The 70,534-nt window shown below is 51.3% G+C and overlaps 1 protein-coding gene across 3 annotated transcripts; it reads left to right on the top strand.

Moving 5' to 3' along the window:
- Window positions 1–32,444: 32,444 nt before the first annotated feature.
- LOC134434783 (UDP-N-acetylglucosamine transferase subunit ALG13 homolog) lies at window positions 32,445–34,800 on the top strand. Of its 3 annotated transcripts, XM_063183401.1 has the most exons (5): window positions 32,445–32,525; window positions 32,929–33,094; window positions 33,272–33,407; window positions 34,344–34,356; window positions 34,702–34,800. In XM_063183401.1, the coding sequence occupies exons 1-5, from the start codon at window positions 32,445–32,447 to the stop codon at window positions 34,798–34,800; spliced, it is 495 nt and encodes a 164-aa protein (XP_063039471.1). The 3 variants fall into 3 exon arrangements, with proteins under 3 accessions (XP_063039471.1, XP_063039470.1, XP_063039469.1); XM_063183400.1 differs by lacking the exon at window positions 34,344–34,356 and having other exon boundaries at window positions 33,272–33,406; window positions 34,688–34,800; XM_063183399.1 differs by lacking the exon at window positions 34,344–34,356 and having other exon boundaries at window positions 33,272–33,426.
- Window positions 34,801–70,534: the final 35,734 nt, after the last annotated feature.

Raw genomic sequence — 70,534 nt, 5'->3', positions numbered from 1 at the left:
GCTGATGCTGAGTGAATATCAACCGAACTATTCCTCTTAAATCATTAGGACATAAAACCTGAGTATTAAAAAGATAATCTAACATTTGCTTAACAGGCTCACTTTTTACTCCAAACTGACTAACCGTAGAACGTAGCTGAGTTAACAGCTTCCAATCTAAGGGAGTATATTCTGCTATATTATGCGTAAGGTTCCCCTGTGCATCATACTGTGGTGTGTATGTAACTGGACATGCAAGACTAGAAGCTATTTCCACCACCTCACCATCCCCCATTTGCATTACTTCTTTCGCCAAAGCAGCCCAAGCTTCCCTCCTCTGTTTAGCCATCTCCCCCCATGGATCACGGTGCGCCCCTGGGATGGGATCTGGCCCTTTAAGGGTGCTATGCTGCTGGCGCTTCGGTGCAGACACCGAGGTTTCGCGCGGGGGGGGGGCAGTGAAGCAGGGGCTGGCTCGCGCGGGGGAAGCGAGAGCCCCCCCTCCCCCGCTGGAGCTGACAGTGAAACCGGAGCCGGCTCACATGGAGCCAGCCTGCAGGGGGCAATCCGCCCCCTCGCTGGAGCCGGCTCTGGCGGGGGAGGTGACCCCCCCACCGAAGCTGTAACCTGAGCCGGCTCACTGAGGGGTAGCGGCGGAGGCAGGGCTGGCGGCGGAGGCGAAGCTGGCTTGCTCCTCCCCCCACCATCCGACCCGCCTGAAGCTGGTGGCAGAGGCAAAGCTGGCTTGCTCTTACCCCCACCATCCGACTCGCCCTCCCCCTCTGCCAGAAAAGGTGCAGACGGTTCCACTGTGCCTATAGAGAAATCCTCCACACCACTTTGCTGGGGACTCTTAGGCATAAGTACCTTAGTTACAGAGGGTGCCAGGGGATCATCTTCACGACCATACCCTATATTCCTCTTATGAGCTTCTGTTGCCCTTTCTGCTGCCTTTCTCTCAGAGACCTGCTGAAGTAACGTGTTATACACCACCCGCCAAAACTTCCCGAATTTCTTTGCTGACTTATCATCATCTAGTACTGTATCCCACAATATTTCCCCAAACTTTCTCCACTCTGATAACTCATGAACTGTATGAGGATTAGAAAAGATACCCTTAGCATGGCCATAAGCTAATAACCCTGGTAACTCCTTTTTTAAATCTAACCCTTTTATCCCACGCCGCTCTAAATAGGCGGTAAATAAATCATATGCCGCTTGCCTATCCATACCTATTAATCAGCGCGCGCTGTTGCAGCTCTCCAGGCTCCTGCGACACGTATTGGCTTAAGTCACCGTTGTGAACCTTAAGGGTGCTTCAAATTCCGGCACCGTCCCGGCTGCTGGGACCCAAACCCAACTTCCGGACCGTGGCGTAATCCCTTTTTCTTTTAATCCGAGAAAAAGGGCAGAGATTCGGTTATGCCCGCATTCTCCACCATTTGTCGACGGAAGGGAACCAGGACATCATTTTGATCATCACAGGCTCGATTTTATTGATCAGTACGGCGGGTTAAATACAGTTAATAATGAGCTTCATACATATTGCAAAAGTTGAGCTCAGGATTGGTCAGCTTGCATATCAGCACCTACGCCTACTTCTACATTCCTATGGTTCTACTTTTGATACTTTCTACATATTCTTAGGATGTATTCAGGACTAATCTCAACTCCCTATCCTCATGTTGCAGCAAGGTCACTGCTGACTCTTCCTTTCAGCTTGCTGACTGCTGACTTTTCTCCTTCAGTTTAACCAGTGGCATTATATCAGTGTGGCCTTTCTCAGCTAACCAATTATTAATAATGCTCTCCACAGTAAGTCATGCACTCCTGTAGATGTGTTTTCAGACATAGATATTTACATATATATGCCTAGTGAATGGCCTCCTGGGGAGCAGGAACAAATGAGGAAGGAAACTGAGCTGATAAAACATGCTTCTGCTTCAAGAAAAACCCCCCAGTCTTCCCTTTCCAGAGAAGTCTATAAACTTTTTCTAGATTGGCCTAAAGGGGATAAACAAGTCCCTCCATGTCCTGATCTTTTACTAGTCTCAAATTATTTAGAAAAGTTTTAATTTCTATTTCTGCACTTCAGACCTGTTCTCCCAGCAGCCAGGGACCTGCACAGCTACTGTGGGTGGGGCAGGTGCTCAGGTAATTACCAACAAGTGCTTGGTAATTGCTAACAGCAGTTGAGGTGAGAAGTTGGCTTGTGCCTGGCTGAGGGCTTGAGGACTGTGGTGAGAGAAGGGATAGGGAGTGAAGTGGAAAAAATCAGTTACACAGGCAAATCTGAGGTGTAGGTGGAATTTAACTGGATTAGGTACTGCATTTCATGGACTTGATCTCATGAAGAACTGAACATTTAACTATGAGATAGGACTATTTAGTTGTTATTCTAAATGCTGCATTTACTAATATGTAATGTAGTTTCTTTGTATTTTGCTCAGAAGCTGTCCCAAAAACATTGAAGTCCAACTAAAGTCTTCATAAACACAAGTTAATAGCTTACTTTTTGTTAAAAACGGAAGCTGAAAGGGCCAATGGCTCTTGCATTCAGTAATTCACACATTTTAAAGGAAGTGGCTCACTCTTCTTCCTGTGTCTAGCTTGTCTCTTCAGGCTAGAAAACATTTCTGGGAGCATTTCCCTTCTGCTCCTATATCTCTATGCCCTTGGAATCTGATGGTAATACTATATTTTTCTAAAATTAGAAAATTTTAAATTTCTGTAGGCCCTTTCATTTTGTAATTTGCACCTGTCACTTGGGGCGGGGGGGGAAGTCTGATGAGTTTTTTTTCTTGTAGGCCTGTCAAATTGCAGTCCATTGCATTTAGCTGCAAAATCCTAGGTCATGCTAGGATTGCCTAGCATGCACAGAATGCCTGAAATGGACACTGGTAGAGGGTAAAAATATTGCCTGATACAGATACTATCAACTATTTTTAGTTCCTGACAGTCCAGTATTTCCCTTACCTAAGGGATACCTGTTCATATTTCTTTCTCTTTTTCTTGCAGCTTTCAGTTCTGTGATGACTGAGAAACAAAAATACAAAGTAAGGGTGTGCAGAGTAGATGGACTTTATGAGAATTAGGGGGCAATTTGACCATACACTGATCTGTATGATTGCCTTCTTCTGTGAGATTGTAGTGATGTTGTAATATATGTTGGGAAATAATTCATGCTATAAAAGTGTGTATTTCATAACAATTGCAAAATCCAAACAAGTCTCTGACCACAAGCAGCCTGAGAGGCAGATGTCTATTCAAATTCCAAAATTCCTGAAGGTGGCCAGATAAGATCGGCACTTTAGCCCAAGAATAGACACACCCAGCGCAATGATCACCATTATCCCGAGACATCGTCATCCTCATGTCATCGGAAGACACCCAAGAGTGATCATTGCCCTGTTGATAACATCGATCAAGATAGCCAAAGTCGCCAGAAATATACCTGTGAATACGAGACTTCCCTGAATCCGATCAGTGCTGGCTATCAACAAGGAAATGGCGATTGTCCAGCTCTGCACAGTGAAAGAACCAACTATGAATATGCAGAGTTACAAAAGAAACTGGGACTTCTTCGCTCAGGCATAATAAACTGTATAAAGCATCCCTGCAAGAAGCGGTGCTCGTGAATGGTGGAGGGTCCGATGCAATAGAGGTGGGATCCAGGTTCACCCAGCACCAACCCCGGGCTCAACACTGTCTCTTTGGCTGTGGTGGTTTTGAAGACCATATTTTAGTAGTGGAAAAAGATAAAGAAATCTTTTCAGATTTTTTACCAATTTGGCTTTTGATTGATCATTCATAACAGTTCATGATAAGCACCAGTACAAGCTGGACTTCCCAGAGCAGCCAACTGAAAGAATCTGAAAAGAAATGCAGGAAATGCCTTGGTAAACCTTGCCTGGAAGATGGGTGACTTTTTTTCAGTAATCTATAATCCATTCCCTTGGCCTTTGGCTTTCTTAACAAGGCCATTTGCATCCCAGATTCCCCATGAAGTGCAAAGCCTGAGCTTGTGGAAGTGGCTGAAAGATGCCCTGTTTCTCTGCAGGGACATTCAACTGGAACAGGAGCCAGAGCGCTGTCTGGGGAAGCCTCCTCCAAGCTGGAATTTGTGCCGTGCTGGGAGAGGAGGAGGAGGGGGAGAAGGCTGGCGCTGTGTGGCAGGAGCAGGAGGTTTGGGCCGCAGGACATTCCATCTGCACCACTGCCCCGCAATGGGCGGCTGTGCCCGGGGCTCTGGGCCTGGCCCCGTGTGCGCTGAGCTCCCTGGGCTGGGCTCAGGTTCCCGCTGGGACTGGGCAGAGCCTGGGCTCAAACTGGGGGCAGCAGCAGTGCAAAACACCTCTGGGCATCTCCGCTTCCTGCTGCTGGGAAGGAGCAATGAAGCGAGTTTAGAAGTTCTGGTTTCTGCTTCTCCTGGTTGATTTTTTAATTTAACTCCACACTGCGGAGGCGAATTCTGTGACAGCCACTGTCAGCTTATTCTATTTCAACAGTGCCAGCAACAGGGCTCTGTTTGAGCCCTGCAAATGTGGCCTGTGAAGCTTTAATTCCCCTCATCTTAGTGTTTAGGAGCTGGTGAGCATTCCAGTATCTGCTGATCTTTATGCCTGTGCCAAAAATACTGACTTCACTGTCATGAAAGCACCGTGGGTAGCACCAACTGAAAGCAGCACTTGCAGTTTCATGGATAAAATTCAGGTTGCAAGCAGAAGAGGGCCAAGAGCAGCCATGATCTGCAATTCCCAAGGCAGAGGCACCAGCAGCCTCCTCCTGTCACCTCAGGGTGAGTCAAACAGAGGTGGAAACAGTGCTGGAACCCAATCCTTTCTTCCTCTGAGGGCTGGCTCAGGGCAGCACAGGCGGGCCCTGAGCAGTCAGGGCTGTGTGTGAGTGCTAGTTGCTGTGCTCCAGAATTGAGCTGGAAAAAGCCCTTGGGAGCCGAGGCAGGAGCAGGCAGGAAGGGGCCGGCGCTGCTGCTGCTCCTGGCCGGGAGCCCCGGCTGGGCCGGGCCGGCGCCCCCTGCACTGCGGCTGCTGCTGCTGCCAGAGCCGGGTGGGACTCGGGGACAGGGAACGGACACAGGGGGACAGCAAAGGCCTGGCGGCTGCAGGGATGGTGGTGCTGGGGCCGGGGCCAGCACAGAGCTTCAGCCCGCAGTTAACCCCAAGGAAAACGCTGGGGAAAGGCTCCATTTCAGCCTTTCTGCACTTGTGGCTGTGAAAGGACTGAAATGAAAGGAGAACAATCAGGGCCTGACACCTTCTCCTTTGGGAGGAGCCCTGCGTCTGGGGCTGTGAGGGGCCATGAGGGACTGTGAGGGGCCATGGGGAACTGTGAGGGGCCATGAGAGGCTCTGAGGGGCCGTGAGGGGCCGCGAGGGGCCATGGGGAACTGTGAAGGGGTTGTGAGGGGCCATGAGGGGCTGTGAGGTGTCACTCTTGAGTCGAGAATGTCACAGGAACAGGCAGGAGGCAGTTGTGTAGAGAGAGTGAAAGAAGGTTTTATTCAAGAGAACTGTGCAGTTTTTATAGAGAAACAGAAAGACAAAGTAGAACAACACCACCTGCAGATTGTTTATACTTAACAAGTTATTACATCCCTACCATACCCTAAAAATTCTCACATGCTGCTGTGAGAAACACTTGCTGTTTCTCTCTCTCTCTTCCAGGGCATCCACAGTGAGAGGCTGTGAGGGATCTTGGGGAACTGTGAGGGGCCATGAGCTGTGGGAGGCTGTGAGGGGCCATGAGGGGCCATGGGGAGCTGTGAGGGGCTGTGGGAGGCCAGGCTCCTCATGGAACCAAGGATCCATTGTGACTGCAGTACCAAGGAAATCATTGTTGACAGTACAGAACCTCATGGAACCAAGGGGCCATTGTGGCCCAGCAAGGCCTTGTGGAACCAAAGGGACCATGGTGACACTATGGAACCTCATGGTACCATAGATCCATTGTTACACAGCAGCCACAGCAGGGCCGCAGAACCAAGGAGATCATTGTGACACTTCACAACCTCATGGAATCAAGGCGTCTGTGTTACACTACTGAACCTCGTGGAGCAAAGGGTCCATTGTGACACTGTGGAACCAAGGAGACTGTTGTTGGCAGTAGGAAAGCTCGTGGAACCAAAAGTCCATTGTGACATTGTGGGGTGTCATGGAACCATGGAGACCATTAGGACACTTCAGGACCACTGTAATCAAGGGGCCATTGTGACACTGCAGGGCCTTGTATAACCAAGGGGTCCTTGTAGCATGGCAGGGCCTTATGGACTCAAGGGGATCAAAGTGACACTGTGGGGCTCCATAAGGGGCTTTGGAGCTCCATAAGGGGCTGTGGGGGCTCCATGAGACCACGGGGCCATTCTGACCATGGAACCAAGGATACTGTTGTTACACTACAGAATAAAGAAGGCCACTGTGAACCAGCAGGGGAACCCACTGGGACTATTGTGACACTTCAAGGGCATTGTGGAACAGCAGGGCCTCGTGGAAGCGATGAGACCATTGTGACATCCCAGGGCCTCATGGGAGCAAGGGGCCATTGGGACACTGTGGGTCCTCATGGAACCAAGGGGCCAGTGTAACACATCCTGGGGAACCCAATAGAACCAAGGGGCCATTTGGAGACTCTGTGACCACATGGAAGCAAGGGGCCATTGTGTCATTGTGCAGTCCCATGGCAAGAAGGAAACCATTTGGACACTGCAAGGCCACTTGGAAAGCAAGGGGCCATTGTGCCACTGCAGAGCCAAGGAGACCATTGTTATATCACTGGGCCTCATGGAAAGCAAGATCTGTGGTGATCCTACAGGGCCTCATGGAACCAAGGGGCAATTTTGATGCTGCAGGGCCCCAAGGATCCAAGAATATGGAAAAGGTCTGGGTGGCTGGGCCTCCTGGGGGCTGCTTGACTGGTCCAGCTGGCCTTGGCATGTTGAGAGTTGCTTCTTATCAACCCCTGAAACCCTGGAATTCTGTGCATTCCTTCCTGTAGGAAAGAACTGTCCTTCTTCAGGGATTCAAGGCTGAAATTGGGATTCCTCCTCCAAATTTGATTATATCCAAGGAATTATTCCCATATGAAACCTGCCAGGACAGACAGCTCTGGCTGGCCTTGGCCTCTTGGGGGCCACTCCTCATCTGCCTTCAAAACACTGGGGGCCCGTTCTTTTCTTCCCATTGAAAAAAACACTTTCAAGTCCAGCAATCCATGGCCAAAATTGAGAATCCGCCTCCAAAATTCCGTATATCCAAAGGTAGCTCCCAGGCAAAAGCTGCCAGGGCTATCTAGGTTCCCTTGGCTGCCCTGGTGGCCCTGGTGTTGCTGTAGGGCCTGAGTGCTCTCGGGGCTGGGCACAGCCCTGGGGGTGGCAGTGCCGGGGCTGCAGCAGGGACAGCCCATGGGCACTGCTAGGGCAGCGCTGACGCCTCAGGCCAGGCCCTGGGGGCTCCAGGCTCCTTGCCCAGGCCCTCTCAAGAACACAGCCAGGCAAATGCTCAGCACAGAAGACCCCTGTAAGCAGGCCCAGGCTGGCCGTGGGCAGGCTGGGGGCAAACAGCATGGCTGGGGCTCTGCAAGGGCCCTGGGGCAGACGGGAAGGAGCAGCAGAGCAGGGGCTGATCCATCCCCAGTGTGCTGCACAGCCCAGGGCAGCGTCCCAGAGCGTCCTCATGGAGCTGCCAACAACATCCCCCCTCTGCAGCCCTGGCCTCTCCCCCAGCTCACACAGGTGCCCCATCCTTGCAGGCACAGACACAGCAGCACTGGCTCAGCAGCCCCTGTTTGCATTGCACAGAGCAGGCAGGAGCACCCCCATGCTGTTGCTGTGGGGACATGAACATGAGGGAGCACAAATGCCATCAGCCCCTGGGGCCAGCAAGGGCTGGGGAACACCAGGGAATCCACTCAGCTTTGTCCTGGCCTCTGCAGACAGCCAGAAAGTTTGTTCCCATCAGCTGGGAATTTCCTGTCCCACTGCAGATGCTGTTGCTCAGGGCCAGGGCTGCCTGGCAGCCACCCCCAAACTGCCCTGAGCATTTCCTTTGCTTCACCTTTGTTTTCTTTCCTCTTCCTGATACAAATGTCTTCCCAATGCCCACCCCTGTTCCCTCCCCTGCAAACAGCCCATCCCTGGTTGCCCTTTCCTTTCTGGCCTCATTCTCCATTGCAGTTCCTGACTTGGCACCATGGGAATGTCCCTTGGGGAGCAGGATCATCCTACAAGTGCTGCAGGAATTGTCTGCAGGCTCCTGCAGTGCCTGGTGCTGCTGCCTTGCCAGAGGGAACCCCAGGCCAGGGGGGCACATCTGGGCTGCTGTGTCTGGCTCTGGGGCTCCCTGTTCTGGGCAATGAAGAGGAGCTGCAGAGGCTCTGCAGGACTGACAGGATGGGCTTTGGGGCTGGCAGGAGAAGCTGAGGTACCTGGGCTGCTGGAGCTCCCCAAGAGGAGGCCCAGGGCTCCTCCTGCATCCCAGAATCAGCAAGGTTGGAAAAGACCTTGGAGATCCTCAAGTCCACCCAATGTCCTGACACTGCCTTGTCTCCTCTCAGCCTCCTCCAGGACAAACAACCCCAGCTCCCTCAGCCCCTCCTCAAAGCTCTTGTGCTCCAGACCCCTCCCCAGCCTTGTTGCCCTTCTCTGGACACACTCCAGCCCCTCCATGTCCTTCCCAAATTGGGGCCCCAGAACTGGACACAGCACTCCAGGTGCTGCCCAAGCAGTGCTGAGCACAGGGGAACAATCTTTGCCCTGCTCCTGCTGGCCACACCATTCCTGATCCAGGCCAGGAGCCATTGGCCTCCTTGGCCACCTGGGCACACTGCTGGCTCATGTCCAGCCTGCTGTCCATCAGTCCCTGCAGGTCCCTTTCTGCCTGGCTGCTGTCCAGCCCCTCTGGCACCTTGTTGAGGGAGGGAGGTAGGGACGGAACAGGTCCAGATCCAATCCTTCCTGAAATGTGGTGTTTGCTGGCACTGCCAGTTCCCAGATCTTGATATTTCCCTATTCTGGTACAGCCCAAGTGCAGCAACTTGCTGGCAAAGAAAGCCAAAACCAAGCAAAACCTGCTACCTACAGCAACCCGATCTTGGGTTTGCTGACACCACCAGTACCCAGATCGGGAATGTTTCAGATGCCTGCACAGCCTAATTCCAGCAGTTTGCTGCCACAGAAAATTAGCATCTGGAAATTTCTCAGTGCCAGCAAAACCTAAATGCAGCAATTTTCTGGCAAAGAAAGCCAGAACTCAGCAACTTCCCAGTGCTGCCACCAGCACCACCCAGGTCTGGTGTTTGCTGCACAAATGCCCAGATCTGGAAATTTCCCAATGCTGGCACAGCCCAAGTCCAGCAATTTGCTGGCACAGAAAGCCAAAATCTGGCAATTTCCTGATGCCAATACAGGTGCCCAGACCTGGTGTTTGCTGCCACTGCCAGTGCTCACATCTGGATATTTCCCTGTTCTGGCAAAGCCAAATCCATCAATTTTCTGGTAAAGAAAGCCAAAATCTGGCAATTCCCTGCTACCATCATTGGCAATGCCAAGATCCGGTGATTGCTGGCACCACCAGTGCCCAGATGCGGGAATTTCCCAGTGCCAGCACAGCCCAAGTCTTGTAATTTCTGGCAAAGAAAGCCGAAACCTTGCAAATACCTGGTACCTACAGCAACCCAATCTTGTGTTTGCTGACACCACAGTGTCCAGATCCAGAAGTTTTAAGGTTCCTGCACAACATAATTCCAGCAATATGCTGGCATTGAAAGTTAGCATTTGGCAATTTCCTGGTGCTGGCACATTCCCCACCCAGATCTGGTGTGCGCTGGCACTGCCAGTGCCCACATCTGGCAATTTCCCTGTTCCGGCATCGCCCATGTCCAGCAATTTGCTGGCCAAGAAAGCTAAAACCTGGCAATTTCCCCTTGCCAGCACTGCCCAATCTGGGGTTTGCTGGCAGCGGGACCCCAAGAAAAAGGAAGGAAAGAAGAAAGGAGGAAGGGGTCCAGATCCAGTCCTTCCTGGAGCCTGGAGCCTGAAATGAGCTGTTTGCTGGCACTGCCAGTGCCCAGATCTGGAAATTTCCCTATTCTGACACAGCCCAAGTGCAGCAATTTGCTGGCACAGAAATCCAAAACCTGTGGCAGCTTCCTGCTACTGGCTCTGGCACCACCCACATCTTGTGCTTCATGTAATCAGAACCCAGATTTGGAAATTTCTCAGTGCCAGCAGAGCCCAAATCTGGCAGATTTCTGGCAATGACACCACCCACATCTGGTGTTTGCTGGCAGTGCCAGCGCCCAGATCGGAAAACTTCCTGGTGCTGGCACAGCCCAAGCCCAGTGATTTGCTGGCACAGAAAGCCAAAGTTTGGAAATCTGCAGGTTCTGGCTCCAGCGCCACCATGATCTGGTGTTTGCTGGGACTGCCAGTGCCCAGGTTTGGAAATTTCCCAATGCCTTCACAGCCCAGGTCCAGCAATTTGATTTTAGCCACCTTAGGAAGAGAAGTTCCTCAGACTGTGACTTTCCTTTTTCTTGGAACTGTTTAAACCTGCTCTAGACTGAAAACCCAGACAAACACCGGCAGCTCACACCTGTGGCCCCCTGAGCTCTGGGATGCTGCATTCCAGCACCAGAGGGACTTAGAAGAGACCGAGTGAGCCAACTACAACCCACAAAAATGACTTTCTGAATTTGCCAACTCTTCAGCACTGTCCAAGGTTTTATTTAATATTATTCATTTTTCATACTTGTGAATACTTTACTTGTTAAAAAAACTGGGGTTTTTTTCACTTTTCTCAAGGGAAGTCTTTCCCTGAACTAGTAGGGGGAGGGGCCGCTTGAACTTGCTTTCTAGACAGACCCCTTTAGGAGGTTTCCTCCCCAAATTTGCCCTAATCCAGCACAAACAGTCACAATGAAAATTTCACCAGTGGCGGAATTTCCTGGTGGCAAATCTTGTGACAGAAGCTTGACCTTGTTCTCCATGAGAGATTTTTGGGAAGAGCAGACAGGAGAAGATTCCTGGAAAACTGAAACAGCTTTCCAGAAGTGAAATGAAAATGAAACAAACAATCCAAGATGTTTTCCTCTATTTATTTCTATGCTCCCCTTTTCCATGTTACACTATTTCTCCATCCCAGTAATTCCAGATGCACTGCACCTCTACGATCGGTGACTTGGTGATTTTTAGACACTCTAAAATCCCATGAGCCACACACAGTTTTCCTTCCCCTGTTTTTACTGGAAAGCAACACTGGAGATGTAAGTGCAGTGCTCGGGTCAGGTAGGAATCCTACCCCAAGGGAAGGTGGCCCGACAGTGTTTGCCCCTCAGCAAGGACAATGCACAGCAGCAAGCGAGGGGATCGCTGTGCCAGTGTGCAGGAGTCAGGGCTCTGCATCCGGGCTCAGCGCTGCAAAGTTCCCGTGTTTGGGCAGACGGAGGGGCTGTCCCCGGGGCGCGCGGGGCTCGAACGTGGGGCTCGTGGGGCGAGCGGGGAACGGACACGGGGACGAACGGCCCCGGTGCCTCAGTTGCGGCAGCGGCAGCGGCAGCGGCAGCAGCAGCGGCAGCAGCAGCGGCAGCAGCAGCGGCGAGAGCAGCAAAGCAGACAGTTTAAAACGCGCTTTCTCCTATTTTTCTTCCTCTTTCTCTTTGTCCCTTTCTTTCTCTCTCTCTCCTTTTCCCGCTGTCGGGCACCCTTCTTCCGCGGTCCCTTGCCCGGCGTCCCTCCCCTCTCCCCGCCTCCCTCTCCCCTGCCGGGCCGGGCCATGCCCCCGGCCCGCCCCCGGCCCCGGGCGGGGCTGCCCCGTGCCCGGCCCCGGCCGTCCCGCCGCGGTCTCGCCTCCGCCCGGCTCTGGCCGTGCTGGCGGTGGCGCTGCTGGGCGGGCATCAGTACGTGGTGCGGGGGCGGCATCGCCGCCCTTCGGCTCCGCCTGGCCCGAGCCCGGCCCCGGACCCGAGGCAGGGTCCAGTCTCGAGCCCGGCCCCGGCCCCGGCCCTTCCCGGGGCCCGCGGAGGACACACGCGGCGCGGCCGCTCCTGCCACCTCCGCTGCGGCTTCCCCGGCCCGAGCTCCGCCGCTCGGCAGCGCGGCCGCCGGCCCCGAGCCTCCCGTGCCGCGTTCCCGGGAGCGAACGCCGGGGCATGGCCGGCCCGGGGCGGGTGAGGGGCGCTCGGGGGCCGTTGCTGGCCCCGGGCCGAGCGCTGACCGCCGCGTCCCGCCCGCAGGTGAGGCGCAGGAGGCCCTGCAGGAGCGGCACCGGCTGCGTTCGGTGCTGGGGCGCCAGAGAGCCTCGAGAGTGCCCAAGCTGGCCACTGTGGAGGAGGAGGAGGAGGAGGAGGAAGAAGGCCCTGGAGCTGCTCCAGCACAGGACAATGAAGAGGCGGTGCCGTTCCATCCACCGCAGGAGGGTGAGCGGCAGAGCTGGGCTGCAGGACTGGAGCCTGCGGCCAACTTGGCCCCATCCCATCCCATTCCATCCCATCCCATCCCCTGGGGAAATGCCCATGGACAGGGTGGAAGAGGGGCCGGGCAGACACCCCGCAGTGGCCGTGCTCCATCCCCTGGAGCATCCCGGGGCTCTCCCTGCCTGGGGAGTGCAGGGCTGGGCTGTGCTCTCCGGCCTCTCCCGCAGCCCCTCAGCTCTGGCTGCGCTCGCTCTTTGCCAGATGCAGCCCTGCAGCGCACACAGGAGCAGGAGCGCAGACGTGGCCGCTTCTGCAGCACAGCGCAGGTACCTGCAGCCACCCCCACCTGGGCCGGGCCTGCTGTCCCTGCTCAGCCCAGCACCGTGTGTGCAGCACTCCATGCAACATCCCCGGCTTCTTGCCCTTCTCCTACAGCTCGTTTGCGACTTCATCAGGAGCATTTGGCAGAAGGAGACCAGCACCATGGGCACTGGGCTCAGAGCACACTCAGAGCTCCTCAATCATGAGACCAGTGCCACCCTGCTGGATTTGCTCCTGGAGAAGGGTGTTGCCAGGCCAGAACAAGTAAGCAGCCTGGGGCCAGGCTTCAATTCCCCCATGAGTGCCGTGCCTTCCCCAGCCACGCCTGGTGGTCCCTGGGAGCCTTTGAGGCCATGGCAGTGCGCTGGGAAGGGAAGGACTTCTTTGGGGACTCTGGGGACATTGTTCCCTCTGGCAGCTTTCCAAGTCTCCCCGTGCCTTCTCCAGGTGCCCGCCATGGTGAGGTACATTCACTGCTGGCTCATGGCCAATGATTCTGCCGAGCACAGGCTGGACAAGGCCCTGCTGAATCTCACCGCAGCACACCCGGGTGACGCAGTCGTGACGCTCCTGCGTGTGGCCCCGTCCTGTGACAGGTATGGGGCCCACCTGCCCAGAAGGCTCAGGCCTTCCCAGCCCATCAGCCTGTACCACCTGTCCCAGGTGTCTGAGTTCCAGGGCCCTCTGGCTGCTGCCTTTCCCAGCCCTGGCACGTCAGCCCCCGAGCCTGCTGCCATGCTGCCTTGCTGCCCCTAAGGGCCCTGTCCCCACAGGGCTGGGCTGCCTGGCTGCTGCTGGCCAGGGCCAGTGGGCAGAGGCAGAGCCCGTGGTCAGCTGGGCCCCTGGGGATGCCCAGGCCACGGTGCCGTGTCTGAGACCGCCCCTGAGACAGAGCTCTAACCCTACAGAGCTGCTTTGACCATGTGGAAGACCATCATGGGCTCGCTCAGGACTGCAGAGCCAGTGCAGCTGATACTCCTGGATGTGCTGGGGAGCTGGCCAGAGCACAGCATGTGCACCTCTGATAGGGACAAAACGGGTGTCTTTGGCCTGGCTGTGAGTTTCTGACACTGGCCTTTGCTGGCCCCAAGGCTCCCTCTCCAGCAGCTCTCCTTCCTCCTTCCCCCACTGCATCTCCCTGCCTCGGGCGCTGGCCTGAAACCTGGCCCAGGGGCAGCTTCAGGCCCACCAGGCCCCGTGCTCCCCCCTGCCAAGGTCTCTCAGGGGCCTCTCCCTGCTACGCTCGGGCCCCGCCACACGGACACCTCGGCACTGAGTGCTGTCTCGGGGGGCTTTGTCCCTTGCAGGCAACCGTGGTGATGTGGAAGATCCTTCAGGAGGCCCCTGTCCCACGAATAGTGGCGCCGCATTTCCCCCACCTGTTTGTGCATCTGCTCTTCCAAGTGTTCTTCAGCACAGAAGAGATGCCAGAGGAGGTTGATACCTTCTGGAAGCAATGCCAGGAAGAGCACGGCCTTGCCACCAGCCCCAACAGGTGCTCCATCCCACTCCTCCTGTCCCTGCCACATGGCCTGTGAAGGAGCCAGTGCTCCCAGTGTGACTTGGGCTTTGCTGTGCACACAGGTTTGCAGTGCAGACCCTGCAGTCCCTGCTCTGCCTTCTCCAGTGTGAGCGGGTGGTGGTGTCAATGGAAGGCAAGCGTGGCTGGGACACGCTGCTCTGCGTCGATACCCATCACTCTGCCGTGGCTCTGCTGGCCGGGTGAGACACCCCCTTCTCCCCATTGCTCCTGGCATTTGTGCCCTGTGCCCGGGCTGTCCCACACAGTCCCCGTGGCTGTGGGCCAAAGGGACGAGCGACAGCCAAACAGACTGGAAAAGACTGGGAAAGGGGGTGCCCAGGAGCGGCCACACCTCAAAGGGCCCAGGTCCCCTGGCAGTGGGTGGTGGGGAAGGACAAGAACCATGTGAGTCAGTGCTGGGAAAGGCTTCCCCCACTCGGCTCAAGGTCTTAGTGACACTTTCCACCTTCCAGGGAGATGTGCCATGCATCCAGGCCCTTGTGTAAACGGATCTTATGCTGCCTTCTTGAGATGCTCAGCAAAGAGATGCCATACTGGGATTTCCCTGCCCTGGCATTCCTTGTGGAGGTGAGCCTCAAGGCCAGCATGACCTGGCCGAGCTGCCTCCCAGCTCTCTGCCCTCTCGTCGCCGCAGCCGCCTGGGATGGTGCCCGTGCCCTGCGCTGCTGCCTGGGCCCAGCCCCGTGCGGCTCCGGGCTCCTGCCGGCCGGCTCCCCCGTCACTGCCCTGTGCCTTGCAGGTCCTCGAGTGCCTGGACTTGAGGGAATGCAGGGACAGCATCATGGATCTTGTCTTGTCATGGCACCTGCAGAGGGACCGCGCAGACATTGGCAGCCAGCTGCTCAGGGCCCTCCTCCCGCGCAGGGACCATTCCCCGCTGGTGAGAAGGGGACAGTGGCTGAAGCCGTGCAGGCAGCGTGGGGCTGGGCAACGCAGTCGCTTGGCCTTGCCTGGCCTTCGGGCGCTGGGGCAGCTGCTCCCAGCTCTCCTGCCTCCCGCTTCAGCTGCCCCAGTGCTTCAGGACAGGCCTTTGGCCTCTGGGCCCTGCGGCAGCAGGGTGGCCTTTCACAAAGTCGTGTTCCACACAGGCCGAAAGAATGTGGAGCCTGACCAAAAGGCTCGTGGAGGTCCTGCGGCTCAGGATGACCACCATGCTACTGGGCTATCTGTTCCTGGATAACGGTGCCCGCATACCCAGTCCCATTGCCCTGCATTTGGCTAAGGTGTTCCTACCACTCTTTGACCACGTAAGGCTCTGTGCCCCCAGCCACGGCCACTGGCTGCTGCCCGGACACTTGGTGCCCTGTGCAGATGCAGGCCTGTGCCAATGTGGGCCAGAACCAGCTGATGCTGAGCTCTTGCTGCCTTCCTGTTCTACAGGGTGATAGCCAGGTGCAGCAGCTCTCCATGATTGTCTTTCACACCTTGATTTCTGCTGTAGAAGAAGAAGGAAGAAAGCCCCTGATGACACAAGTGTGGCAGAGCCTGCTCCCACTGCTCTTCCACTGCCATGATGAGAATCTGCGTGTGGCACAGGTGAGGACTGGTGGGCTGCTGATGTCCCCCTGGCAGGGGGCTCGGCTGCCTCCTGCCCTGCACCTGCTGGACCGCAGCCTCCTCCAGGCTGCAGCTCCTGTGCCGTAGGGCTCTGGGGCCATGTCCGCATCTCTGCTGCTCTCCAGACTTCTCGGGAAACGCTGCTTTGTGCAGTCAAGTTCCTGAAAAGGAAAGATCTTGAAAAAACTGTGAAGAAAGAGAAACTCTCCAAGTTCACTGAGCTCCTGGTAAGGAGGGCCGGCATGCCCCAGCCTCAGCCTGGAGAAGGCCCCTGAGGACGGTGCTCAGTGTGCGGGGCTGGCAGCTGTGCCCCTGCCCGCTGCTGCAGCCAGAGGCCCCGCGGGCTCTTCTCTAGGCTCCCGTGGGCCCGAGCCGGGTGCCCATGGAGCCCCGGCCCGGCAGGGCTGCGGGGCGGGCCGGCACCGCGGCTCCCCGGGCAGCAGCCGGCCCTCTGCCCCCTCCCCTCGGGAGCCCTTGGCCAGCGGCTGCTGGCCGCGCCTCAGGGCTGTGCGGGCAGGCGAGGCCGGCGATGGGCGCAGGCAGCGCCCGGCCCAGGGGCTGAGCCCGTGCCAACCCTTCCCTCCTGCCGCTCTCTGCAGCTGGCAGAGGACAGGAGCCGAGCGGCCGAGCACCTGCGCCAGGCCCTGCGCTACGTGCAGAGCCCACAGGAGCCCCTGCGAGAGGCGGCCATCAGGTTCATGGGTGAGTCCCGAGCCTGGGCTGCCCCTCCCCTCCCCGGCCCGCTGCAGCTCGGCCCCAGCCCCGCCTGCTGCCCCGGCAGCGACGGCCGTGCCCTGGGGCGCCGTGGAGTGCCGCCTGGCCTGGGCGTTGCTGCCGCCCTCTGGCAGCCGTGCCCTGGGGCGGCAGCGTGCGGCAAGGGCCCGGGCTGAGCTCTGCCCGGCCAGCAGCCCGTGTGGCCACAGCGCCGGCAGCGCCGCTGGCAGGGAGCTGTGCCGCTGGGGCCGTGACAGGCTCTGTGTTCACAGGCATGGCCGGGCGGCGCCTGAGGGGGCAGCAGCAAGAGCTGCAGCTGGTCTGCACTGGTGAGTGAGGGCAGCGGGCTGACAGCGCGGGCTGCCAAGGGGAGCTGCAAGCCCTGCCCCAGCTGCGGAGGGCTCTGCTGCCATGGGCAGAGAACACGGAGCTTTCAGGGCGCCGTGGGCCATTGGTGGCCAGCAGCTTCGGGCTGATCCCCTTGCTCCCTGCTCCCTTCTGGCCATGGCAAGAGCCGGCTGGAATGGCCCTGGCAGGGGGCTCCCCTTGGCTCCCCGCAGATCCGGCTCTGACCGTGCCTCTGTTCCTCTCTCTTGCAGCCCTGGAACGCCTGACGGAGGACAGGAGCAGTGCCGTGTCGCAGCTGGCACTTGAAACACTGCATGTCCTGAGGGAAATACAGCGTGGGCGATATTCCACCATCCAGAGGCTGCAAGATCAGCTGCACAGGGCATGGAGGACCCGGCCTCGTCTGTCGGGGCTCGGCTGGCTGCGCTGCCGGAAGACTTAGGAGAAGAGCTGATCCTGGAGGCTGTCTTTGCTGGGGCAACCTGAGCCAGGGGTAATTTTCCTTTTCTTTAATATTTTTCTGTTCTTCTTTTCATTGTTTTATCTATATTGAAAATAAATAATTTATAGGGTATATATAATTATATATATTCTTATAGATTATAGATTACTGTAAATAATTATAGAATGTATTATGATACACAGACTGCCAGGAGCTTTTCTTTGCTGCCCCGGGTCTGCAGGGCAAGAGGCAGGAAAGGGTGAAAAGGGAGCTTGTGCTCAGCAGCACAGGAGGCTGAGGGGTGCTGAGGCCCTGCAGGGGGAAAAGGGTGCTTGTGCTCAGCCAGCTGCCCAGGCGTGCAGCGGCCCAGGGGAAATGGCCAGAAGCCCCTTGGCCTTTGGTGGTTCTGCTGAAGCCTTTGTGCTGCCCACAGAGCGGCTGGGCAGGGCCCAGGGCTGCGGGGATCCCTGCCAGAGCGGTGCCTGGAGATGGCCACAAGCCCTGTGCCAGGCAGGAAGCGCCATGTGTGTCCTCCTGCCCGTGTGCTGCTGGCTGCCTTGCTGAGGGCTCCCAGGTGCCTCTGGATGGGGCTGCTCTGGAGCTTCTGTGGGGCTGCGGCGCTGCTGCTGGGCAGCTTGGCCTGGCTGGGGCAGCCCCTGAGGGGCTGGGGCACTGGCAAGCCCTGGGCAATGGGCTGTCAGAGGCCACAAGCAGCCCCCCAGCAGCCGCCTTGATCCTGACAGAGTTGACTTGCAAGAGGGTTCCTGGGCACTCTGGCACTAACAGCATCAGTGTTGTTGGAAACCCAAATGCAGGGAAATCTCAGACCTTTGGTCTTGTCAGCAAAGCTTAGAATTAAGCACAGGACTTGATTGGAGACCTTGGAAAGGGCTTCCAAACTTAGGTGCTAGAAGCGAGAATGAGGATTTCTAGTTTATTATAGCAGAGACACGGGGAGGAGAGTTGAAGTGGAGGAAAGTTACGAGTTTTAGAGTCCAAGATCTAGAAAAAATAAAAGTAGTTACAATGGAAAACGAGAAGCTTAGGATGCAGTGCTGTAGGTTTGTGTGTCATAACATGATTGGCTAAGGAAGCTTACACTGTAGCAGGAGTCCCTAAGACGAAATATTGAAGGGTTGGCTCCAAACCACAAATATCTTTGTTGGTCGTGTCTTCTTGGCCAAGAAATCCTTCCAAGCTCTTGTAACTACAAGTCTTGCGGCCCTGTGAGCCATGCGGTGGAGATGTGAGCCAAACTCACCCTTCCTGTCTGTGTAGAAGTGAAGAAAATGCAATGGCATCATGTAAAAAACTCAGAGGTCCGCTCTCTAGCTCGTTCCAAACTCCTTCAACTCCTGCAGAGTGGGATTTAGCTACAAAGAGATGACAAGGACCCTTAGTGCTGCCTCTTTGACTCCAAAGCAGTTGCTTTAGAATCTTTCACATAACCCTGTGTAGTTATGTGTCAGAAATGGATCATTGGAAGAAACTTTCCCAAGTAACTTGCATGGAGGTTTGTTTGAAGGGTGTTTGAGGAGAAAGGCTCCCAGCAGAGGTCTGGGCTTTGGCCTAGCTGTGTCCCCTGCTGATTGTGAAGTGTGCCATCAGCTGCAGGGCTTTCTGGGCTAAAAATGTCATCAAGTCACTTGGACTTGCTCTTTATGGCCTCTAAAAGCTGGACCCAATTTTGGGGCAAATTTGGAGACCGCATCTATGGGTGGATGGGGCACCTAGGATTTTCCCAGTTGCTGGGAATGGTTCTCCAGGTCCCTGGAGTATCCATCCCATCTGGTTCTGCTTGTCCTGGTTCCCTGACAGCTGGGGCCCTGGGCAGAGCCCTGAGAGCCTGGTCTTCCCCCAGGGAAGGAGAAGGAGCCCCTGGAGAAGCTGTACCGGGTGAGGATGCTGCTGCTGCTGCTGCTGCTGCTGCTGCTGCTGCTGCTGCTGCTGGAGACAGCGATGGTGACATCAAGGATGACAAGCTCTTCCTCAGCCTGGCCACGGGAGGCTGAAGGTGATGGACTTTGATTCTGGCACCTTCTTCAAAGCCAAACTCCACAGGGAATTTGCAGATGAGTCCCCAGCCGGGGAAATTCTGCCAGATTTGGGCATGACCAAGCCCGGCTGGGAACCAAAGGCTCCCCCTTTGCTGGGGCAGATGCAACTCATTCTTCAGTGGCTGCCCAGCTGCTTTTGGCAGGGCTGGGGCATGGGCTGGGGTGGGCACGAAATGGGAGTGGGCTCCTGGCCCTGCCAACAGCCCCCAGCACCCACCGTGCCCCGAGCTGGGGCTGGGGCAGCCAGCCCGACACAAACAAACCCCCATGGTGGGAGCAGAGGTGGGGCTCCAGAACCCATGCTGGGGCTGCTTTGCTGTGCAGGCAAGGAAGGGCTTGGGCTGCTCCACTGCCCTTGTTTGCTTTGGGGTCACTGTGATTTTGGGGGGCAGTGCAGGGGGGAAGAGAGAAAGTGTGGGCTTCCCACAGCCATGGCTGGGTTTTTCCCTGGCATGCAGGGGTTTGGCCTTTCTCAAGGCCCTTACAGAGATAAGAGTTTTCACCGTTTTTCTTGTTTTCCCTTTTTGCATCTAATCTCTTTTCAATAATGTGTTGTTTGTTTTAGCAGAGGAAATGTTCCAGGTGATCCAGTGTGGATGGGGAAGTGCTGGGGAGCAGCTGTGGCGTGGATGGGCCATGCCCTTGGAGAAGGCTGAGGCCATGGTTTGGGAGCAGCTTTTCTTGCAGCCGTGGCTGGCGTGAGGTGGGTCCCTGTGTGCTTGGCAGGGTGGGATCAGAGCTTTTGGGAGCTGGCAGCGAGCACAGGAGCATCCTGCTCTGGGCAGCTGCTGAGGGCTGGATGTGCCGTGGCTGGCTGCAGGCTGGGCACATGTGCTGCCCTCCTGCTCTTTGCCAAAGGCAGAAGGGATGGGCAGCTCTGGGCACAGCTCTGGGCACAGTCAGCATGGCCTGGGCACCGCAGGCCTTGGCACAAGGGCACAGGAGCCCTCAGCTGACGGGCGGTTTCTGCTTTCTCTCCTTGCAGCCAGGCTCTGCGGGTGCTGAGGCTGCTCTGGGCTCTGCCAGGGCTCTGCTGGGCTCAGCCCTGGGCCCAGCTGGGCTGGCTCTGCCCTCACATTGCTCTGACAGCTCTGCATCAGACGAGCCCATTGCGAGCACAGCGCCTGAGCTTTCTGCTTTGGCAGGTGAGTTGAGACTCTGCTGCAGGCCCAGAGATTGCAGCTGGGGACACACATCCAATTGGCAAGGACCCAAACTCTCCACAGTCCAGCTGAACACCTGGATCTGCACAGGGTGTTTTGTCTGTCCCATTCTTCCTTCTTGATTGGCTGGAATTGTGCAATTCCACTTTCTTCCTCCTCTAGAAGTGCCACGAGTGGGCCAAAGCTGGCGAGTTGGCCGTGCTCCTGAGGCAGTGCAGTCTGGAGCTGGTGGATGGAGAATTGCCCATCTGCACTGCCAAACCAGAGCAAAAAGCTGGCAGTGGGACTTTGTGTCTCTAAGAGATCCCTGACAGTTTCAAAGGGAATGTGCAGCTCATTCCCAGGCTGAGAAGGAAGGTCATCTTCTAAAGGATTTGGGCTTTGACAGAGTTTCCATTCCCAGTCCTGCTTGGAGCTGGAAGGGCACAAAGCAATTTCCTCTTGTTTCGACCAGAATTTAAAATAACAATATTGGAAACAATCCCCAAAAACTTTTTATAAAGACTGCTGACATCACTAAGATGGATCCATGCCATCAGCACATTTACAAAATGAATAACTGAGTTCTGTTTCGAATGATCAGTTACCTCTTAATTCAAAGTTAGAGAAGATTTTTAACTGCACACTTGGGTTTTGTTTTTATCTTTCACACTTTATATAGTTTTTTATTACTTTTTCCTTTTTTCTCCTTTCAATAGAAAACATGTCCTATCAAAGGAATGTCCTTTGCTCCTGGTTCCTGTGTGGAGCAGCTCCCTTCCTGCTGGCTGAGCTGCTCAGGCAGAGCCCGGCAGCTCCTGGCCCTGCAGGGCTGAGGCTTTTCCCCGTTGCTGGGCACAGACTGATGGAGCAGCACTGCTGAACTCGGCCACCCAGAGGCACCAGCAGCAGCTGCCTTTGGCCACCTGAGGCTCCAAGACCCAAACTCTGAGCAGCCAGGGCTGGAAGAGACTGGCAGGATCTGATCCCTGACTCTGGGCAGACAGGGCTGAACAAATGACCCCACAGCAGCAGCAGCAGCAGCAGCAGCAGCAGCAGATGGAGCTGAGTTTGAGCACAGCCCCTGCCCCTTTTCCCTCCTGTGTGCAGCGGTGTCACAGCAGCCTGAGGCACCTGGGAGCCCCCAGTGCCAGCAGGGACTGGAGATGGCAGCCCTGGGCTCCTGGAGGCTGTGCAGGGAACGGAGCTGGGCACTCCCTGTCCATGGGGAGCTTCCAGATGGAAAAGGCTGCTGTGCCAAGGCAGCTCCAAGGGCACAGAAAGGAGGCTCTGGAGCACTGGATCTGTGCCAGTGCCACAGTCCTGGGCAGCAGCCGGCGAGCCCTGGGGGAACGGAGGGCACAGCAAGAGGGACAGAACCAGACAAGGGCAGAGACTGGAGAGAGCCAGGCCTGGGAGCAGGAGCAGCTCCATTACACTCTTGGAGAAAGCTCTTGGCTGGTTCAAAGTGCTGAAAGGCGTGAAGGGCAGAGAGGAGGCCACAGCAAACAATGCTCCTGTTTGCACAGCCTCCCCTCTCCGTGTCCCAGAAGGAATTGCATGGACTGTGTTCTTCTCTCCAAGTCATCTCGTTCAGCATGAGCAGCTCAGCACCAGGAGCTGAAGGAGCTGAAGCCTCAGGCCACAGGAGCTGGGCAAGAGGGAACTTTTGGAGCAAAGGAATGCTGCTAAAATAGCCCCAGCTGAATGCAGTGGATATAATCATGGAATCACAGAATCCTTTCTGTTGGAAAAGCCCTCTGAGCTCACCCAGTGCAGCTGCTCACCCAGCAGTGCCAAGCCCAGCACTAAACCACGTCCCTGAAGTGCCAAGGCCTGGACACCAGCCCTGAGTGAGGCCTGGACAGCAGGCCCTGAGCCAAAGGTGGCCTCTGGATGAACCTTCCAAGCAAACGTTATCTTTGTATCTGCTCCCTGATGAAATATGCATGGTTATTAGCACTGTGATAGATGTAGCCACTCCTTAGTGAGACATGTATTGACCTTTGTGTATTTAGAAGCCAGACAAGGCCATGAAATCTGACATCTGGCCTTGTTTGGGGCTGAATGGTCAAAGTCACCTCCCTTGGTTCCTCCTGGGGCCCTGGCCAGGCTTTGGGAGGGACCCAAGAGGAGGATGAAAGCAGATGTTGCCACACTAGCAGTACTGTCAGTTTGTTCATTCAGCACTGTCAGAGCTGGGCCCTGTCCCAGTGGGGCTGGAGCCTCACCTGGGGCTGGAGGCACCTGCAGGAATTCCCAGTGCCCAGGAGTGGCTCTGCAGCCCTTGGCTGTGACAGCTTCCCCAGCTGCTGTGTGGGTCTGGGGGATGGTAAAGGCTGAGGGTGAATGCTGCTGGATCTTTCTTAATCACTGCTGCAATCTTTGGTGGGGATGGTTGGCTGCATTGCTGAGCTGCTCCTTTTGTGATTCTTTGCTGCTCTGAACTGCAGGAAATGACACTGATTCCTTCAGCTGGAGTCTGTGCCCTTGGTGCTAACTTTGGCTACTGGTAATACAAAACTGGCACAGTCTGGCCAGATCCCAACAAAATGTCACTTGTTCAGTGTCAATGTGAGGAATCAGTGCCATCAAGAATTCCCAGCTGGGAAGCCCTTCCCTCGAATTCCCTGGCTCTGGAGTAGGCTGAGATCAGAGCCCCGTGTGGGCAGTGGGGCAGTCGGGTAAAAGAAGCTGCACCCCTGGATGGCTTTAAATGCATCCAAAAATTGCATATGGAAAAGGAAAAGAACTTGTGGGTTTGGGCAGACAAACATGAATTTGTTAAGGGTGCATTGGAAACAGCACCTTCAGAAGGAACAATTATTGTTGGAATGCTCCCACATGGAGCAAGAGAAGAAGATTTTAATTTTGAGCTCAGATGCATTTGTGCAAGTGAAATATCTATATACATAATAATATATATGTATTTATAGTATAGTAAGACCTCAATATATATATTTATATATGTCTGTATCTACTTTTATCTATATTTTTATATCACTATCTATGTATAAAATTATAATAATAATGTGAAGTAGTGTTGACAATACTAATTTGGTAGCTTTGGCAGCTCAGGGATGTAACACTAAATACCCTACAGAACTGGATTGGCCAGGACCTTAATGTCAGCGGTCAACTTTGTGAGATTGTATACAATGGAAAAAGGAGGAAGGGAGGAAATTGGCTATTTTTACAGGGTGTGCTGATGCTGTGATGCAGAGTGCTTTGTCTGTTCCTGTGAAAAATACAGTCATTAAGCCTGCAGGGTTTTTCATGCACAAGCTGCAGGACTGGTTGAACGGGTTGTTAAAAGAGCAGTGTAAAAAATGAGGAGATGGAACCTTTGCCCATGGAGAGCCCATGTCCCAGATGTGCTCCATGCCCTTCACAATGGCCCACGGGGGAAATGGAAACCCCCTGGCTGTGCACGGCTGCCCCCAATTTGCAAATCCAACCATGGGCAGTGAGACTTGGGCTGCCTGGGAAATTGTTCTGGCTGTGATGGCCCCTGGCAGGGCCAGCCCAGAGGCTGCGGGGCTGGGCCTTCATGCGTTGGAATTCATTAGGATAAATTCAAATCAAATGAGAGCTATCAATACCAAAACAGGAATTCAGATTCCTCCAGGACACTTTGCTTTGGTAACTGCTCCCTTGGAGCTTGGCCTTGCAAAGTGTTCCTGTCATGGCAGGAGGAATTGATGCAGAATATCCAGGAGAAATTACAGTAATTCTGTCAAACAATAATGAACAAGATTGGATTATTCAACCCCATGACAGAGTAGCACAATTATTGATCTTGCAATTTTAAGAACAATTGTGAAAAAAGGAGATCCACCTCCAGTCACCACCGTTGTGGGGATAAAGGGTTTGGATGCAGCAGCCCTAATAATGGAGCCAGAGTGTGGGTCCAGAGGCCAAATGGCCCTCCCGAGGCAGCTGAAGGAACAGCTCCTAGGAAAGACAACTCTGAGTCCTGAAACCTGGGCAGGAACAATGGGAATGTGTCCCTGCAGCCAGGGATTCTGTGTGAGAACAAGGAGATTTGACAGGATATTGTTTTACACATCCTGCCAGACCAGATCTCCCTGTTTGCCCCAAGGGCCCCTGTGGAAAATGCTCTGATCCACGGGGCTCCATGTTAAGGCTGCTGTGACACTGAGGGACTTGCACAGGAATTCCATCCAGGAGCCTGGGTGCCCCTCAGGGACTGGGACCCGGCCCCTTCCAGCCAGAGGGGAAAGGGTCCCCCCAAGCCTTGTTAGCCACAGACAGCATGGTAAAGCTGAACAGCAAAGGGCCTTGGGGCATTATTCTGGAATTAAAAAGGTGCCAGCTCCACGGACAACAGAATTCTTGTTCCTAACTCCAATGGGATTGAGAAAATAGAATGAAGAACGGTGTCACTAAAGTACTCCTGATGTCTGTAAGGTGTACCTTGATAGTCAGCCAGAATCTTTGTCTGCCACAAACACCTCTCGTTTTTCACCAAGGGGTTAGTCATCAAAATGTAATGATGGGTTATGATGGATTGCTGAGCTTCTTTTGTAATTCTTTGCTAATGATGATGTGCTTTGCTGAGCTTATCCTTTTGTAAATCTCTGCAGCTGTGCATGATATAAATGACACAATTCCTTAGGCTGGTGTCTGTGTCTTTGGTAGTGACCCTGCCCACTGGTGAAACAGGGCCCCCTCTTGCCTTAAGTGTTACCTGGGAAGGCAAAAACTTTCCCTCCAAAATTCCCCCCTTCCTCCCTGTTCCCCCCATTCCTACCCTGAGCATGATGTGCTCTGGTCTGGGGTATGCCTGAGCTCAGTTGGGGTCCCCTGTCCTGGCTGTGTCCCCTGCCCAGCTCCCCCGCAGCCCCAGCCCCTGCCCAGCGTGGCCAGACCTCCTTACGAGAGTCCCTGCATCAATATCAGCCACTGAATGCTGCAATCACTTCTTGTGTAATAGGAACAGCAATAAAAGACACCCTTTATAATAGGAATACATATTTCTTATAAGCTCTTTGAACTCTTTCTCCATAACTGTCAAAGGAAACCCTCCTAATGAACTGCATTGGAGCAGAGGGAAATCAAGGCAGAGCCATGGTTTGTCATGACTTGCTTGATCCTAATGAGCCCCGTGGTGCATTTGGCGTGAGCCCTGGAACCTCAGGGCCTGGGAGGAGATTGCACAAACCTTGCCAGGAGTCAAAGTCAGAAGAAAACCCCAAAGTGTCTCAGAGCACTAATGGCTCCCACTGAGGTCCATCCCCAACAGAGGCTCCTCATGGACTCCTTACAGGACAGAATTGGAGACCAGGATGGCACAAAAGCCTCTCAAACACTCAGTGTGGGAAGGAAAATCCAAAGTACCTTAAACACCTTGAGTGTCTCAAAGGATTAATGAGCCCTACTGAGTGTAAGTACAAAGCTCTCCAGGGACTAATTAACACAGATAATTGGGGCCATGATTGCACAAACCTCTCCCAGAGTCTGTATCCAAAGGGAAACACCAAGTACCTTAAAATAACTGAAGTACCTTGTAGCATTAATGAGCCCCACTGAGTGTTGTTACTGACAAAGCCACTGCAGGGACTAATGACAGCAGATAATTGGAGGCCATGATTGCACAAACCTCTCAGAGACTCCAAGGCAAAAGCAAAACCCAAAGTCCTTTGAAAAACCTGCAGTCCCTGTAGGGAGCATTCAGGAGCCCCCAGGGCCATTCCTGAGCAAGGCTCCCCAGGGACTCCTTCCAGCAGATCCTTGAGGCCACTGGGATGTGGGCTAGGGGCGGATGCTGAGGGCAGGACAAGGGGCTGACAGTGCCCAGCCTGGCTGGGGCTGTGCCAGGAGGCCCCAGGGCCTCAGGACAAGGTGTCTCCTCACAGCCCTTGGTGGCACAGACCCTGCTGTGCCCCAGGGCACAAGGACTCGGCTTCTCTTTTTCCCCAGCTGTCATCAGTGCCTCCAATTCTCTGCTCTGCCTGGGGCCTTGGGACACTTTCTCAGTTGTGAACCTCAGTGGGACCCATTAAAAGTCCAAGAAAGTTTGGAGCTGGATTCTGACTTGGAGTTCTGGAGAGGTTTCTTCAGCTCCCTCTCAGGGACTGATGTTCAGGGCTCAGAGTAAAAGGGATGAAATTCAGGTATGATCTAGAAAATACTTCTTCCCTGTCAGGGTGGTGAAGTCCTGGCACAGGTTGCTCACAGAAGCAGAGTAAATAAAGTCTTAGAATTCTTCTTTTCTGTCCCATTGCTATTCCATAAGTTCAAGTTTGGTTTTCAGAGTGCCACCTTCTCAGCTGGTTGCCATTTGTGTCCTGCTTTCTCTCCTGCCTTCCTTTGTCTGCTCCTTTTCCCTTCCACACGGTCTCTCTTTACCTGTGGCAGCTCCCAGCCAAAGACCTTCCCCTGATTTTTTTTTTTTTCCTTCCCAACTCGGGTGCTCAAACAGCCCTGGATGAAGTTCTGGAGGCTGGCAGTGAAATGTCTTTGTAAGATCTTGCTCTGCTTGTGTCTTGGCCCCTTCAGAATTTGGCCTTGAAGGGCAGGAGCATCTTTTCCTTGCTGGCAGCTGGAATTGCAGCCCATGGCAGTGAGTGCCAGAGATGTCAGAGGGCGATTGCTGAGGCTGCCGGGGTGCTGCTCCTGCCGTGCCTGCCAGGGGAGCTGTGCAGGGCAGGGTCAGGCTGCAGCAGCTGGCTGGGCTCCCCGAGCAGACAGCAAAGGCGGCTTTGCTGCACATTCTGCAGCTGGGAGCAGAGGGAAGAAGGGCAGGGAGTCCCTGACAGAATGCTGGAATGCTTGTGCCTGGAAGGAACCTGCCCATGGGTCCATCCAGGCTTAAGGTGCCATGAGGGAGAGGTGCCTCAGCCCCAGTGAAGGCACAAATGAGACCATAGGAGAACAAAACCATATTGTTTTGTTCATGGATTTTACTGAACAAGAAATGGGAGCTCAGGAGATCGAAATACGAAAGAGGTCTTGGAGAGAGAGAGCTTAGAAGATGATCAGTTGGAAGTAGATACTTTTTAAGGTCCTTTCCTGCATTCTGGGATTCTAGAAGACGTGTAGATGTGAATTTGGATTTAATATTCTTCTTCTTATTATAATTTCTTCTTCTTTCTTTCTCTTCTTCCCCTTCTTCTTCTTAATTGCTACTACTATTCTTTCTTCTTCTTTAAAATATTCTTCCTATTCTCCTTCTAAGTAATCTTATTTGCTTGCTATGCTTATTAACTATGTCATTCTTGATTTTTAATACTCCTTTATTAATTACTAGTTTTTCATCTTCCTCTTCATCTTCGTATTCCTATTCTCATTCTTATTATTCTTACTAAATTTACTACTACTATTTCTTATTCTTCTTCTTATTCCTATTCTTTTTTTTAAATATTTTCAAAATATCTTTTGTGTAAGTTTTTTTTAATTTTTTTTTTTACTACTACTATTTCTTAAACTCAACTTTAATTTGTTTCGGAGGAATGGTATGAGTCAAAGTCCTGCAGTCACATCCATGGAGCAACAGCTCCCACCTGTGCTCATTCCTCAGGGATACAATCCCAAAGGACCAGCGCGGAATCCTTTCAAGATGAGAGGAAATGGCCTTTGATGGCACCAGGGGAGGTTTGGATTCAATGTCAGAAAGAATTTTTCTCTGACAGAGGGGTGAGGCACTGGAAGAAGCTGCCCAGGGAGGCGGTGGAGTCGCCGTCTCTGAGGCGTTGAGGAGTTGTGCGGATGTTGCCCTTGAGGACGTGGTTGTGCGGTGATGATGGTGCTGCCAGAGTGCCAGTGGCACTGGGTGAGCGTCAGGGTCTCTTCCCACCTCGATGACTCTGGGATTCCCTGCTGAGCGTTCTGGCACCAATTGTGTCCCACACGTGCTGTTTAGGACTGGCCCCAGCAGTGACTATGGGTGCTGGGGAGATGCTCCTGGCTGGCCGGGGCAGCTGAGGCTGCAGGGCCATGTCCAGGCCGAGGCCGCCTGTGTGGCTCCCTGGGGCCCCGCGCAGGGAGCAGCCATCATCGGCTGGCCCGGGCTGGGCAGGGCCATGGGTGCTGCTCCTGTAGCTGCCGCGCCAGGCAGGGCCAGCAGAGCAGTGCCCGCAGTGCCCGCAGCGCCTGCTTGAGGCACCCGGGCCGTTTGCTCGGGGCAGCGCTGCTGCCTGTGGGCCTGCGCTCCCGGCTGGCCAGCTGAGGCGCTGCCACGGCTCTGCGGGGCAGGCCCCTGGCTCTGGGGCCCTGCCTCGGGCCCCTGCTGGCCCATGGAGCCTTCGCTGCACAGGGAGGGAAGTGAGGCACACAGGGACTCCGCTGCCTGCCCCTCAACCCAGACCTCCTGAGGGACGGGTAGTGGCAGCCCATCTGTCGCAAGATCTGCCAGCCTTTGGGCCCTGCCTTCTCTTTCAGACAGCTCCAGGATACTGACTTCATGCCAGCCATCGTCCTCCTCCTCCTCCCACAGCAAGGGAGTGGGCCCGAAGCTGAAGATGCTGTTACCTGCACAGCAGTTCTGTGGCAGGTCTGTGCTGCTGCTGTCTTTCTCCGTGGAATCATCTCGGAGTTCTCTGAGTTTTGTTTTGCTGCAGCTGGAGAGGTCTTGGGAGCTGCTGAACTCTCCTTGGGACAGCTCTGGCTCTGCCCCACCTTGGTACTCTTGGCAAAGCTCAGTCTGGCTGTAGGATTCTCAGTCTTCATTGCTGCCAGCTGAGGTGCCCTCCTCACTCTCCTTCTCTGTCAGCACTGAGCCCTGCTCTGCCTCTTCCCACTGCTCCCTGGGGGTTTGGGCTCCCAGTGGGCTGGGTGAGGGGCTGGTGGGGCAGCAGGGTCTGTCTGGAGCAGGGACTGGGCTCTGTGTCCCTGCTGATGGCACCATCTCCCTGGGGGCAGGAGAATGTGCCTGCTTCTCCTGGCTGTTCGCACTTCCTTGCCTTTGCTGGCTCAGCTTTGGCTCAGTCACCTCCTTTTCCATTGGGGGCAGCTCCTGGGCTGTTGCCCTTTGTTGCCACTGGTAGGGCTGTTGCTGTGCCCCCTCTCCCCACAGCACACTCACAGCCGCCTTGCACTGCTGCAACTCGTGGGCACTCATTGCTCTGCATGGGGACGCTTCCTTGGCTGCCATTGCAGGCACCTACTGGAAGAATTCACAGCTTGTCCCCTCTTCCCTCAGGCCAAGCTCTCGGGCCCCAACATCTCCCCACTTGTCATCTCTGTCACGTTTCTTCTCTTCTTCCATGATGACAAAGGGTCTCTCCTCCTCCTCCTCAGTGTCTGACCGTGGCCAGGCTGAGGCACCCACTGCCCCCACCAAGTGCCTGCTGAGGGCCTGGTCTTGCCCCTAGCTGGGCAGGGGGCTGGGTGACTGGAAGGAGTTGAGCTTTGTCTTTCAAAGGGAATTTTGGGGCATCAAGGGTGTCTTTGGTGTTACAAACTGAATGTAAAAATCCCCTGAGCAGTCACTGGCAGGTCAGGTCTGTGAGCACAGTGTGGTTTATGTGCAGGAACACGGGGCAGAGGCAGCAATGAAACAAGGCACAGCACCACACCTGGATTACCTGACCTCTTACCTGCCTCAAAACTGCACAGGCTCAGCTCCAAGCACCTCATTTTGAGAGTGATGTGTAGTTCTCACAGACCTCAGCCTAAGCACTCATGGGCAAAATTCTACTTATGCCCTACACAACTTCTAATTAAAACAGCAGGTACAAATTAGCATGAAATTGAATCCTTTAATGGATGGTTTTCCCTTTTCTCTTCCATTTAAAATCACCCTAACAAGCCTGATTCAATGTGCAAGTGGAATGTATCCTCCAGCGAAAATTCAAATTTAAGTCACTGCAATTTTACATGTGAATATTTTTTCCTCTAGCCCCTATACAGCATGAAGCTGGAAGTGCCCGCTGCAGAGGACACTGACTTCCAGTGACACACAGGGAATAAAACCCCAAAACTCCTAACATTTAATTATCCTGTCCTTTACCAGGTGCTGAACCTCATCTCCAACACCTGAAAAATTTAGTATTTTCCTTTTCATCCCAAATCCACCTTCTTCTCCCACAGCTGTCAGGGCCCTGACTGCACTAATTGTGTGACCAGTCTCAGCTGGGGCTTCCACTCACACTCTTGGACAGGGACTTTATTTAGCCTTGGGGTTTAAATAGAACAATAGAATGGTTTGGTTTTGCAGGGACCTTAAGTTCATCCAGTTTTAACTCTCTGCCATGGTCAGGGACACCTTTGCTGCTGCAAGCCCCATCCAGCCTGGCCTTGGATGCTTCCAGGGATCCAGAGGCAGCCACAGCTTCTCTGGGCACACTTTGCCAGGGCCTCACCACTCTCACAGGAAAGAATTAATTCTCAATATCCAGTCTAAATCTGCCCTTTTTCAGTTTAAAGCCATTTCCCTGTGTCCTGTCACTGCAGGCTCTTGTCCAAAGTCCCTCTCCAGCTCTCTCTTGGAGCTCCTTTAAGCACTGGAAGGAATTCTAAGGTGTCTCTGGAGCCTCCTCTTCTCCAGGCTGAACACTGATCTCTCCCAGCCTGTCTGCCCAGCAGAGATGTTCCAGCCCCTGAGCCTCTTTATGGCCCTCCTCTGAACCTACCTGACCATGTCCTTCTCCTGCTGGGATGACAGAGGTGACTCGTGGGTGTCTTTGCTGCTAATTCTGTTCCTGAACTGCTGTTTGGGTTTCCTGGGCTGACATTGTGTCCATGTCTTTGCCGGATGGTCACTGGACCATGTCCTCTTGGTGAGCTCTTTACCTGGCTGGTGTTGTGGCCACCCTCAGCTCCCAGATTCCTTTTCCTGAGGGACAACAGCAAGAGCTGGATGAGGCTGGGCAGAGCCACTAAGTCCCTGTGCACTCAGGACACCAGTAATGTTTTGCTCTACAGCATTTTTCCCCCAGACAGTGTCTACTGTCAGCACTATTTCCTTTAATCAAAAAATAAATACATTTCAGCGTGGCTCATGATGCTAAATGAAAATAACAGGGGGCTAATGAGCATTGTGAACAAGGCATTAACATGGCAGAGGTTTCCACAAGAAGCTGCATCCTTCTTCCAACAACATGTATACACAACTGTGTCTACAGTTGTGACCTCATCTGTTGACTTTAATTCAGGGAATAAATAGATTTAGATGTCTAACTTTGGTTTATCTTTGTAGCAAATTATGCATTGTGTTACACTTACTAATAAGGAACAAAACTGCCAACTCTGTTTGTGCAACTGTTCAGGGGTCATTCTTACTCTTCACTGAACACATTTAACACATCTAATATTCATAACTGTGTTAGCACATTTAATATTCATGAGTTTGGGGTAGAAGTTAAAGTGTTACTCCCCCAGTAAGTGTTGTGGGAGGATTGGGCCAGTGTCAGTCTGTAAAGGGAGGGTGGCTGTGGCCCTGCTCTGGCAATGGCACTTCTGAACACACCCACACAGGCCGTCCGCGAGTTATGTGCGTCCCCAAGGCTGAAATAACACGTGCAGGCCAAAACTTTTCTAATCCCTTTTCCAAATTTATTTTTACCTCTTCTCCTTGAAAATCTAAAACCCTGGAACAGCCTTGGCTACCCCTCTAAACGCTGCTGGACAGTGGGCTCATTAGAGCGGCCACCATCGCTGCTGGTGCGGTACTGTGAGGGAGAACCTCACGGCGCAGTGGCAGCAGCCCCGCCGAAACGGGCGGACGGGAAAAACCCATGAAGAGAAGCCACGGTAGGGGACAAGGAGGGACAAGGAGGGACAAGGAAGGACAAGAAGGGACAGGAGGGTCAGGGAGGAACAAGGAGGGACAGGGAGGGAAGGAGGCATTCCCACCTGCCCCGTCCCTCTCCTCAGCCCTGCCGCCATTTCGGGAGCTCTGTGCGGGCGTGCGGCTCCCCCTGGCGGCCTCACAGCCGTCCCGTCCCGGTGGCCATGAAGTCCATGTTCGTCACCGTGAGCACCACCAGCTTCGATGAGCTGATCGCCGCGGCCCGCTCCCCGCCCGCGCTGCAGGTCAGTCGGCCGAGACACCGACACCGGCCCTGGCCCGGGCCTGCCCTCCCGGGGCTGGCGCCTGTGCGCCGCGGGCTGCCCTGCCCTCCCTGCCGCATCCCGGCAGCAGTGCCGGGGCGCCTGAGGGCGCCGTGGCGGTTCGGGGGTGCCCGGCGGAGAAGCATGAAGTGTTGCTTGAGGAAGGGGAGGGACGGCCTGTGGGACGGGGGGGGGGGGTGTGATACCGGGGCCGGGGCCGTCTGGAGCTGGGCACAGCCCTCACACAGCCTCTCTATCCCCGCCTCATCCCCTTCGTTCCACCTCCGTCATCCCCCCCTTCTTCTCCTTCTCTCTCTCCGTCCCCCCTCCCCACCATCTTCTCCGCCCCCCTTATCGCCTCCATCCCCCGGTGCCCTGCCCGCAGGCACTGCAGAGCCGCGGGTACCAGAAGCTGGTGCTGCAGGCGGGCTGGGGCTCGCTGCCGCAGCCGCAGCCCAGCAGCAGCCCGGCCGCGGCGGTGGAAGCGTTCCGGTTCAAGGACTCGCTGGCTGAGGAGCTGCAGAGCGCAGACCTGGTCATCAGCCACACAGGTACAGCCCGGCTGCTTCTGGGGCTGCGGGAGCTCCGTGGGATGAGGTCTCTTCAGCCCGGGGTGAGCTGGCTGGGAGTGCTGAGCTCCACAGCTGGGTTGTTCAAGAGGCTCCCCTCTTTCAGCAGCGAGTAGGGGGATATTTGATCTCTCACCATGTTTTCTGTTCCTCTTGTAGGTGCTGGTAGCTGCCTGGAGACTCTAGAGAATGGAAAACCACTAATAGTAGTAATAAATGACAAGCTGATGAACCATCAGCTTGAGCTGGCCAAACAGCTGCACAGAGATGGCTGTGTCCTCTACTGTAACTGCAGGTATGGAGCTGCTGGGGCTGTTCCTGCTGGGCAAGAGCATTCAGTCCATGTGACTGCACAGCTGAGAACGCAACAAGGTAATTTACATCCTTCTCTGTCATCTCCATCTGGATATTACATTTTCCAGAGTGAATAGACTAACACTATGTAGAAATTTACCACACTTACCAAGCTTTTTTACCACAATAATTATTTTTTTACCACTTATAAATATTTTTTCATTTGAGGTAACATATATTTAGATTAAAAAAAGAAAAACACTTCAGGGGATTAATAAAGCAGATATAGATATTATCTGGTTAGTAACTTTAAATACCCCTGTCTTTCAGGTACTCATTCAGGCTGCCCTTTTAACCAAACTTCCTGAATCCACCATACCATCTGACAAGTAGTTTCACAGATCCACTGCCTGTCACTTCAGGAGCAAAATTTAAACTAAACTAACAAAAACACACAAAAAACCCCCTACCCCACAAGCAAACAATGTGTGAAAAAATCCCACCATCACCAAAACTCCTAGCTCCTTTTTTTAGAGTTCATCCTGACTCCTGTTGGGTTTATTTCTCCTCCTGGTTTTGACTGTATCTTACTGTTTTCTCTTTACTCATGATTGACTCCACTCTAAAAATAAAAGATGACTTTTAAACTGAAGGCAGAAAAAATGTAACGCCCTTTACTTAGTCTGCATCTTGTTCCTTTGCCTTGCAAGCAGAGTTTCCTATGTTTCAGACGAGCTTTCTGAACAGACCAGGCCTGGCATTCATTTAAATTGAGCAAGTTTCCTAAACTTATTATCTTGGTGCTTCTGTCAGCTTTGGAATATTTATTTCTTTGTGTTGGGCAGTGCCAAGCATTCGAGCCTTATTTGCAGCCTGATACTAGCAAGTGACAGATTGATGTAGCTGTTCTTTCTGACCCTTTCTGTGATCAGGGGAGAACTCTTCCATGTGTTCAAATAGGATGGATTTCCTCTTATGGTTTATGGAGCAGAGCCTCAGATCTTGCTCAGTCTCCCAGCACTGTGACCACAGAAGATTAAAAAGTGTCAAAGTTGAGTTTGTCTCAGAAAGCTGATGGAAGTGTGTTCTCAGCAAGGCTCCCTACCAGCCAGTGCTGGCTGGGGCCTGCTGCTCTGGGCATTCTCTTCCTTTCCATACATATCCTTATTTAATATTTCCATGCTAAAGAATTATGTATGGATGCATAGAAAGAAAATTGTATTTAAAATTTTCCCATGGGGTGGCTATTTCTTTAATTTTTGCTTTTGGTCTCTTTTTACTGCACTCTTGTGGAGACAATGCAGTCAATGAACTTGTCAGCTTTTAAACCTTTTCCTCCTGGACAGCCAGAAAAGTTTGCTTCATTCTTGAATAAAGTTCTTGGGTTACAATAAACAAAACAGAGAAATAAAAAAGTTGGAACAAAATGTGTCATCTCCTCCACTTAAGATCTGCAGCTGGGCCAAACACTCAAAGAAAATTTCATTTAATATTAACTGATATTAGTGTCAAACTCATTCAGCTTTATGCATAAAAGAGTACAATGCCAATAAGGAGGGAGTATGGACTGTCGTGCGGCATGGACAGACATATTTCTGTCACAAAAGCTGCACTGGAATGGGAATTCCACCGATGAGGACAAGTTAAACTACTTCTTTACAGGCATGGCATATGCCTTCTGGTCTCTTGACCTTTTTTGCTAAACACAGGTGGAAATGTGAAATACAACGCTGTGTTTCATGTCAGGTACAAACAGGCGACGTGTATTTGTGAATGAGAAATGTGTGGACCCAGACAATGGGCGAGCTGTGAATTCTATTAATAAGTGAGGAAAATAAAGCATGGAAAAAGGCCTTTGAACCTATCTTTGGTTTGCAATTAACGCTGGTTGATTTAGGAGCATTGGAATTAAGGTGTTAAAGATAAGGCTTTTTGCTTGCATTGAATCCATAAAGAGCTCTGCAATAATAATCTTTTGAAGCATAATTTTAGAATATTACTTTTATCCTTGAAACTATAGCTTTGGAATATATAAAAAAGAAATATGCTTATCTCACGCCTTATTGAAGCAGAGAAAAACAGCTTGAGAAAGGAAGATGAACATCACCTGAAGCGTTATGAACAAAAATTCTGCCAATTTTTTTTGTGAGAAAAAGCTTACCGTGGTTGCTGCTGGGCTGCTGCTTGTGTTATGGTAATTATGGGTCGTTGTCGTTAATAGTTGGTTTTGTATCAGTAAAAACTCCAGCTGGGACCAAGTTAATGGCCCTTCTCTGAGACAGTGAAGGGTGGGGACCTCCCAAACAGTGAGGAGAAGAGACTTTAGGGGGGGGAATATGCAAAATAACTCCAAGACCAGCATGCCATGAGAAGCTACTGCTTCTAGCTTGCTAAAAAACACCTCAAAACAACAAGCCACCTAAGAGCTGAGAGATTGGAGTAATGTCTGGACGTCAGGAACGGAGCGCTGAGCCTGCAGAGATGCTGAACACCGTCGCATTCCCTCTCACCCTGAGCACGGGAGTCGTCCCGATGCCAGGAGCAGGCCAAGAGAGGTGGCAGGATTAACATCGGAAGGGGTCACCATGCCCTAAAGGCTCCCACGAGGACCGGACCCCCAGCTCTGCCCCTAGTGGACAAAGCTGCGCATGTCCTCCTCCTCCAAGTCACCCGGGGAGAGGCGACGGGAAGCTGCAGCCCCTTCCGAGCTGCCCAATCCTGAGCTGATCACTTTTAATAAAGGCACTAAAAGGAGAAAAAGTCTCCTGCCCTGTTTATTTTAGCTTGGGCGCTCGTCCGCAATTACCACGCCAGAAGAGGACACCAGGACTGGCCATCTTGGACCTCCAGGACAGCTGGCTATCAGGACCAGAGAGATCGGCTCAGGACCAGCGACACAGAGGAGCACTGGAGCACCAGACTGGTGAGAAATCCGGTGGCAGAAGTGGGAGACGTGCGCATGTGTGTGTGAGTGAGACGAGGGCTGGCAGCCGGACCTTCGGAGCAAGAGCGGACCTCTTGGTACCAGATTTCCGAATGTTCGCGAGAAAGCCAGCCGGGAACAGGGGAAAGTGAGTGGAATTAGCGTGAGTGAGTCGTCTCCTAAGGGGGAAAAAAAAGGGCTCCCCCTCTCTGGGCATGCGGAGGGAATAGTTGTATGAGTGGAACGCACGAAAAGTAAGTCCTGACAGAGGGAAGTCAGGCAGATTGTAAGTCCCGAGAAGGATTTGGGTAGCTCACAAGCCCTGCAGGCAAAGTAAGTCCTGACAAAGGAGTCAGGCACAAACCCCAGCGAAGGAGGCTGCGTGTTGTTTTTAAGTCCTGATACGGTGAAGCCTAAAAATTGGCACGTTAGGCAAACTAAAAATCAGGCAGCAGCTCTTCCTGACTGAGGGAGTCAGGCACAACCTGGATTCTTAGGCTGACGTTTCATGTGTTCAAGTCCTGATAGATGTAAGACCTGACATTGGGAAAGTTGGACAATCAAGAGATCGGGCAGTTGTTTCAGTATAAAGTCCTGAGCATCATGCAGAAATTTGAAGTTCGGTGGAGGAGGCTGAAGCTCCTCAAACAAGAGGTTTATTTTTTTTAATTACCTGTCAGTAGAGGTACCTTTGGGATTTTTTACTGTTGAGACCTGAAAAATGGGAGGGTGTAATAGTAAAAAAAGACCGGCAAGAGACTGAGGAATATACCTTCCAATAGTCCCTTAAGAGAACTGTTGGAGAGATGGGGTTCTATAGAGGCCACAGAGGGATTAGATAAAATGAAAATGATCCACTACTGTGTAGAAGTGTGGCCGGAATTAGAGGTGCAAGGAGGATGGCCTTGGTGTGGGACAACGGACAAGTGGATGTGCCAACAACTAAATCATCTGACAGCTCGAGGAGATACTGATCCTGAGCAATTACTGTATGTATCTTGCTGGTTAAAGAATGCTATTGGGGATGAAGGGGTGCGAATTTGTAAGGTACAGAAGAAGAAGTAGATTCTTTTAGGTCCTGCTTAGGTTATTTTAATCTGTTCATAAATTGACATGTGCAAATGTGAATGTGACACTGTGTCACTGTGAATTGACATGTGACACTGAATCCAAGTACCTCCTCATGCAGTTTGAATAGACATGAAAATCAAGACCCTTCATGGCTGACAATCAATCAGACTCTCCCTACCCCCACCCCACCATTTCCCCCATCCAAGCCCTGGCACTCAGAGCAGCCTTGTGCAAATCTGTGCTCCCTCCAGCCCAGGCTGCACCTGCAGCTTTCAGCTACTTGGCTCCAACACCCACCTGCTTTCCTTGGAGAAGGAGCTGTCCGAGACACAGAGGGATGTTCATTTAATCTCAGCCAACAAAGACAAGGGAAGGCACAGCTCCATCAAATGCAAAAGTCATTCCTGTGGTGGAAATTACATCTACTTTCCACAGACATTCTCAGAGCAATGGAAAACACCTTCTGTGCCCAGCACAGATCCCAAGGTCCCCCCAAACCCTTCCTGCCCCAATTCTGCCCAGATTTGCTCTTTGCACACATGAGTCACACGCTGAAGTCAGGAGCTCCCTCCATGCCCAGGGGGAGGAAAAGAGAGAAAGGGGATGAAGAGCTCTCCTGTGCAGAGACCAAAGTCCAAGTGCAGCCCATGCAGTGGGACCCACAACTCATCAGGTTTGTGTCCTTTGGCCTCAGGGACTGATGACACTCAGAGGCACAGAAAGGTTTCTTGTAAACAAACAGAACCTGATCATTTGAACAGTTTAATAACCATCACAGCTCTTCTCTCAGCTCTCTGGGATGTCCCAGCAGCATGTGACATGTCCCCTATCCCCCATGGATTTCTGTACAAGAACAGTTTTAGATCAGGACAAAAGAAAAAAAAGGTTCTGTGATAAATACAAACATAATTGAGGTGATGATTATTTTTATATTTATAATATATAAACTCGGAAATCTTGGTCAACTTCTTGCACCTCAAAGCATTAAACCAGTCAATTGAGAGGTACTTGAATGACCAGAAAGGACCTAGAGGAGAAAATCTGGGAGCAGCAGGAAGTCCAAAGATCCAGCTGCTCTAAATGAAAAGATGTTCTTAGAAATGGCCATTAAAACAGGAGAGCAGGAAACACCTGATGGAAGAGTGAGATTAAATAATAAACTGAATAATGCTGACACAAGTAGATGAGAAGATCAGTGTTTCTTCTTCTGCCATCAGTATGCTTCCAGGGAATCCCTGTTCGTACTAGGAAAATTTTGCCATTTCTCAAAAGTACTCAAATGACCCACATAAAAAAGATCTGCTTGTATCTTATGATATAAGCAGGTATTAAAACCTGTGCCCCTTTCCAGGCAGACATCAGTTGTGTGCCTATGAACAGGCAGTGCCACTTGTGCCCTGAGGTTCCCAGCTGGGATTGGATCTCTCCGAGAGCACCCAAAGGAGAGCAGAGATCCTTGCAAGCTGCAGGTCCCTGACAGCCCCGCAGGGTTACTCTTCCATCAACATCTGCTCTGCTTCAGTCTGAAACAGGGCCCAGCATGGTGCCGGGATCATCAGAGAGCTGAGGTGTGTGCTGAAATTCAATGCCCTCCCCATCGCACAGCAGCCCTGCATTTCCCTCCTGCAGCCTTGGTCTCCAGCACAGCCATGGAGGCTCTTTGGGCTCTGGACTGTTGCTGCAGCCCCCAAGGACAGCTGAGCTCTGCCTTTGGCACAGTCAGGCCTGGCCAGTGCAGGCCATGCTCAGCAATTGCTTGTGTGTGCCTGGCCTTGCTGTCAGCCCTGGCAGCGGCCGCATGGCCCCTTTGTGGCCCTGTGCTGGCCCTGCCATGGTGGCCACACCCCTGTGCAGGCCCAGCCCAGGCCAGGAGCATTGCGGCTGAGAACGGCCCCTGTGCCATGGTGCCCACAGCAGCCTTGGGGCTCTGTGCCCCATGGCCTCCCTGCTGGGCAGCCTCTGCCAGCTCCTGCAGAGCCCGGGGCATCTGTGGGCCTGCACAGACAATGTAATGGGTTAAAACTTTAAGTTTGTTCATCAAAGCTGACAAAGTAATTCCAGTAAGACTATTGCATCACCTCTAGTTTGTCTAAGTAAATTTCCAGACTTTAAAGGATAAGGAAGATGAAACCAAAAGACAATAGTTTTCACAAACAGTTGTTTATCTGTTAGTAAACTGTTAATATGGGTGGGGGGTTTGCTATGATTGATAACACAGTATCAGCTTATCCACTCAGTAAACCTGGGATTCCAGGAACTCAGCAGACTGAGCCTAAGAATTCCAGGAATCAGAGAAAGGAAAATTACCAACTTTCATCTTCAGACCCCAGGAGGTGGACTATGACCACCTAAACACAAAAGAAGAATACGCAGAGTACTACACATCAGCCTGGAAGCAGGACTGTATAAGAACTCCACGGAAAATCAGATGAGTGCGGCAGTGGTAGAGCGGAGACTCTCCTGTCACGCAGCGCGCCCAGGACGCTGACTTTGCCTATTATCACTTGCTCTATCAATTAATAAATTTAATTTTATTTGGACTTATTAGTGGGTGATTCATTCCCCACCGCAACTAACCTATAACAGACAGCCCTGCCTCGTGCTCTCCAGACCTTTGGGCCAGCAGAGAGGCAGCCAGGGCTGGCCATGGCCAGGAACAGGCCCTGAGCCCTGCAGGAGGATAGAGCTGGGCCACAGCCAAACTCAGCTCAGGACAAAGCTGGGCTCAGCAGCCAGGGCTGCCAAGGGCTGGGCACAGAGACTGGGGCTGACAAATGTCCTGGGCACCCTCCCTGCTCTGTCCATGCCACCAAGGGCACTGAGCAGCCTCCTCTCAGGGCCACTTGCCTCTTTGCAATGCCTTGCACAGGCGCTGGCCCTGCCCCACAAGGCCTGGCCTAAGTCCTGCCCCTGCACGCTCAGCCAGGCTGAGACGGACACTGATGGTTTCTGGGCCAGGCTCCAAGAGCTCCCTGCAAGCTCTGCCAGCTGCCCTGAGCTCTGGGCAGCACCAAGGGCCTCTCCCCAGCCCAGCCCAGCCGGCTCTGGCCCCGCAGCTCTGCTCAGGCCAGGCTGCTCTGGGCACTGGCCCCATGGCCTCAGCCCCTGGCAAGGGCACAGCAGCAGCTGCAGCTGCCACAGGACTCAGCCCCAGCCATGGGGGAAGGTGCTTGGCCAAGGCCAAAGGAGGCTCCCTGGCTGCCCTGCTCCCCTCGGGCTGAGGTGCTGAGAGCTCTTTAGCCCCTGCTGCCATCCCATCTGCCCAGGGCAGCACAAGAGCCGCGGCCTTGGGGCCCTCAAGAGCTGCTCCTGCTCCAGGCCCAGGGCCCATGCCAAAGCTGGGCAGCCACAAAGCTGTGCCCATTTCTGTTCATTGTTGCTCTGATGGGGATGGACCTTCATCCACTAGGAGGTTGGTGATCAGTTTTCCTACTCCGGAGGCCTCTTCTTTCTTGAGCTCTTCAGTTCACAAATTCACTGAAAAAGGCTCATAAACATTTGTTCAAAATAGACAAACAAGAAAAGCCCATGGGAATAATTTAAATTTTCAGTTCTTACTCAAAATGCTCAAACTAGAAAAACCCTGGAAATAATTTATATTTTCAATTCTTCTGTGGTTAATCAGACATTTCAGAAGTGCATTTAAATTGAATATACTGTATTGAAACAATGCAGAGAACATTGTTTTATCCAGTTTTCTTTTCCTGTTTATACATTGATATCAGCAATCCCCAATTGATATGGATCCCCAGCGTCTTCTGATGCAGTCTGAACAGATATGAAAATCAAAGCCCTCCGTGGCTGACAATCAAGAACACTTTTTCCCCATCCCCTCCCATCATTTCCCTCACCCAATCCCTGGCACTCCTATGGATCAGGAATGGTGTGGCCAGCAGGAGCAGGGCAGGGATTCTTCCCCTGTGCTCAGCACTGGTTGGGCAGCATCTCGAGTGCTGTTTGCAGTTCTGGGCCCTCCAATTGAGGAAGGACATGGAGGGGCTGGAGCGTGTTCAGAGAAGGGCAACAAGGCTGGTGAGGTGTCTGGAGCACAAGTCCTGTGAGGAGCAGCTGAGGGAGCTGAGGTTGTTTATCCTGGAGAAGAGGAGGCTCAAGGGAGACCTCATCACTCTCTACAACTCCCTGACAGGAGGGTGCAGCCAGGTGGGGGTCAGGAATTTTTCCCATGAAACAGTGACAGGACAAGAGGACACAGCCAAAAGCTGCACCAGGGGAAGTTTAGCTGGACATTAGGAAATATTCTTCACAGAAAGGGTGTTTGGGCATTGGAATGGGCTGCTCAGGGAGGTGGCTGAGTCACTGTCCCTAGAAGTGTTTAAAGAAAGACTGGATGTGGCACTGAGTACCATGGTCTGGGTGACAAGGTGGTGTTGGGTCCCAGGTTGGACTTGATGCTCTCCAAAGTCTTTTGCAGCCTGGTTGATTCTCTGATGATTGTGATGCTGCAGGTGCCTGGGGAAGCCAGGGGCCATAGGGACACTGCGGGGCCTGGTGGCACTAAGAGGACCATGGTGACACTGTGTGCGACATGGCAGCACAGAGCCAAGGGCCCATTGTGACACTGTGGATGGAAGCAAGGAGTCCATGGTGACAGTCTGGGTCCTGCTGGAACCACAGAGGCCACTGTGACCCTGCAGGGCCTTGTGGAACCATGCAGAGCATTGTGACAGAGCAGGACCTGGTGTCATGATGGGGCCATTGTGACACTGCAGGGCCCCATGGAACCAAGGGGCCAGTGCTGCTCCTCAGGGATTCCTGGAATGAAGGAAACATGTTTGACACCATGGTGGCCCTTGGGACCAAGAGGCCATTGTGACATGGTGGAACCAAGGAGAGCATTGCTGCACTGCCAGACCTCCTGGAACCAAGGATCCATTATGACACTTCAGGGCCTTGGGGGACAAAGGGCAACTGTGACACTGCAGGGCCCAAGGATCCAAAGGACTTTGTGGCACCAAGGGGTCCCATGGAACCAAAGAGACATTGTGACACTGGGAGGCCTCATGGAATCATGGAGGCCATAGGGACACTCTGGGGTCTCATAGAGTTGTGGTGACACCAAGCTGGCTGGGAGTGTTGATCACCTGGAGGGTAGGAGGGCTCTGCACAGGGCCCTGGACAGGCTGGATCCAGGGCCCAAATTCAACAAGGTGAGGTTTAACAAATCCAAGTGCTGGGTCCTGCACTTTGGCCACAACAAGCCCTGTAGCACTACAGGCTGGGGACAGAGTGGCTGGAGAGCAGCCAGGCAGAAAGGGACCTGCAGGGACTGATGGACAGCAGGCTGGACATGAGCCAGCAGTGTGCCCAGCTGGCCAAGAAGGCCAATGTCTCCTGGCCTGGATCAGGAATGGTGTGGCCAGCAGGAGCAGGGCAGGGATTCTTCCCCTGTGCTCAGCACTGCTTGGGCAGCACATCGAGTGCTGTGTCCAGTTCTGTGCCCACCAATTTAGGAAGGACATGGAGGGGCTGGAGCATGTCCAGAGAAGGGCAACAAGGCTGGGAAGGGGTCTGGAGGACAACTCCTGTTAGGAACAGCTGAAGGAGCTGGGGTTGTTTATCCTGGAGAAGAGGAGGCTCAGGGGAGACAAGGCGGTGTCAGGGCACAGATTGGACTTGATGATCTCCAAGGACTTTTCCAACCTTGCTGATTCTGGGATTCTCTGAAAGAACCCTTGGAGCAGTTGCAGGAGGAGCCCTGGGCCTCCTCTTCAGAAGCTCCAGCAGCCCAGGTCCCTCAGCTTCTCCTGCCAGCCCCAAAGCCCATCCTGTCAGTCCTGCAGAGCCTCTGCAGCCCCTCCTCACTGCCCAGAACAGGGAGCCCCAGAGCCAGACACAGCAGCCCAGATGTGCCCCCCTGGCCTGGGGTGCCTCTGGCAAGGGAGCAGCACCAGGCACTGCAAGAGCCTGCAGACAATTCCTGCAGCACTTGTAGGATGATCCTGCTGCCCAAGGGACATTCCCATGGTGCCAAGTCAGGAACTGCAATGGGGAGTGAGGCCGGAGAGGAAAGGGCAACCAGGGATGGGCTGTTTGCAGGGCAGGGAACAGGGATGGGCACTAGGAAGAAATTTTTTGCCAGGGAAGAGTAAAGAAATCAAAGGTGAAGCCAAGGAAATGGTCAGACAACTTTTGGGGTGGCTGCCAGGCAGCCCTGGCCCTGAGCAACAGCATCTGCAGTGGGACAGGAAACTCCCAGCTGATGGGAACAAACTTTCTGGCTGACTGCAGAGGCCAGGACAAAGATGAGTGGTTTCCCTGGTGTCCCCCAGCCCTTGCTGGCCTCAGGGGCTGATGGCATTTGTGCTCCCTCAGGTTCATGTCCCCACAGCAACATCATGGGGGTGCTCCCACCTGCTCTGTGCAATGCAAACAGGGGCTGCTGAGCCAGTGCTGCCGTGTCTGTGCCTGCAAGGATGGGGCACCTGTGTGAGCTGGGGGAGAGGCCAGGGCTGCAGAGGGGGGATGTTGTTGGCAGCTCCATGAGGACGCTCTGGGACGCTGCCCTGGGCTGTGCAGCACACTGGGGATGGATCAGCCCCTGCTCTGCTGCTCCTTCCCCTCTGCCCCAGGGCCCTTGCAGAGCCCCAGCCATGCTGTTTGCCCCCAGCCTGCCCACGGCCAGGCTGGGGCTGCTCACGGTGCTTTTCTGTGCTGAGCATTGGCCTGGCCATGTTCTTGAGAGTGCCTGGGCAAGGAGCCTGGAGCCCCCAGGCCCTGGGCTGAGGCGTCAGTGCTGCCCCAGGAGGGCCCATGGCCTGTCCCTGCTGCAGCCCCGGCACTGCCACCCCCAGGGCTGTGCCCGGCCCTGAGAGCACTCAGGCCCTACAGCAACACCAGGGCCACCAGTGTTGTGTTGTGTTTTTAAATTCCCCAGTTTTCTCCCTTATTTATGTATGCTCCCCCTTTGTTCTGTGTTAAATGGTTCCTCCCTACTCAGTTTTCCCGCCACTGTGCCCCTGACAGTTAAGTTACCATGGATACCCCTTCCCCCTCCACTGTCAATCTCTTATGTTATGTAATTTCCCCTCCCAGGCTTTGCCTTATAAGTAAGTCTTCTCTCCTCCCTGGGCCCAGTCAATCATCCCCCACTCCTCCCAAGCTTCGAGAAACTTCTTCTCTCTGGGGGTTGTGGTTGGCTGGTGTCCCGGGGCCCCTCCTCTGCTTTACGTTTATTGGCTATATCCTCATGCCAGTTATGTTGTGTGCCTCCCTACCTATTAATAGATTGGTTTGCCGGGTTTCCCTCCCTTCTCCACCCCCTCCCTTTAAAACCTTGTTGCTCCGCCTGTTCGTTGCCATTTGCCGGGGGTTCTACCATCTGTTGGTTGCCCTCTGCTGTGGGACCTTCCAATAAACCGACCTGTTACCCCTAGCAAGTGGTCACCTCCTCATTCGTCCTCTCAAGCGCAAATAGTCCGATTCCGAGATCCAGCCCAGCCCGAGGCCAAGACGCCAAGGGGGGCTGGCCTCCGATGCGTAGGGGCGTCGGCCATTCTCACCCCTTCAGCTAGCCGGACTTAGGGCCGCGAACGCCCTAGCGCAGTGTGGCGCCCAACGTGGGGCCTGAAAGTGGACACTTGGACAGCTGACCACTGACCAGACCCCTCGGAATTGGAATTACAGTTTTCCATTGGACGCTACGCTACCTCGGGTAGTAGCAGACCCTGTTTTAGGGGTAGCGCTCCCCGGGGATTGGAGTCCCAGCCCTCAGCACCGCAAGAGGAGGACTCCAGGGACGGAAACCACCGCCCAGTTTTGGTTTTCGTCGCCACCGAGTTGGTAAGTCCAGGCCCTGCCTTGGGGACTCTCCGGGCTTCCCCCCTTGCCTTTTTACCTCTCCCTAGGGGTACATGCCCTGCCTTGGGGACCTAATCCCTGCCCTCTTTCCTTGAGGTACTTCCTCATCCCCGTGCCTTTTTTGTTTTCTTTTCCCTGTGGGTGCCGGCTTCCCCAGACGTGGGGCCCGGACCCATCCCCTAGTCTCCTTTTTTTTCCCTCCGGCCGGCTCTGACTTTGGGGCGGTGGGGGGGTGCAGGGGTCGGTGGTTGGCGATCCGTTGTTTTAGTTTGCGTTATTCACTTGGCGAGTGGTTGAACCATCAGAGGATTTCCCCCCTTTCTAGTAGCAGTAATTCCTGTGCTAGAAAGGTGCCATGGGTGCAGGCTTGGGAAAATCCCAAAAGGAGGTTTACTATGTTGTGAAAGGTTTATTGCTTGGGAATGGGCAAAAGCCCCCCAAGCAAGCGTTGAAATGTTTAGTTAGATGGATCTTTTCTAAGTTCCCCGAAACCTCCCCGGAACTTGTAAAGCAGCCACGATACTGGGCAGCTGTTATAGCGAAATTAGACGAGGCCATAAATTCTGGGGAGGCGAAGTTGGCCACCGTGGCTTATTGGGCGCGTAGGGTGCATGCAGCACTCCGTGCGTTTGGGGAGCTTAAGAAAGGTCCTGCTGGTTCTAGTTTATCCCCTCGTTCCCCTCGTTCTGTTGCCCTTGCCCCTAAAACCTCACCCGCATCCCGTAGGCAGGAGCCCTCGAGGGGGATTTTAAGGGCCGACCAGAGGCAGGGGGTCCATCCTGCCCCTGCTCCCCCTCGACCTGCTCAGCCTCCCCCTTCGAGGAGCCCTGGCCAGGCTCCTTCTCTGCCCTCTCCCTCAGCCCCTGTATCCAAGTCCCCAGTTCTAAATCCCAAGGTTGTGCGGTTTGTTGAAGACTCTCAAAATGGCTCCCTTGGAGCCCAAGATGGCGGTGGCCATGCGGCCGTTCCCGCCGGGGCTCCTTCTTCTCCTCCTAACCCTTTCCTCCCTGACGCCAACCCCTTCCTTCCCCTTGACCCTACCCCTTTTTCGGTTGTCCCTCCTTCGTATCCGCCCTCCGTCCCACCCATTTCTTCACCCTCTGCTCCTCCTTCGGCTCCTCCCCAGGTTCCTCCCCCAGTTCCGCCCCTCGTTGACTCCTCCTCCACTCCGCCTTTGTATTCTGCTCCGCCTCCAAACCCCACCAAGGAGGCAGAGAAGGTGGGTGTGCCGCGCCCACTCCCTCACCCCGCCTCACTACCAGACCCCGCCTCAACCTCCTCCAGTTCCAGTTCCCACGCTCCCCCTTCCGGCTCCCACTCTTTGTGTGGATGACCGGAAGCCGGAGCAGGCGCCTTTATTGGAAGCCGCTCCGGTCACCTACCACCTCAGCAGGGAGGGGACCTCTCAGGCCCACTGGGTGCCACTTGCACAGGCCCAGATCAAGGAACTGTGCAAGGCGCAGAAGGACTACTCCCGGGAGTCCGAGTACTTCCGGGGGATGCTCCGCAATGCCCTTGCGCGGGGAGATCTGGTGCCTGCGGACCTGAGGGCCCTCTTCTCCAGCCTTACTAGGCCCATGGAGTTCCGGGTCTGGGTGGCGGAATGGAGGAGGGAGATCTTGGAGGCTCTCCCAATTCTCTGAGGGAGTCCTTCAACATCTCACGATGCGGATGGGCTGGTAGTTTCTCAGGAACATCTGTTGGGCGAGGGACAATGGGCAGAGGGGGCAGTCCAAGCAAAAGCTCTATTCCCGTCGCAGCTTGTGGAGACCGCAAGGGCAGCCGAGCGGGCTTTTTACAAGCTGCACGTGGTAACCTCCCAGTGGGAGGACGATGAGGTTCGGCAAGGGGCCCAAGAGCCTTACATGGCCTTTATCGAGCGCCTCTACTGATACGTGGAGGCGCAGGCGACCGGGGACGAGGACAGGGAAAAGATGCTCCAGAGAATGGCATATAGCAATGCCAACTCGGAGTGTCGAAGGGCAATCAAGGCACTCCCTCAAAGTCCCTGGCCCCAGGTAGAGGCCATGATAGAGGCCGTGGTTGGCCAGGTCGCCTTAACATCGCGACCTAAGAGGTCATCAGTAACTTTTGCAGAATGCCCCGAGCCGGACTTCTTAGAGCTGGAAGTTGCCCCCGTTGCTGGACCCCCAATACCTGGGTCCGGCAGGAGATCAACGGCCACCCACCCCTGTCATCTTTGCGGTAAAATCGGGCACTGGATGCCTCAGTGCCTGATGCGACTGGACTATCTTGAATACCGCAGGAAGCGGGAAAGGGAGGAGAATAAGAATCAAAAAAACTAGACCAGGAATGCAGCCCCTCCCTGCGCGACGATAGAAGTGCGGCGGGACAAGTGACATCCAGCGGGGAGGAGGGAGATAAAGGAGAGCCGCCGTACGCTATGCTGGACTTGTCTTACCTTTCACCTGATGTGACATACACCTGTGGTATTCAGCCCACACCTGCTCTTAACATCATGTCCTTTGCTTCCCCTTACAGTCTGCAGCTCACTAGAGACATACATCTTCCTAATAGTGATTTACAGCTGGTGTCTGTCGACCTCCAACATCCAGGTCACTGGAGGAAATTAGGACGTTGCAGGTGGACCGTCGTCGGAGATACAAAGCACACGCCGCGAGACATTTACATCGTCCCGGGTTTGGTAACTACCGACCGGGACCGTTTCGCCGTAGGGCTGTACTGTGTCCGACCCCCTCTCTTTCTCCCCAAAGGACAGGTTATCGCCCAGGCCATTCCGGTTCCAGGGAAAGATCATTGGAAGAAGACTCCGGAGCAAACATCGCCTCCGACGGTGGCCTGGGCGCAGGTAGTGGGGAGGGAGAGGCCCCGCCTGACTTGTCAGCTCTCGTTGGGCAGGGACCGGAAGATCGTGAGGGGTCTATTAGACACAGGGGCAGATGTGACGATCATTCCCTCTCAGGAGTGGCCGTCACACTGGGACTTGCAAAACGCTGCCGGCACGATTCAGGGTGTTGGAGGGCTTCAATTGGCTAAACAATCAAGGGGCGTTGTCCAAATTACGGGGCCAGACGGGCAATTGGCTTCTGTACGCCCGTTCGTATTAGATTACACCAAGCCTCTCTGGGGGAGAGACCTACTAGCCCAATGGGGAGCCAGAATTGACCTTCCGAAGGCTCCTCAGGTTTTTCGGGCAGTGGCCACTGAGGAGCGCCAGACCTGGAAGCTGGATTGGCTGACTGATGAACCAGTACAGGTCTTGCAGTGGCCACTTAATAAACAAAAATTGAAGGCGCTCAACGAGCTCGTTCAGGAGCAGCTACTTAAGGGCAACATTGTGGAGACAATGTCTCCCTGGAATTCTCCAGTTTTTGTCATCAAGAAGCCCAGTAAGGATAGGTGGCGGCTCCTGACCGACCTTCGCCAAATTAATGATAAAATTGTAGATATGGGCAGCCAGGGATGCCCTCCCCAGCAATGCTCCCCCAAAATTGGGATCTGGCAGTAATAGATATAAAGGATTGCTTTTTTCAAATTCCTCTTCACCCTGACGATGCCCCGCATTTTGCATTCACGGTTCCGTCCATCAACCGTGAGTCCCCAGCCAAGCGCTATCATTGGCGGGTACTACCACAGGGCATGAAGAACAGCCCTGTGATCTGCCAATGGTATGTCGCTTCGCTGCTGTCTCCAATATGTACAGCCCTCGGGGATGTTGTCATCATTCATCATTACATGGACGACATCCTCGTGTGTGCGCCCGACCACAGTCTGCTTGCCCATGCGCTTGACCTGACAACCAATGCGTTGGTTGCTGCAGGGTTCGAGCTCCAGCAGGATAAGATTCAGCGGATGCCACCTTGGAAATACCTGGGCCTTGAAATTACCAAGCGGACCATTGTTCCGCAAAAATTGGCTATTAGGACAAAAGTCCAGACCCTAGCGGATGTTCACCAACTGTGTGGGTCCTTAAATTGGGTGAGACCCTGGCTGGGCATTTCGACCGAAGACCTAGCCCCCCTTTTCAATTTGTTGAAAGGGGGAGAGGGGCTTAGTTCCCCTAGGGCTCTCACCCCAGAGGCACAGGTAGCCTTGGAGAAAATCCAAAAGGCCATTTCAGCCAGGCAGGCCCACCGGTATCACCCAGGCCTGCCCTTTAAGTTCATAATACTGGGAAAGTTGCCACACCTCCATGGCATCATCCACCAATGGGACATTGAGATAAGGGACCAAGGGCTGGGTGACCCCCTCTTGATAATAGAGTAGGTGTTCCTCAGTCATCATCGGTCCAAAAGAATGACAAAGCCACAAGAGTTGGTAGCCGAACTGATCCTCAAGGCAAGATCGAGGATCAGGGAGTTGGCAGGGTGCGACTTTTCATGCATACACATCCCAATTAAATTGGATTCGGGCCAACTTAAATTAAGGACCTTTGAAGAACTGCTGCAAACTAATGAATATCTACAGTTTGCACTTGATAGCTACACTGGGCGCATCGCAGTAGATCGGCCGGCCCACAAATTGTTTAATTCGGAGTTTAAATTATCTCTAAAAAAGGTTCAAAGCAGGGAGCCACTAGATGCCATGACAGTTTTCACGGACGCGTCTGGAGCATCCCACAAGTCAGTAATGACTTGGAAGGATCCTCAGACTCAGCAGTGGGAGGCTGATGTTGCTATTGTGGAGGGTTCTCCACAGATTGCTGAGTTGGACGCAGTCGTCAGGGCATTTCAGAGATTCCCTGAACCCTTTAATCTGGTCACAGATTCTGCGTATGTTGCGGGTGTAAGTGTCTCGGGCTGAACAAGCAGTTCTTCAAGAGGTGTCCAACAAGAGATTGTTTGAATTACTTAATAAGCTCGTGGAATTGGTCTCCCAACACAAGCATCCCTTTTATGTTATGCATGTTAGGTCGCATACTGATCTGCCTGGGTTCATAGCGGAGGGCAACCGTCGAGCCGATTCCTTGGCCGCGGCTGCTGTGACGCAGGGCCCTCTCCCAGACATGTTCGGTCAGGCTAAGATCAGCCACCAACTGTTCCACCAGAATGCGCCTGGCCTGGTTCGGCAATTCAATCTTACGCAGGACCAGGCTAAGGCGATAGTGGCCACATGTCCCCAGTGGCAAAAAGACCAAATGCCTACTGTGACCTCGGGGGCTAACCCCCGAGATTTGGCAAGCTGCGAGGTGTGGCAGATGGACGTAACACATGTCCCATCTTTTGGTCGACTGTGTTACGTCCATGTCTCAGTGGACACTTTCTCCGGGGCTATCTATGCCTCTGCCCACACAGGAGAGAAGGCAGTGGATGTCCAGAAGCATCTGCTTCAGGCATTCGCTGTCTTGGGCATCCCTAGGGCCCTAAAAACAGACAATGGCCCTGCGTATACTTCCAAGGAGCTGCGGAGCTTCCTACAGCAATGGGGAATAGTGCACAAAACCGGCATCCCCTATTCCCCGACAGGCCAAGTCATGGTGGAAAGGGCCCACCAGAGCCTTAAGAAGATCCTATCCCGACAACAACCGGCGATGAAGGTGGAAACCCCCCACGTCCGACTGGCAAGAGCTTTATATACACTTAATTTTTTGAACTGCTCTTTTGACAGCCAGAATCCTCCGGTGGTCCGGCACTTCAGCAGTCACCAGCAGCTGCAGCCGAAAGCCAGGCCCCCGGTTCTTGTAAAAGATCCGGAGACCTGGCGGACGGAGGGCCCTTTTGACCTGGTGACCTGGGGGAGGGGATATGCTTGTGTGTCCACTCCCTCAGGCCCCAAGTGGGTACCATCCAAATGGGTCAGGCCCTTCGTCCCGAAGCAGAGGACAAAGCAGGAGGCGGTACCACAGGTCCGGCAGGCATATTGGCATCGGCGGAGGAAGTCACGCAATCATCCTTTGTCTTTCTCTCCTGGTTTCCTCCCAGTGACTGAGGAGCCCTCCCCTCCTTCTTCACCTCCACCCCTGGATCTCTTATGTTATGTTGCCTCCTATTCACCCCCGGCTCCAGTTATGACCCCTCGCACGTTTTATCTAAATTGGCTATTTGGTGAGGAACCATTTTTGTGATTTTGTGATACTTTTACTTGTCTCTTTCGTTTTAGTTACATCTCCTCAATGGCCTTGGTGTCAACATCGCTGACTCCCAACCCTTGTCTACTGATGATGCTCATGGCGACCTGCGGACTCCTGTTGTCACCTTCGGAGCCGTGGGTCATCCCCCAGCCAAAGGTCAACGTCCGGCGTGCCTTGGCACAATCGCTAGGACAGGACAGTATATGCCTAGACACCGGCGCAGCAGAGGACCCGATGTCGTCTTGCCTTGTGGGGATCCCATTCTCTCCAGGCGAGTTCCCTGTTACGTTCCAACGTGCCTTTTCCCCAATCCTATCCCAGAGTCTCACCATTCTCCCCAATTTTGATTCATCCAATGCCTGGAGAGACGCAGTGGTCAGGCTGGATCCTGCACCCTCCGAGCCCACCGAATTACATCTCCTCGGGTCAGCCAACGCCTCCATTTGTTTTCAGTTTGATTACGGCATTACCCCCGTTGAGAAGGGTAGTGAGGTGGTCCGCCAGTCCAAGAAAGAGTACCAAGCCAGGCAGTGGTGCCAGGCCGTTCTCAAAATCCTCGGCCCCACCACTACTGGACGGACCCCTTACTCCCTTCCAAGAGGCGTGTTTTTAATTTGTGGTGACCGAGCGTGGGCAGGCATCCCCTCTGGCCTGGTCGGAGGGCCGTGCACTTTTGGCCGGCTGACGCTGTTTACTCCCAACATTACCCAAATTATTAATTGGAAGAAAACAAACATCACAGCTGAATTGGGCAGAGCCAAAAGAGATCTGAAGGATCTCACGGAAGACTGTGATGATGAAATTACGCATTGGTCACACTCAAAATCCGTTGCCTTTACCATTCTGTTGCCTTGGGTATCGGTAGCGAAGGCTCTAGGTGAATTGGGCCGCCTAGAGTGTTGGGTAGCTAAACAAGCGAATCTTACATCAGCTGCGCTTTACGACCTCCTCACAGACCAGGAAATAACAAGGAAGGCGACACTCCAAAATAGAGCAGCAATAGATTTTCTATTGCTGCTCCATCACCATCGTTGTGAGGAGTTTGAGGGCCTCTGCTGTCTGAACCTGTCCTCTCGAGCTTAGGACGCCAGACATTCCATCAGAAGACTTCAAGACCTTTTACACCAGGTTAAACAAGAAACATCCGAGTGGCTGGGGGACGTCTTTAAGGGTTGGGGCCTCAGCGGGTGGGCCAGTTCTATTTTAGAGTCGGTTGCTAAAGTTGTGTTGAGCTTAATTGTCATTTCAGTTGTGATTGTGTTGATCCGCTGGCTGGTCCAAAAACTGATAGCCAAGGCCATCTCGCCAGCTGTGAACCATGTCACTATTCCATCGGAAGTGCCCTTCGAGCTGGAAGACCTCACCCCAGAGACCGAAGAGGACGCAGACGAGGAGAGGTCAACCGGGCAGCCACAGGAACATCTAGACACTGACGAACTCCAGCTCGAAGGAGGCGAGAAAAAGCTGAGCCAGCCACGGATTCCCAAACCTTGGATTTTTATGGACATTCCAGCTTCATTTTATTTTTATTTGTTAAGAAACGGGGAGATGTTGTGTTGTGTTTTTAAATTCCCCAGTTTTCTCCCTTATTTATGTATGCTCCCCCTTTGTTCTGTGTTAAATGGTTCCTCCCTACTCAGTTTTCCCGCCACTGTGCCCCCGACAGTTAAGTTACCATGGATACCCCTTCCCCCTCCACTGTCAATCTCTTATGTTATGTAATTTCCCCTCCCAGGCTTTGCCTTATAAGTAAGTCTTCTCTCCTCCCTGGGCCCAGTCAATCATCCCCCACTCCTCCCAAGCTTCGAGAAACTTCTTCTCTCTGGGGGTTGTGGTTGGCTGGTGTCCCGGGGCCCCTCCTCTGCTTTACGTTTATTGGCTATATCCTCATGCCAGTTATGTTGTGTGCCTCCCTACCTATTAATAGATTGGTTTGCCGGGTTTCCCTCCCTTCTCCACCCCCTCCCTTTAAAACCTTGTTGCTCCGCCTGTTCGTTGCCATTTGCCGGGGGTTCTACCATCTGTTGGTTGCCCTCTGCTGTGGGACCTTCCAATAAACCGACCTGTTACCCCTAGCAAGTGGTCGCCTCCTCATTCGTCCTCTCAAGTGCAAATAGTCCAATTCCGAGATCCAGCCCAGCCCGAGGCCAAGACGCCAAGGGGGGCTGGCCTCCGATGCGTAGGGGCGTCGGCCATTCTCACCCCTTCAGCTAGCCGGACTTAGGGCCGCGAACGCCCTAGCGCACACCAGGGCAGCGGGGCAGGGCCACGACAGCAGCACTGGCAACACCAAGTGCTGCTGCTGCTGGGCACAGCTGCTGTGCCAGCCCTGATCTGCCTCCAGCTCTGCACACAGACATTGCTGCTGCAGCTCCACAGAAGGCAGCAAAAGGGGAATCTCTACAAATAACTTTGCTGAGACATCCTTTATTCTGTCTAAAGCCTCTGAGAGAGCCCAGCTCCGCATCAACAAATCTGGGGCCAAAGTGAATGTGGAGCGAAAAAAAGTGGGAAATGGCAGAATCAATGACCTTGCTTTTGGACAGTCTTAAAAATAGAAAACAAGGAAAAAGAACCCTCAAAATAAAAGGAACAACATATATCAATGATTACTTTTATTACAGGTGATTTTACTGTTTCTGAAATTTTCTGGTCATAAGTGTCCGCACTGCAGCCTTGAGCTCCTTGTTCCTCAGGCTGTTGATGAGGGGTTCAGGGTTGGAGGCACCACCGAGTACAGAATTGACAGGGCCAGATCCAGGGATGGGGACGAGATGGAGGGGGGCTTCAGGTGGGCAAAAAAGCCAGTGCTGAGAAACAGGAAAACCATGGCCAGGTGAGGGAGGCAGGTGGAAAAGGCTTTGTGCCGTCCCTGCTCAGAGCAGATCCCCAGCACAGCCCTGAAGATCTGCACATAGGAGAAAACCATGAACACAAAACAGCCAAAACCTAAAGAGATGGAAGACATAAGAAGTCCAAGTTCCCCATGATAGGATTTGGAGCAGGAGAGCTTGAGAATCTGGGGCACCTCATAGAAGAACTGGCCCAGGGCATTGCCTTGGCACAGGGGCGGGGAAAATGTATTGGCTGTGTGCAGCAGAGCATTGAGAAAGCCACTGGCCCAGGCAGCTTCTGCCAAGTGGGCACAAGCTCTGCTGCCCAGGAGTGTCCCGTAGTGCAGGGGTTTGCAGATGGACATGTAGCGGTCGTAGCACATGATGGTCAGGAGAAAATTCTGCTGACATGAAAAATACATACAGAAATAGCTGTGCAGCACATCTTTTGTAGGAGATGGTGCTGGTGTCCCAGAGGGAATTGTGCATGGCTTTGGGGACAGAGCCAGATGTCTTCTTCTTCTCTTCCACCCATTCCTGCTGGGAAAGTAGCCCCTGCATGCCTTGTTCCTGTGCTGAAAGTTGACAGGTACAGTAAAAATTGAATTCACCCTTTTGGTATCAGCCACAGGCTTTGTGTGGGCAGGCAGAGGCAGGCAGGAGGCAGAGCTGTCAGCAAAGGAAGGGCCCAGCCAGGTGGGGCACCCGGGGGATGCCGACAGCCTGCAGGGACAGAGGCGCAGGGCAGGGACACCGTGGGACAGCCTGGGCTGCACAGGGCACAGGGATGGGCAGCAGCTGCAAGACAGCCCTGCCAGAGCCAACTTGGGCAGCACTTTGGCCATGGCTGCTGGGCCTGGGCCTGAGGCAGGAGCAGGAGACAAGTGACCCTTGCAGGGCTGGGGCCTCATTGCCTCCTTGTCCCTGCTCAGCAGCCTGGCAGGGGCCGCCCCATGCTCCTACCCTTGGGATTGCACATCCCCACATGCCAGTGCCCATCCTGGGAAGAGCCCTGAGCAAGGAGGGAGGGACAGGATCTGCCTGGCCAGGGGCTGGGGCCCAGGCCTTTGCCCTTTGCATTCCTGAAACACATCCAGCTTTGCTCAGCACCAGAGACACCTTTGCCTTGCTTGTCCCCAGCTGTCATCACTGCCTCCAGTGTTCTGCTCTAACTGGAACCTGGGGACACTTTCCCAGTTGTGCCCCTCAGTGGGAGCCATTAAAACTTCAAGAAAATTTGGAGTTTAATTTAAACTTTGTGTTACTGACTCTCAAAGACTGAGTCTGATGTAAACAGCAGCAAAGCCCTGAGAGGGACATAAAGTTTTCCTAGTCCACTTATGGAGAAAGATTTCAAAGAGCAGTAATAAAATATACATTCCTATTTTAAAGGGTGTCTTTGATTACATTTCTCTTTAGAGCAGAGGTGATTGCAGCATTCTGTGATTGATATTGATCCAGGGTCTCTCCTCAGCAGCTCTGGCCTGCTCACAGAAGCTGTGCCTGGAGCTCTGACCCAGTGTGGACAACCTTGCTCCACATTGCCCAGCCCCATCCTGTCTGTCCTCACTCCCCTGGGACCTGCTGTGCTTGCAGAGCTGGCTGCACTCAGCCTAAGAGGGGTTTTCACTTTTTTGGGTTTTTTTGCAGTAATCTGAATCTCCTGAGTTTCCCTCTGCAAACAGCACATTGCTCAGGTGTGTGCCACCAAAGGCACTGCAGAGCTGCCCTGGGCCAGCTGTGAGGGTGGATCATCAGCCCAAGCTGCACTGGGCCACTGCAAGGGGCTGTGGCCATGGGCACTGCACTGACCCCACTGCTGGGTTTGGCTGCCACGGCCACCGTGAGAAATGAAACTGTCCTTGGAAACACTGGGGAGGTCTGGGAACGCTGTGGGAGACACTGGGACCTACTGGGAGTGACACTGGGGAGGACTGGGACAACCTGAGGACCCTGGGGGCATTGCGGAGAAAACTGGAGACACTGGGGCATCATGTAGATCACATTGGGAGGAACTGGGAACGACTGGGAATGAACTCACGTGTATTGGGACAGACAGGGCTGCACTGGGAGGGATTGGAGGGACACTGGGGTTGAACTGGATTCTACTTGGAATGAAATGGGCTTTAGTGGGGTTATAATGGTCTGTACTGGGAATGGACTGGACTGTCCCTGGAAGGACTATAGGAGGGTGATTTGGCTGCTCCCGCCTCCCCCACATCCCATTTGCCGAGGCTCCCACCCATCACTGTTCGCAGCCAATCATCACTAGGAATCTGGGCCTAGGGGCGGTGCCTAAAAAGGCGCCATATTTTCTCTTTGCATACAAATCCCATCATGCCCCGCGGCCCCATTAAGCCCCATCGGAGCCGGGACTACAACGCCCGTCATGCCCCGCGCTCCACAGTACCCCAGGATCTGCCCCCATCTGTCCCATCAGTGTTCCCCAGATGCTCTAGGATCCCTCAGAGCCCCCTCACCGCCCATTCGGGAGCCCCCAAAAGCGCCCCGGACCCCCTGAGTGCTCCCAACCCCACAGATGCCCAGTACAGCCACTTGTGGAAATTCATTTCCTCTCATCCCCTGCGGCCCCAGAGCCCCTCAGAACACAGTCCCGCGCCTAAGACTCCTGCTGTGCCGTGTGCCCTAAAGATCCTGGTTAGAGCTCCCCGAGCTCCCCGCAAGGACTCCCGAATTTTTTAAGTTCCCGTGAGGGTTTCAAGTCGCGGCTCGGATGCAAAAGTGTCCCATAACAGCCGTCCCTGACCCCCAAACATCGTGATCAAGCCACTTCTGGGACTACAGCTCCCATCATGCTCCGTGGAGCAACTCTGGCGCTATTCCAGCCGGGACTTCATCTCCCGTCATCCCCATGCCCTACCGAGATCCATTGCAGCTGCGCCTAGAACTCCCGTGATGCTCCGCAGCCCTATTAAATCGTATGATACCTGCGCCTTCAACTCCCATCACCCCCCGCGCCCCAGAGAGCCCCGTGAGAGCCCCCCAAGGGCCCGCCTGGACCCCGAAGGGCCCCAAATTCCCCTCCCTGACCTCCAAGGGCCCCCCTGGACCCCCAAGTGCTGCTCCGACCAAGAACTGTCCCTCGGAATCCCTGAGTGCCCCTCCAAGTGCCCACCCGGCTTCCCCAAGTGTCCTCGAGACCCTCAAGGTCTCTCTGAATTCCCTCCCCAGACCCAAAGCTGCCCCAAATGTGCCCCAGAAATGTCTCCAGGGACCCCTAAGTGCTGCCCCTTGACCCTGTGTGAGAAAAAGATGATGAAAAAGGTGTCAAAAAAGATGATAAAAAGACTAAAAATATAACTAATTAGCATAAAGAGGAAGAAATAAGTCGCCAATAAATATTAATTAATTAATGAAAGGAATTGTGTTTCTTAGCATGAGAGACAATTTTTTTTATTACTAAAAAATTTATAGATTTTTAAAGAAAAATACAAACCCAATGTAATAAAAATAATAAAAATATTATTATAAATTAGAATATTATGTTTATAACTTTATTTATTAATTAAATTTTATTTACAAGGAAAAATACTTTGATTTTTTATGTGTTTTGAGATGTCAGTCCCCGGTAGGTCATGTCAGACATAGTGAGGTTGGGGGTGAGGAGCAGCTTGTCCAAACAGGCTCAGCCTGCAAGGGGCTCATTCTTCTCCCTGCCCAGACCTCCTAAGGAGACATACAGCATCAAGATCACCTGGGAAATGCTTCTGTCCCTTCTTCTCTGAAATGAAAACAAAAAAAAATATTCCGTTGACTGAAAAGAAAAATCATGATGTGCACTTTGGAATCTTCCTCCTGAAAAGAACTCCAAACTGACTCTAATCACTGCACAAGCCCTGGACACTCAAAGACAGTGGAAGGGAGACAAAGAGCTCCTGAGGGCTTTCTGTATTTTAATCAGCCCCACCCTGGTTTTGGGGCTGGCTCCAGGAGCCTCAGGCATGCAGAGAAGGATGGAGAAGCTGCTCAAGGAGTCAGCAGCAAAACTCCAAGTGCCTTGGAGCATGGCTGGGCCCCAGGGAGGGCAGGGAGTGCCAAAGGCTGCCCAGGGCCTGGTGAGAGCAGATCCTTGAGGCCAGGATTGCAGGGAGCCACAGGCTCTGAGCAGGGAACTGCAATGCTGAGCAAGGCCCGGCAGAGCTGGGTTTTCTCTCCTGTCAAGAGTCTCTGGGTAGACACTGTTGGTTTCAGGTCCATGGTCCCTGTACTGCTCTTGGCCTGCTCTGATTAGGGTGACAAAGGCAAAAAGCTCTGACCACGGTCCTGATGTTGTCTTATGTTTTCTGTTGTTAGAAGTGTTATTTTAATTCTTCATTTGGGTGGTGGCTTGTTGTTCTAGGGGTTTTTGTAAGGTCATTCTTTTCTTCCTGGTCTTATGGGATTTTCATATTTGGTTATTATGACATAATCCTCTTCTTTATGGTGTTGGGTGGTTCGCCATCTTAGATTAGAGTGGGAGTGATAGTAAAAGGTTTTAGAATCATAAAATTTCGGGAATTAGAAAGAAGCTAGACTCAGTGGGGCCCTGGAAAAATGTTTAAAATGGACTCTGAAAATGTTAGGCTTTGTGTTTGCCAGATCATGTGAAATTGCATTTACTTAAGCAGTATATGAAAAATGATATAATTGTGATGATTATTTAGTAATTAAATATAATTATTGTATAATCATAAGAGGAATCATGAACAACTATGTTAGAAAATTAAGGGGCACCACGAGGAGCCCATGCTTGGCTGAAATCTATGTAGCCAATAGAACAATAGAAGTTTAATAATTAACATGAAAGTTATATAACGATAAAATATAAAAACGTATTCATCCTGAATGTATGGTTGGAGACAGATTTGAGTTTGTACCCCTGACACCCAGAGCTCTTCAATAAAAGCACCTGCATAGAATCATTCTTGTGATTATGTGCTTCTGAATGCTAACAGGAGCAGTGGGGGGAACACCTGACAGTGAGGGGATTTATATAATTATAAATCCCTTAACTGGCATTGGAACTAGACATAGCTATTAAACATTCAACAAACAATCTGTAACTAACATTGGAACTTTATATTAACTCCTTTAACAACGAACTTTATATCAATTTCTTTAACAATCGATTCTCTACCATTTTCCCCTCTAATTGTTCAATTGGGCTCAAGCCTGCATCAATTAGCAATTACTTCTTCTTGAAAGTACAATTTTTGATATTGGTTGTAAATTTGCTTGGCATCTTCATGTTCTTGGTCATTCATTATCATGGTTACTTTTGCTTCTTTCTTATTAAGCTCTTTTGGTATCATTACACTTGCTTGTACACCAGATGTTACAACTCGGATTATACAGGGGAGCATGCAAAGTAGGAGGATCAAACTAGCAATTTCACATAAGATGAAAAAGGCTATTTTATTCCACCAGTTTCCTTTTAATGACCAGAAATTGTCCCACCAGCTGGTGTCAAATGTAGGGGCCCACTCTTGTGTTCCAACATAAACTAACTTACAGATTTCCTTTGAGATATTTCTAATTACTTCAGTGCAGTCATCTATTTCTAAGCAGCACTCAGAGGAGTTAAATTTTCCACAAATAATAAATAATCTACTGCTAGTCTGATTTGATACACCACAGTACTAGTCAGGGATAGTTGGTTGTTTATGTGGTCTAAAGCCAGAGAGGTTCGGTTCGATACCATCTCGAGTGCTTCTTGTAATCTCAGAATCCGATTTAACCCCATGTAAATTGGGCTCCAGTGTCTCCAGGACCCATCTTGAGCCCAGGTCACTGGTCCATAAGTGCAAATTATTTCCTGGTGGTCCATACTGTGTTTTTCCGTGTCTGGGTTCCTCCAGTTTCAATTAAGTTTCTTTTTGGTCAGCTAGATCTGTTCAAATCATCATATACTGGGACCCCTAAGTTCAATCCAGACTCTTTTGGGAGTAAGAAAAATGACGGTTTAATAATTCCCATAGTGCAAGTGCTGCTCCACTCCCCGGGTAATTCAGTGTAAGCCACATTCCCACATATCCAAACCAGGTTTTCTGGACCTTTCCGAGAAGCATCACTGATAGCCATTGGAAATTCCCAGTACTTGGATATTTCTCTCACTCCCCAGAATGGGTTTATTCCTTTTCCAGTACACTCATGGAATTAATCTCCTTCTTGATAGATACACCCCATTTCTTTCTTCCCAATGGACCAGTATTTATTGGGCTTTCTAGGGATCTGTCTAGCTAATGGATGTTTTACTTTTAAATATCTTTTACAGGACATTTCTCCTACTGGGGTTTTATACATTTTCCCTTTCCTAGATATACATTACTCTTCTCCAATTATTTTAGACATTAATTCCCACCATTCTTTTCCTCTTTGTCCAACAGTTGGTACTTTTTGTCTCGTTTGTGTCCATTTTAACATATCTATTGGTCTTAAGCTGATCCCTTCCCAAGGCCAGACTTTGGCCATTTGTGTATTTCCACAGATTCAGCAATTACTTACATTCAACTCTTTACTGATCTTTTCCACTAAATCTATGAACCAGTTTTTCCCACTAGATGTTTCTAGGTCTTCTTTCTCATTTACTGATGTTGTTACTTCTTTCTCTTTTATTAAGTCCTCTGTGCCTTTTTGATTGGACTTATGTTCAAAGCAAAGCCAAGCATCTCCTATAGGACACTCCCCAAGCAGTCATTGCTGGTAAGTGGTTATATTTTGTGAAATCCAGTAAGTCTTCCTGTGCCCTTGGTAGGTTGCTAACAGAGAGAGGTTGACACAGTTTAAATTTGTATGTACTTGTATTAAAGATACGGTTTCTTCCCCTCTGTAAAGAGGGTAGTAACATTGAGCACATGGGCTCTTCTGATTTCCCAGCATGTTGTTAACAAGTTAGATCAGTAAGAGCATTCCCAGGAGTCTGGTATGAGGCTTTCCCCTAAACTCTACAACTACAGAGCTGCACCCAGTGATTGGAGTGGCTGTTTTTAGGCGGACTGTAGACTCACCCAGCCTTGCCTCCTGCTTATGCTTTTCTCCTACAGAAGAGCTCATTGGTTTTAGTACAGAGTTTTTAATTCTCTCAGTGTCAACACATTTGACATTTCTTTACTAATTTATTTTTGCCCTGATGGATATTTTATAGGAGATTGCTTTGTACACTAAGATTGGAGTTAACTGGGGCATTTAAACTTTTTCACATGAAAACATGACCTAAAAACCTTGAACTCAATGGTCAGATGACTTTAAGAATTTTCGGTATCCAAAACGATAGAAAAAATACTCCAAACAAATAACGAGGTATTTACTCTTATGCCTAATCCTACAAAATTACAATATACGCGGAAATGAACAAAGGCTCCAACACAAACTAAAACCTGTACATTCATTATTAATCACTAACTAATAATAAATGCAACAGGAAAGTATCTACTTTTCAAACTCAAATTAAAATATAAATAACATTAACTACAATTTTTAACAGTTCTTAACAAGTTTTGATTATTTAAACAGTTCTTAACAAGTTTTTGACTATAGACAGTCTCCAATAGTCTTTAGGTCTCCTTTGGAGGGTTAGCTTTAGATCATCTGAGTGATTAGTCACAATCCATTCATCAGAAGACTTAGAAGGGGATGTGGTTGGTTTTGACTCTTCAGTGGGAGGTGGTGCAGGTCCTTTAATCTGGGTTATATGTGTCCACCCCTTCTCTTGGGCCATATGGCTGAATTGCTGGTGAGTAGGACCTGAAAAGGGCCTTCAAACTTAGGGGTTAAAGGTGAAGAGCTCCATGATTTAACTAACACCCAGTCCCCTGGATTGATGTTATGGCCCTTAGTGTCTAAGGGAGAGGTTTGAGGGAGATAACCCTTTCTCCTAAGATCTTCGAATGTACTTCCAATAGCCTTTAGATATTTTAGGGTGGCTGTCTCTCCTTCTGGATAAATTCCCGTGCTATATGGGGTTGTCAAGAAGAGGATTCCAAACATCATTTCATACGGTGAGACTCTTATACCTGATCGAGGCCTTGTTCTAATTTGTAACAGTCCTAAGGGTAGACAGTTAAGCCAATTCATCTGGGTTTCTGTAACTAATTTAGTTAATAGGTTTTGGATGGTTTTATTCATTCTTTTTACTCCTCTGGAGCTCCAGGGATGCCAATGGGCTGTGCAACCTCCATTTCATTCCCAGGGCTTCAACAACTTGTTGTAAAACTTGGACAGTAAAATGTGGACCTCGGTCAGAATCGACATTATTTATCAACCCATATCGGGGAATGATGTTTTCAAGGATTGCTTTTGTGGCTGCTTGGGCTGTCTCTGTTTTGGTCAGGAACGCCTCTACCCAATGGGTGAGGTGATCCACGGTAACTAATAAGTGTCTGTATCCCTGAACAGGGGACATTTCTGTGATGTCTACCTGCATATTTTGGAATGGCCACAAGGCCAACTCACTTCCCCCAGATCAGATAGTACTCTTCTCATTACTTTCTGATTAATTGGTTGGCAAGTTAAACATCCCTTGGTAACTGCCTTTGCTATGGTACGTACTCCCATGCACATATGATCCCTTGGAAAGTGGTCACATAATCCTTGTATTCCCCAATGGGTCAACTCGTGTAAGTCCATCATCACCTTTCAGGCTAGAGCTTTATTTAAAATTTGCTGTCCATCAGGGGTCCGCCATTCTCCATTTTCTTTTTGCTGTGATCTCATTTTTTCTAACTCTCTTAATTCTTTCTTGTCAAAGATTGGTTATTCCTCTTTCCTTTCCCTACTAGATGTTCCCTCTATCTTAAGAATTTTAACTGGACTTTCTTGTTCCTAAGCTACTTCTTTCACTACTTGATCAGCTAATCGATTTCCCTTTATTTTCAGGGTGTCCCCTTTTTGATGTCCTTTTATGTGAACTTTGGCTATCTCAATTTGTTTCCTTAGGGACTCTAGTGCTAATTTTCTTAGCTCTTCATGTATTAAATTTTTGCCTTTAGAATTTAGGTACCCCTGTTCTTCCCATATTTTTCGAATGTATGGGCAATCCCAAATGTGTACCAGGAGTCGATATAGGTTGTTCCTTTATCTTTTTCTAGTAAATCTAATCCTCTCTTCAGGGCACAGATTTCACAGCACTGGGCAGACCAATTTGAGGGTAGCTTTCCTTTTTCCTCAGCTTGCAGATTCTGCCCATCTATGGTTGCATACCCTGAGACCTGTTTACTGGCTACCATTTGTGATGGTCCATCTGTAAATAAAATTCTCCCATGTGGGAGGGGCTTATCTTCTAAATCTTCTCGCACTTTAGTCTGCATTTCAATAATTTGTAAACAATCATGTTCCAGGTCTTTTAATGGCTCTCCCGTGAGGAACAGGGCTGGATTTAAACATTTTGAAGTGAATAATTGGAGGCCCTTGGTACTTATTAGGTTGACTTCATACTTTAGTATTTGGGCGTCGGTTACCCCCTGAGGAGCCTTGTGACTTAAAACATCTTTCACATTTTGTAGTGTATGAATCTTCCCCTTTCAGGTTAGTTTCTGTGTGTCTTCTATTGGGGTGGCTGTTGCCTCTATCACTTGCACACAGGCTGGCCACCCTCTGGCTACTGGATCTGGTAACTTGGAGAGAGATGCGACTGCTTCCTGCATCCTCCCAAGTCCTGGGTAAGGACTCCACAAGCTATCCCCTCTTCCACGTTTACAAATAGGTCAAAAATCTTTTAAAGGTCTTGTAGGCTCAGTACAGGGACACAGGACAATTTAGTTTTCAGATTCCGAAGTTGTTCCTTGTCATTTGAGGTCCAGGTTACAGGCTCTGAGTCTATCAATTTGTCATATGGAAATTTAACGCTTTTAGTGATTTAATACTGATCAAGCCATAATCTGCAATACTCAAACAAACCTAATAATTTTCTAACATCTCTTTTGGTCTTTGGGACAGGGATGGACAGAATTCCCAAAATTCAGGAGGCCACGAAAGGCTTAGACAAAATGAAAATGATTCACTATTGTATCGAAGTCTGGCCTAAGTTAAACCTGCAGGGGGTGTGGCCATGGTATGTGACAAGAGATCCATGGATGTGTTCCCAATTAAACCAACACCTGAAAACCTGAGAAAGTCCCAATCTTGAGCAGTTAACATATGCTGCATGTTGGCAGAGGGATACCACCGGCAATATTATAAAAGTCTGTAAACTACAAAAACAGGAGGAAAAGAATGAGGGGAGAGAAGAGGTTAGTGTTAAGTGGTACCCCCTTGATTACTTACCTCCTTCTCCATTCCCTCCTATTTACCTGGCAATGCCCCAGGCTCCTCTCCCAGATCCCCCCCTTTTACCTCTGGCGTCTCCATCCCCAGAATCAGCAGCTGCTCTGATCCCATTACAACCTCCAATTAACACTCCTATGGTCAATACTCCTACCCTAACCTCAACTCCCTTACCTGCTCCAAACACTACTGTCCCACCTCCCTCTAATCCAGTTATTTCTCCAGTCTCCCCCTCAGCCTCTTCAACTGTCTCTCCAGCCCCACCTCCAGTGTCCCTTCCTACAGGTTCAGTCTCTTTCCCCTTACCTACTGCTATACCATTACTCCCTCCTAACTGGGAGGTGAGCACCTCCATCTCTAACCCAGTTAGTATGAGTCAACTAGCCCCACTCCTCCTGTTTCTTCCCAGAAGGGTAACCTCATGGAGGGACCTTACTGTAATACACAATCTAAAACATCTAAAGTGGAGAAGCTTTTTCCTCTTAGAGAAGTCCCCATGGGTGGGATATGTGGGGGACTTGTGTTTGCGAATGCCCCATTAACAGCCACTGAAATTCGAGGCTTTGAAAAGGAGTTAGGGAACTTAGTGGAGGATCCAGTAGGAATATCGAACCAAGTAAATCTATTTCTAGGCCTTAACATTTACACCTGGGGAGAGCTGAACTCTATTTTTAAAATTTTATTCAGCGCTGAAGAAGTGAGGATGATCAGGGACACAGGAATGCGGATGTGGGAGTGAGAAAATAATTCAGGAGATCCCAGTGACCAGAAATTACCCTTACAGGACCCCGAGTGGGACTCTAATGAAGAGGAAGATAGAATGAACATGGAAGAGTATAGGACCCTGATGGTTAGAGGAATAAAGAAATCAGTTCCCTGAAGTAATAACACAAAACTAGCTTTTGATAACATGCAAGAAAAGGATGAAACCCCAGCTACTAGGCTTAAGAGATTAAAGAGGAACTTCCAATTATATTCCAATATAGATCCTGATAGCTCTTAAGGCCAAGTACTTCTAAAAGTGCAATTTGTTACAAAATCGTGGCTGGACATATGGAGAAAGTTAGAGAAAATGGATGACTGGCAGGAGAAGGGAATAAATGAACTGTTAAATGAAGCTTTAAGGATATATTTAAGGAGAGAAGAAAAGAAAACTAAAGCTAAAGCTAGAATCATGGTAGCTGTAGCCAGGGAAAGTCTAGGCGTAAAGAGATCAGCAGGGACAACCATCGAGAATCAGTGAAAATGGACAAAAGTCCTCCTTTGAAACACCCAAAGATAAACCTATACTACCTCCATGGGTGGATACAAACAAGAGACCAGGGGCACCACTGAGTGACAGGAAATGTTATTACTGTGGAGAGATAGGACACATAAGAAGGGATTGCAATAAACTCTCTTTGGATGAGGCAATGGTAAAAGAACGAGAGGCTCTTGAGAGACTCCTGAGGGATGACAACAAGGGGTGTCAGGGGCTTTACATGCTAGGGGACCCAATGTACCATCAAGAAGAGCCTCTGGTAAACTTTGAAGTCGGTCCCCAAAGTGAGGAATTTGAATTTTTAGTTGATACCGGAGCAGATAGATCAAGTATAACGGAATTACCCGCAGGAGTGACAACTGGGAGAAAGGTCTGTGAGGTGATGGGAGCAGAGGGAAAACCATTTAGAGCCTCCATAGCTGAAAACGTAGAAATTAAAGGAAACGGAAGGCAGCGTGTGGCTGACTTTATCTATTTACCTAATCTAGAAAGTAATTTACTATTAAGGGACCTACAAATCTCATTAGGAGTGGGGATTATCCCAAAGGATGGGAGAATGATGGTTCAGATCATGAAATTGACATCAGGAGATACAGAGCAGATAAACGCAGAGGTTTGGGCAGGAGAAGGAAAGAGGAGCTATCTAGACATCCCACCAATAAGAATTGAAATGCAAAAAGGAATTCCTCCCGTTCAAGTAAAGCAATACCCAATGTCTATTGAGGGAAAAAAGGGACTGACCCCTGGGATTGAGCAGCTATTAGAGGAAGGTATCCTGGAGCCGTGTATGTCTCCCCACAACACCCCTATTTTAGCAATCAAGAAGGCAGATGGAAAAATACCAATTGGTCCAAGACTTAAGGAAGAAAAATAAGAGAACTATAACCAGGCATCCAGTGGTCCCAAATCCCTACACCCTCTTAAGTCAGATCCAAAGGGAGCATGCCTGGTTTACTATTATAGATTTAAAAGATGCATTTTGGGCATGTCCTCTTGCTGAGGAATGTAGGGATTGTTTCGTGTTTGAGTGGGAACATCCAGAGAAGAGGAGGAAACAACAATTAAGGTGGAAGCGCCTACCCCAAGGATTTACTGAGTCCCCAGATCTCTTCAAGCAAGCCTTAGAAAGGCTTTTAGAACAATTCAACCTGAGACCGAAGTACAAATTCTACAATATGTAGATGACTTATTAATATCTGGAGAGGAACAGAATAATGTCAGGGCAACGTATACGCCTTTTAAATTTCCTAAGAGCAAAGAGTTTAAAAGTATCTCAGAATAAATTGCAATTTGTGGAAGCGGAAGTTACTTATCTGGGACACATAATTGGGAAAGGATATAAGAAATTAAGTTCTGAAAGAATTTCAGGCATACAATCCATACAAGCACCAAAAACTAAGAGAGATGTCAGAAAACTATTAGGCTTATTTGGGTACTGTAAGTTATGGTTAGACCAATATACCCAAAATGTAAAATTTTTATATGACAAATTAGTAAATGCTGACCCAATAGAATGGAGAAATGAGGATGACAAAAAACTAAATAATTTGAAAGATAAACAATCCTCAGCACCTGTCCTAAGTTTGCCCAATCTGGAAAAAGAATTTGACCTATTTGTAAATACCAAAAAAGGAATTGCATATGGGGTGGTAGCCCAAGAGTGGGGAGGGTGCAAGAAACCAATTCCTTACATCTCCAAACTGCTACACCCGGTAGCTAGGAGGTGGCCCACCTGTATTCAAGCAGTTGCTGCAGCAACCACCTTAATTGAAGAGACTCAAAAACTCACCCTGCGATGTAGAATAAGAATCCATGCACCACATGACCTAAAAACAATTTTAAGGCCAAAGAGCCCAGAAGTGGCTTACTGACTCCAGAGTAATAAAGTATGAAATAATTTTAGTAGATGCTAATAACCTAGAGCTGGTAACCTCTAAAACTCTAAATCCAGTGCAGTTCCTCTCTGGAGAGTCATTATTAGAACTAGAGCATAACTGCTTGGAACTAGTGGACTTTCAGACAAAAGTTAGGGAAGATCTAGAAAAGATACCTCTACCTTATGGAATAAAATTATTTACTGATGGGTCTTCGAGAGTAGTGGAGGGAAAAAGGATGTCTGGATATGCAATAATTGAAACTACAGAAAAGGAAGACATGAGATTTACCGAGAAGGGCAAACTGCCTTCTAATTGGTCAGCTCAGTGTTGTGAAATCTATGCCTTAAAGAGGGGACTTGACTTATTGGAAGGGGGCCAAGGGACAATTTACACTGACTCACGGTATGCCTTTGGGATCATTCATACATTTGGAAACATTTGGGAGGAACGTGGGTATCTGAACTCCAAAGGAAAAAACTCAGTGCACACAGAACTGATAAGATTAATATTAGAATCTCTACCTAAACCTGCAGAGATCACAGTGGTGCATGTTAAGGGACATCAGAAAGGGAATACCATCGAGGAAAAAGGGAATCAGTTAGCTGACCAAGTGGCTAAGGAGGCAGCGTTAAACCCAGGGGAGCCAGTGAAATTACTCAGGTTAAACAAAGTGTTAGGCGAAGAAAGGAAAGGAAAACTAGTATTCAGTGAGAAAGAACTAAAAGCAATAAAAGAATTAAAAATGCATCAGGGGAACCAAGGGGAGTGGTTGACACCAGATGGGTGTAAATTTTTAAATAAAGCCCTAGCCCAGAAAATGTTAACAGAGATACAGGAATTAACCCATTGGGGGAGTCCAAGGGTTATGTGATCACTATTTAAGAGAAAACTTATGTATCGGAATACATGAGTTAGCAAAAGCAGTAACTGAGGGGTGCCTAATTTGCCAAAAACTAAATCAAAAAGTGATGAGGCAGACCATGCGAGGGGGAAAAGAATTAGCCCAAAGACTATTCCAAAACATTCAAATAGACTTTACTGAAATGCCCCCTGCACAGAGTTGCAAACACTTATTGGTAATAGTTGACCACCTTACTCATTGGGTAGAAGCCTTTCCAACAAGAAAAGAGACCGGAAAAGTGGAAATAGTAGCCAAGATTATCTTAGAATTCTAACATCAATCCCCGATACGGGTTGGTGAACAATATTGATTCAGATAGGGGACCACACTTTATCGCACAAGTATTAAATAAGATAATTGAGGCTTTAGGAATAAAACGGAGATTACATACCCCATGGCATCCCCAGAGCTCTGGGAGGGTAGAAAGAATGAATAAAACCCTCACAAATATATTACCAAAATTAATTGCAGAAATGTAGATGAACTGGCTCAAATGTCTACCCCTTGCCTTTTTAAGGATCAGGACAGGACCCTGATCAGATATAGGGGTTCCGCCCTATGAAATGATATTTGCACTCCCATTTTTAATGACTCCATATAGTAGTGGGGACTATTTTGAAGGGGAAACAGCTACCTGAAAGTAAATAGAAACCATTGGAAAGACCCTAGAGAGTCTGAGAAAAAGAGGATATCTTTCCCAAACTTCCCCCCTTGATACAGATGTGCACCAAATAAGTCCGGGAGATTGGGTACTAATGAAGTCATGGAGTAATACCCCATTATCTCCAAAATCTGAAGGATCCTTCCAGGTATTACTCATGACGCACACTGCAGGAAGGACACGAGAAAGAGGCTGGACTCACACCACTCCAGACAAAGGACCGGTACCACCCCCCCAAACAGCACACTGGATCCAACAGCACCAGCTACAGACGCTTCCACATGGGTTGCAATCCCGAACTCGGACAATCTCAAAGTTACCTTTAGAAAGAGACCAAAGGTTGCTTAGAAAGACTGATAAAAGTACAAGAGACTAATATATTAAAATTGTTATACTTTTTATTCAAGTCATTATTATTTATTGTTTTTGTTGTTGACTTAGGAATGTAGAATTTTTAGTTTGTGTTGGAGCCTTCATTTGTTTTGGAGTATATTATGATATTATTGGATTAGAGATTAGAGTGAACATTTTGTTAACTCTTTGGTGTAAAGATTTCATATATTATCATGAATATAGAGAATGGGTTCCTCCATCTCTTTTAAACTGTTCAAGGTTACAAGTTGAAGAGTTATAAGAATTAAATGTTAGTGTGATAGTTAAGTTCAAAAGGTTATATCACCAATAGAGTTCTAATAATCTATTTTTCTCCAAGGAAAACCCTGGGGGTTTCAAACCTACTCTCCTACAGAACATTCCTCGGGAGCTATTAAATTGATAGAAAGTGGGAGGAAAGAGAAGGGAGAAAGTTCCCCAATCCTAAGAGGCAAGGCCAGGTGAGATCATGGCAATGGTTCATACTGGACTCTTGGGAGGACTGGTGTTATTCCTGTTTATGGAAAGTATAGGGAGTAAGGAAAATCTATGTACTATCACTCCCTACACAATGGGGAGAACCTCGCATCCCTGATAAGGGTTCACACCAATGTAAATCCTTATTTTTTAACTACTCCCAGTTATTTACCTGTCAAGAGGACGGGAAAGTCTATTCGATTGCGAGAAGCACTGCCTCATTTAGGCAACGCTTACTTGGAGAATGCCCTGTAGGAAAAACTTGGTTTTGTTTTGAGCATGAAAGTAATCAGGAAGGACTGAAAGATCTAATAAAGGAAAGACAATTAACAGTAACCACCAAAAAGGATGAAATAGAAATGCCCTTAGGGAAGAACCTATTCCTAGACCTAGTTGAAAGAATTAGTAAGGAACTAAATCTAACCAACTGCTGGGTCTGTGGGAGTACTAAAATGACAGAAATTTGGCCATGGGAGGCAATTATTTTAGGACCATTAGAAGTTCTAAAGTGGGAACAATCAGGACAGAAACCTCACATTTTAGGACAAAGAAGGAAAGAACAATGGGACTTAAAATCTAAAGTAATTGGGGAAGAATGCATAATAAGGGCAGGGAAGAGAT

This window comes from Melospiza melodia, unplaced genomic scaffold (assembly GCF_035770615.1).
Source record: "Melospiza melodia melodia isolate bMelMel2 unplaced genomic scaffold, bMelMel2.pri scaffold_47, whole genome shotgun sequence".
NCBI classification, from domain to species: domain Eukaryota; kingdom Metazoa; phylum Chordata; class Aves; order Passeriformes; family Passerellidae; genus Melospiza; species Melospiza melodia.
Note: the sequence above shows the minus strand (reverse complement) of the source record. Positions and strands in the feature narration are given on the sequence as shown.

Coding starts and splice junctions, on each gene's coding strand:
- LOC134434783 (XM_063183399.1), top strand. CDS start 32,445: ATGAAGTCCATGTTCGTCACCGTGAGCACCACCAGCTTCGATGAGCTG. Junction 32,526..32,928: donor GCTCCCCGCCCGCGCTGCAG/GTCAGTCGGCCG, acceptor CCCTGCCCGCAG/GCACTGCAGAGCCGCGGGTA. Junction 33,427..34,701: donor GGTATGGAGCTGCTGGGGCT/GTTCCTGCTGGG, acceptor ACTCTTGTGGAG/ACAATGCAGTCAATGAACTT.